Source organism: Humulus lupulus, chromosome 6, assembly GCF_963169125.1.
Source record: "Humulus lupulus chromosome 6, drHumLupu1.1, whole genome shotgun sequence".
NCBI lineage: Eukaryota > Viridiplantae > Streptophyta > Magnoliopsida > Rosales > Cannabaceae > Humulus > Humulus lupulus.
Genome location: NC_084798.1, coordinates 194395315 through 194467403, shown reverse-complemented (window position 1 = coordinate 194467403; position 72089 = coordinate 194395315). Strand labels below are relative to the sequence as shown.

Genomic DNA, 72089 nt, shown 5'->3' with positions numbered 1-72089 from the left:
GCATACTTGACATTCCATTTTCCTGCGGGTAAACACCCGATCAAATCAATCCCCCATACTACGAATGGCCACGGGCTTTGCATTTGTTTGAGCCCATTTGGGGCTGCTCGTGGTATCTTGGAGAATCTTTGGCACTTGTCACATTTTCGAACGTAATCCATAGAGTCCTCATTCATGATAGGCCAAAAATACCCTTGCCTTAAAGATCTTTTTCGACAAACTCTGCCCCCCAGCGTGATCTCCACAAAAGCCTTCATGGACCTCTTGCATCAATTCCTTGGCTTTCTCCTTAGAAACACACCGCAACAAAGGCATCAAGTATCCTCTTCTATACAAAATTTCATAGACCTGAATAAATTAGGCCGATTGTCTCTGAAGTGTCCTCGCCTTGTTTCTTTTCATTGGTAGCAATCCCTGTTCGAGATATTCAACGACGGGCGTCATCCGTGTGTCTGTCGCTTGAATCACTAATGAAGACTCTTCTATTTGAATGCTCGGTATTGAAAAATGTTCAATTGGTACTATGTTCAAGGAGTCAACATCTTTTGCACTTGCTAACTTGGCCAAGGCATCAACATTTGAATTCTGATAGCGAGGCACTTGTTGGAGAGTATACTTTTCAAATTGTGCCAATAAGTCTTTTGCTTTGTTCAAATAAGCAACCACCCTAAGACCCCTGTCCTGATACTCTCCCATAATTTGATTAACCACTAGCTGGGAATCGCTATAAATTTCTAGTGACTTTATATCCATGTATTTAGCTACTCTTAACCCTGCGAGCAAAGCTTCATACTCGGCTTCATTGTTGGACGTTGTAAAGTTGAATCTGATTGCACAATGAAACTGATGTACTTCGGGTGTGATTAAGATCAAACCTGCTCCTGCATTGTGCTCGTTGGAAGAGCCATCTACGAACAAATTCCAGGAAGGAGTTTGATTTTGGCTTTTAGTTTCTTTCATCGGTTCGCTGATTGGGATTTCGATGAATTCTTCGACAATATCTGCAAGAGCTTGTCCTTTCACAGCTGCTCATGGAGAATAAGATATGTTGAATTGCCCTAGTTTGACTACACATTTTAATAACCGACCAGCAGCTTCTGGTTTCTGCAAGACTTGCCGTAATGGCTGGTCAGTGAGTACCATGATGGGGTGAGCTTGAAAGTAGGATCGCAGCTTTCTAGAGGCCAGAATCAAGAAATAGGCTAACTTTTCAATGGGTGGATACCGCAATTCTTCTCCCACTAACCTTTTGCTTACATATTACACTACTTTCTGAATGTTGTCTTCTTCTCTGACTAAAACAACACTAGCAGCATACTCTGTGACTGTCAAGTGGATGAATAAAGTTTCTTTTTCAATTGGTTTGGACAAGATTGGTGGTTGTGACATGTGGGACTTTAGCGCCTGAAAATCCTGCTCGCACTCTTCGGTCCATTCAGACTTCTTGTTGCCCCTGGGTAGATTAAAAAATGGAACACACTTGTCCATTGACTTGGATATGAATCTACTCAGGGTGGCAATCCTTCCAGTTAGGCTTTAAACATCTTTAATCTTGGCAGGAGACTACATCTCGATCAGTGCCTGAATCTTTTCAGGATTAGCCTCCATTCCTCGTGAGTTTACTATGAATCCCAAAAAATTTCCTGATCCAACACTAAATGAACACTTGAGAGGGTTCAACTTCATCTAATATTTTTTCAAGATGTTGAAGCACTCTCGCAGGTCCTCAATGTATTCTTCAGCTTTCTTTGACTTAACCAATATGTCATCAACATATACTTCCATGCTAACGCCAATCAGCTCTTTGAACATATGGTTGACCAGTCGCTAGTAAGTCACACCAGCGTTTCTCAAACCGAAGGGCATTACTTTGTAACAGTAAAGTATGGTATCTGTTCAAAAGCTGGTGTGATCCTCATTAGTTGGATGCATACTAATTTGATTATACCCAGAGTATGCATCCATGAATGATAAAATTTCATGTCTTGATGTAGCATCGACCAGCTGGTCGATCCTTGGAAGTGGAATACAATCCTTTGGGCATGGTTTATTAAGGTCCGTGAAATCCACGCACGTCCTCCACTTGCCATTCAGATTGGGAACTAGTACAGGATTGGAGACCTAAGATGGATAAAACACTACCCTGATGAATCCATTTTCCTTTAGCTTCTCGACTTCATCATTTAGGGCCCTCGATCTGCCTTTGTCAAGCAGCCTTCTTTTCTGTTGTACAGATGGAAAGTTTTTGTCTATATTCAAGACATGGTTGATCATTGTTGGGTCTATTCCAACCATATATTTATGCCACCAGGAAAACACCTCCTGGTTCTCCTTCAAAAAATTCCATCAGTTTTTTTGTTGTTGTTGTCTCTAAGTTTTTACCGACTTTCACAACTCTGGTTGGATCAACTTCTTCTAATTGGACCTCCTCAAGGTCCTCCATGGGTCCAACATTTTCTTAAAAATCCCCAAAGCGAGGATCTAAGTCTCTATCCTTACTTTGGGCAACACCCTATTTGGTGACCTATTCACCTGATTGGGCTTGTATTTCATTTGCCACCTGCAACCTTTTCTCGGCTTTTTCTCCTAATTCGCCTCTTTTTGCTTTGGTGATTGGGGAATTATAACAATCCCTAGCTTCTCGCTAGTTTCCCAACACGCATCCCACTTATGCGTTGGTTGGAAAATTCATGGCCAAATGCCAAACCGAGGTCACTGCTCGTAGATCGACTAGAATAGGCCTTCCAATCACAACATTATATGCATAAGGACAATCAACTACTATGAAAGTAACTAGTAATGTCCTATTCTCAGGCGCAGCTCCTGCTGTGACTGGAAGCCTGATCGACCCAGTTGGTGCGAGCCCTTTGTCGGAAAAACAATAAATGATTTGGTTGCATGGTTCCAAATCTTGCACTGACAATTTTATTCTCTCTAGTGAAGATTTATACAGAATGTTGACTGATCTTCCTGTGTCCACCAACACTCACTTAACCATCATGTTGGTGATTTGGACATCCACAACGAAAGGATTTGAATGAAGGAATCGAACATGCTGAGTGTCTAGCTCGGAGAAAGTTATCAATTCTTCTTCTTGTATAACACGGACATCTCCAACCTTAAGTGGTGTCTCCCTTTCCACATTCGTGATGCTGGCTAAGAACGCTTGACATCCCTTTTTCATCATTCTTTGAGCTTTGAGACATGATACCAATAGGGTGCGTAATCCTGAAGCTTGTCCCATGAAGCATAGTTTCTAGCCGTCAGGAGCCTCGAACATCACCTTCTTGCGTTTATAGTCGATGGTTGCGCCATGCCGTGCTAGCCAGTCCATGCCTAGTATTACGTCAAAGTCCTTGATCACTAGTTCTATCAGGTCTCCTTCTAGTTCTATGTCCTCAATCTTGATCAGTATGCCTCGTACTATCCATGATGATAGAACTACTTTGCCCGAAGTCAACTCGGTTACAAACCTAGCTCTAAATCTTTTACAAGGTTTGTCTAGTTTTTCTATCATTCCTAACGAGATAAACAAATGAGTGGCTCCCGAATCAAATAATACAAAACATAAGTTATTGAGGATAGAAACCTGACCTGTGACCACTTTATTGCTAGCATCAGCCTCTCCTTGGGTTAAGGCAAAAACCCTAGTAGGAACCATCTTGTCATCCTTCTTCCCTTCTGGCTTATGCTAAGGACAATCTCTTTTACGATGCCCTTCCTGACCACAGTTAAAGCATTCCTTGGTGCTTGCGCGACATTCTCCAGGATGCTTCTTTTGACACTTAGCAAATGGCGGGTATTCCACGTAACCCGGCCTATTTCCCCCATTATTCGTACGTGCCCTCTTATCGCTGTCGAATTGCTTGTTATCCGTATGTCATCTTTTCTGGCTATTACCGTTGTTGTCGGACTGATTGTTTCCATTATGGTTGTTGTTCCGACTGGTCTGAGGTTGATTCTGCTGTCTAGGTTCAGGCTTACTGGCTTCCTCTTTACTTACATTAGCCTGCAACCTCTCTAATTCTATTGCCGTCTCAAGAACATCGGCATATGTAGAGTTCCCCGGGTTTTCTAACTTAACCCCCATCTCGATCTTTGGTCGAAGTCCTCTAACAAATTTGTTCACCCTCAGAAAATCAGTTGGAACAATCTCAGATGCGAATTTAGCTAAGCGGTCGAACTAACGAGCATACTCTGCCACCGATAAAGTACCCTGCTTCAAGTTGGCGAACTCCTCAACTCTCGTAGTGAGTACAGCCGAATTATAGTACTTTTTGTGGAAGAGCTCCACAAATCGAGTCCATGTCATGGTGGCAACATCATGCGATTGCTGGACCAAGTCCCACCATATCCTGGCATCCTTCTTAAGCAAAGACGAGACGTAGGATATGCGGTCCGCATTACTGAGATTAATGTGCGTCAGAATCGGCTCCACATTCCTTAGTCATTCTTCTGCCTCAAAGGGGTTTGTAGCCCCTTCGAAGTTTGGAGCGTGCTGCTTGCGGGACCTCTCATACACTGGCTCCATGTTCGGTACTGGATATAGCGCGTAGTTCATCACTGACCATCCCCCATATGGACCAACTTGTTGGGGTGCTGGGGCCATTTGTTGTGGCTGCGGCTGTGGCTGAGGCTGAGTTTGAGCCTGTTGGCGTTGTTGCTGCAAAAGTTCCTCGACTTGTTGTCGCAGTCTGGCGATCTCCATAGTGTTGTTAGCTGGCGGTGCTGGTGCGTTGCGGCGAGCAGTAGCACGCATTCCCCTTCTGTGAACTGGAGGGGCTTCATTGGTCGCTGGAACAACGTTGGAGGCGTTTCCGTTGGTGCGTGCAGATCTTCAGAGCGACATCGTAGCAGAGTTCTAACAGTTGTAAGAAACATGTTAGAACTTTACCTAATAGGCTCTAAGGAAAAAACTTATTCTAAAACAAACATATCTCGGACCTATTTATTATGACTTCTTATGAAAAATTATATAGGTCTTCATTTATTATTTAGAGTGGGTTTCTATACTTAGAAAAACAAGCCATCTTTATTTTCTAAGTCTGTTTATAATTATCCTATATGACTTAATTCTCAGGCTCGAAACTTATCTTTGTCCCAAAGTTAACCATATTGAGGGAGGGCTGGGATCAGTAAAATCGTTCCCACTACTAAGGCCCCTTAACTCTCAATAAGGAAACTTGGTTCATTGATTTGTATCCACCCTCACCGAACTTAGTCATTATTCATTTTATTTATTATTTATTATGATTGTGAAAATAAAATCAAACTCATACATGATAAAATAACATGTTATTCATTTGGAAAAATAGTTTTCACTTATTACAACCATAAAATAAAGAAATAAATAAAACAAACAATGAAAACTACTATTCTAAAAATCAGGGTCTTCTACATCCGATCCTTCATCTAGCATGTCATCATCTAGTTTCTCATAATCATCATTGTCATGTGCATCAAAATGTCCTCTAGGAAGGTTTGTAAAAATCCTATGTTTTTGCTCCCTTGTAAATTGAAATTCGGATTTTGCAGTGAACCTAACTAAGAGGAAGTAATATCGCATTGCTACTGGCAGTTCGTCTTCATCATCCATTGTTTCCCATATTTCCTCTAAGGCTACTATTACAGGATGAAGATCTTTAAATAGTCTAATTATTAATACATATTGTTCCGTTGCTCTCATCATTATTTGCTTAGATTCTTGAAGGTGACCTATTTCTTTGTGGAACAAAAGCAATCTTCGAGTGATTCTTTCTAGTGCTCCTACAGTGTTTTTTGGCTCCCCTATTCTTTTTAAAGCCTTAATGGCTCGAATATCCTGATAGGTTAAAGCTCCGTTCATACTTAACTGAAAACATAAACACTAAAGTTGCTAGCTATACACATAAGCAAAATAACTTATAACTTAAATACTTACTTGGCGGTCAGATTCGAAGCTTTTGAGTGTGTGTATCGAGGAGAACTTCATGCGAAGGAACCATTTTGCTCTGATACCAACTGTAATGACCCAACTACTCTAGACTTTTGGACCATTAACGAAAACTATACATAAACACTAATCCTTAATAAAACTTACAAGTGAAAAGACCATAACTTTATTAAGAAACTTGTAAAAATAAAAGTTAAACTTACATAAAATATCAAGTAGGATATGGGATCCCATTGTTTTAAAATCAAAACATGACATAATTAAAAAGAGATTTTCATAATAAAATGCGAAAAAATACCTGTAAAAAACCATAAGAAACAAACTACATCCTCGAATCGAAACGCTCGGCTCTTGAATCCATTCTGCCTCAATACACATTCTCCAAGTTTCCAAGAACCTTTCCCGCCACTAAGACTACTTTCCTGCACATATAAACAAAAAGGAGTGAGCTTAATGCCCAGCAAGGAAAATCTAACACATAGTCCATATACATAAATTTCATAAAAACATAAAAACATAACATAACACTTGGGTCATTATATCACATACATACTATAATGGGCATTATTACTTGGGGTCCCATAGACTAAACAAGTCATATGCCCATTAGATTAGTGGGGTCTTGCTAGCTAAGCAAGTCATATGCCCATAATCTATTTGGAGCTTGTTAGTCATATAGGTCATATGCCCAAGCCTACAAACATACTTAACATAACATATTTCATAACATAAAAATCATAAGATAACATATAAAAACATATAACATATAAATTCTATCCTATTTTCCTTACCAAGATACCGGGATATGAGGACAGAGTTGGGACTTTGGAACACTCCTAAAAACCATTTATAACAGGGTGAGTCTATTGAAGAAAGAGAGATGAAAGAGATGAAGGGACTATACTATTGAGAATATACTTACCAAAAACTTATGTGCAAGTTCTTAGATTTCCTAACCAAAATAAAGAATAAGGTTACAAGGTTGAGTAGAAGACTATGAGAACTTAAATAAAATAATACCAATGAACTAGAGTGTGGAAATACCTCGAAGACTTGTAAGACCAATCTAAACCTTGAACCGAAACACTATAAAACCTTACTTCCCAAGTGTTTGATAAGCTTATGATGATCAAGCTTATGATTCCCAACCCAAGTGTTTACACTCTCACACTCACCTAGCAACTTGCAGCCTCTGAACTTAGAGTAATAGATGAATAAATGGCTGGGTACTAGGTCCTATTTATAGAGTTTAGGAATGAAAATATCTCATTTAACTTGAATAAAAATAATGGCTTTTTAAGTGAAAATAATTTGAATTATCGTTCAGCAGAGGCTGAAGACTCATTCAGAAAGGTGTTGGACTTATCAAGAGGTTGAAGGTTTGAATGGGAAACGATTTTGAAAACTTTCAAAATGTGCTGAGAGGGGCGATATATTGCCCCATGTAGGCGATATATCACTTGGGCCAGTATGCCCGAGGCAATCGTGCATCGTTTCGGGTTTTTCGTACCTTCGTACTGCGATATATCGCCCCCTATAGCTGCGATATATCAGCCTACGCTGATTATTTAAACACGAAATTACACATTTCTAGCTTAATTTGAATTGAATATGCAGCCTTGAATAAGCCCTTTAACGTTTTCAAAGTTGCTGACTGACCTTAGAGTATTCAAATTTCACCCTTAATAAATTTAATCCTCAAAATACTTAATCATTAATAACCCATACATAACATGTGCTATTATCTAATTGGTTCTTATCTAAACCTTATAATATAATAAATATTACCCTCAATATCCGTCATATTAATCAAACCTTAGGTTAAAATTAATATTCCTAAACTATAGGTTAAACTTAGAAAATCTACAAGTACTACTACGAGTGTCCAAATAAATCCCGGTTTGAACCAAAAATCCACAGTCATAAAAATAATACTATTATTACTATAATACTACTATCTAACTAGCTAAGTAAAGTTCTTGGACTCTACATGCACCGAGCATCGTCTGACACCTTTTGGATGTCCATCTGTATCTCAAATTTGTTAACGTGAGATACAGGATCTTCTAATCCAGTGAAGTTGGGCAACACCGGCATTTTAAATTTGCTTGGAGTCTCTGCCACTGTGATTCTTTGTACAAACAGAGTGCCCCTTCTCCGATCAAATTCTATATGGGACGTCCGGTTCCCAACTAGTTGTTGGACGACCTGATTTAAAGCATCAAGCTGGACCTATACAACATCTGGTACTATTGGAGCGGCCGGTGCTGGGGGAAGTACCCGTTTTGTCTTTCCCCTCGATCATTGAGAACATCCGTCAGATCTTCCTTCCTACATCATTGCTCACTCACGCCTAGTTGGTCCAAGACATTGGGTTGTTTAGGTTGGCCCCCAGCATTCTAGCTTATTGGTCGGTTCTCCATTGGTGGAGGGTTCTGTCCTTCACCCCTCTCTTCCTCCCGGCGGCTAGCATTCCTCCTGTCAGAATCCGCCTCATTATAATCATATCCATCCCTAAATCGTGACCTGTGACGATGTGACCTGTTGTTCACACTATTTCCCTCTCTCCTTGCTGGAATGTCTCAATTGATAGGTGGAGGTCCTACATTGGTCGGTAGGTCCCCTAGCATTACTATGTCGTGGGGGACCCCTGACCACAGAGCCTGACTCCACCTGTATTCTGCTTGCAGAATGACGTTATCCTTTGTTCGGAGGGTTTTGTTCCTCATCCGTCTGGCGTCTAAGGCTTCTAGGATGCTGTCCGGCCCTATTCTGCCTTTGCTGCTAGGGGTTATCTTGACCAGCATGAGAGGGTGGTTGCTGCTCAGAATCCTGGAATGGGATCTCCCATTGAGCAGCATGGGGTTGCTCTGGCCTCTGAGGGTTCACTGGTTGTGGTGGATTGTGGTAATGTTGGGGATGCTCTGATTGTGGACTTTTTTGTGAGTGAGTAGTAGGTGGCTGATCCGGCTGGGTGGCAGGTGCAGGTTGTCCTCGTGCCAAATGAACGACTGCCTCCAGGTCGAAAGTGGAATCCCTCTGTCGTTGGTCCATGTCAGCATACCGCTCGTTCAGCTCTTGGTGCTGCCTATCAATCTCCCTTTGTTGTAACACCATTGTTTCAGCCACATTCTCTTGATTAGCTCTCAAATTGGCTAATTCTTCTTGCAACACAACCAGAGTCATTCTCAAAGTTTCAGAATCCATCTCTTCCTTTTCCAATTCCACTTGTGGCTCATCCTCAGCCACAACTTGTGGAGGAGGCTGGGTTGGAGCATTACTAGAGGCTTGCCCAGTTTTCCTAGTTGTTTTCACCATTTAATCTTCTTAGAGGTCTTGAGTTCAACTCTCAATGAAAGCACAAAAATGTTGACCCATGATTTGGTCAACGACACAGAGTCAAATAAAACGACAGAAATAAGATAAATTTAAGCCAAAAAGACCAATGACACAAAGATTTAGAGTGGCTCAGCCCCAAGTAATGGTAATGACCTACGTCCACTTAGTGTTCTTATAAATATAATGAAAACCTGCGATCAGTAAACAAGGGTTTACCGAGTTTCACAAGCTCAACAAAAGATACAAATATTATGTAAAAACAATAATTCTATCTCTCCCCTCTTTCATGACCCCTTTGAGTCTTATTTATAGGCTCAAGGATCTCCTCCTGGGCTGATGGGCCTTGATTACATTTAATACAACCGTATCTGAATCATAATGGAAATTACAATTATTATATAAATACAAGATTACATGTCTTTAGAAAATATCTGATATACTGCAATCAGCCCTGGTCGCCTATGAAATATGCCTTCTGTTGTACAAATTCTCCTCTGGTCGATGGTCGATCAGAGCGTAACCATCTAAACAGTCACGTGCATCCTATGTGCGTACTAATCTTTCCACGTCATTAAGTAAATGTTTTTTGGGTAAACATATGTCTAGAAACTTTCCTTAGGGGGATTGAAGGAAAGCCGCCTCGAGGCCCTATTCATATTTCACGATGTTGTATTAATAATGGACATCATAGGTCACATTCACATGTTCACCTTCTCCCACTTACTATTTTTGAATAAATGTGTTTATTAAAACTAATCAATTAATTCTAAATTAATTACTAGTTTAGTAATAACCATATTAATGTAATTAATTACAAAATACATTTAATTATTAAAGAGCATATTTTTACAATTAATGTTATCTAGATAATTACCCATTACACTCATCTCACTTTACTAAAACACTTTTTAAATAAAGTTGCTTATCTTAAAGTCCTATAAAAACTATTGTCTTTATTATGGTGTGATTTACCAAGTTTTTACTAATTTAAGACTTAATCGTTTACATGCAATTAATTTCTCCAAAATAATTCATATAAACACTTAGGACAATCCTAGATAATAAAGTTTTTTAAAAAAATGCATGATTAATCAAAATTGTGTGGAATTTCATGAATGACATGTAATTGACTAATGCATGATCATGTTATCAATCAAACATTAATGATCATTTATTTAAATAAATAAGAAAATAAAACAATAAATGATGAACATAGTACTATTGGGTATTTCTAAATTTACAACCCTTTGAAAAAATATATAAATAAAATTATAAAATGGCCTATAGTTGTTTGCAAGACTCCAAGATTGTTATCATTCTCTTAAGGGCCTATCTTTATAATTTTTAGGAATTTATTAGGCCCAACTAACTATTAATTAAATAACCATTTTTTCATCTTTTTAATTTAGTTGAATTTAAATAATTAAATAATCAAATTCAAATAATTATTTAAACTTAAGATAAGATCTTAACCAACTAAAAAGATATTTTATTTTTTAAATAAAAATAAAATAAGATAATTATCTTTTCAAATTCAAACAATTTAAAATTATTTAAATAAAAGATATTTTTAGCACAAAATTAGGGATTTGTTAGGCACTAAAAATGGTGCCCTAATGCTAAGGCTGACGGCAAGGGCTCAAGCCCTAAGGGGCTCGGGCATGATGGCTCAGCTAGGGGCGCATGGGACAAAGTCTTGGAGCCGTAGGGGCGCGCACGTAGGCAGGTGCACACTGGCAGGCAAAAGGCGCAATGGTGTATGGGCATAGTGGCGCCTAGCGTGCGCAAGCTGGGGCTTGGGCCACTGGCTTGTGGCTGGTGGCTTGGGTCCCTTTCTCCTTTTTCTACTCTTGTGTGATCAGAATTTTTACAATACCATTTCAAAAATAAATTTACAAAAATTCCTATGCCCGATATGGCTTACACAAGATCTAAGAAAAAATTAAAAAATCAAATTCCTAACCCAATAGTACCATATAATTAACGATCCATCAGTCAACCATTCATTCAAAAAACATATCCATCCATTCAATATACATATCAACATACATATAAAAATTCAAGAAACCTACACAACATTTAATATATATATAGATATATATGTAGACTGCTCTAGTACCAATTGTTGGTATTAAATGAGAAAAATAAGAATATGCGGCGGAATATATCTTTAAAAAACTATTAATACTAGTCGAGATCATACATATATAGATATATTAAATGATACATAAATAGATAAGAGATTACCTCTAGTAGTTTTACACCCAGATTTCGAGATAAGAAGTTATGACCCTGAAAATTGGGCTCGTCTGGTGTGAGCTCGAAATATATGCGGTCATCATATGATTGCACCATCATACCTCTTTGAAGTAAGAAATGACCTCGAGGATGTGTAGCCTCAAATATGCTCTCAGCTCGCAATGGCCATGGTATGACACTTGTATATATTTTTTCCTGATTGCCTTCAGGTGTGATGGATTGAGCTTGGGAAGTGCAAGCTCGGATGTGACGACATCGTCTACATCTACTTGTTCCGAGCATAAGCGATGCTGGGCGCGAGCTCATAAATGACTCATGGTCTCGGGAAGCTCAATGCCAATTGTTGATCTCGAAGATTTGATGAATCATTTGGGATAATCAATTACGTGTGAACATGTTTATTATTGTACAATCCCAATATTTAAGGGATATCATTTAATCTGTTAACCAATCCTAATCTTCATGGGACGTTTCCGTGTATAAAGGAAATAATGCATTAAATAGTATTATTTTAATTGATTTATAGAATATCTTCCTGAAATATGAGGGAATGAATACTGCAACCTTCCCTATAAATAGAGAAGGAAACACCATTTGTAAGGGACCGATTACTAATTTCTTGAGAGAAAACTCTGGGCAACTCTTCTCTGAAAAGTTTCCAGAAAACTCTCAAGTCTTAATAACACAGACTCGTGGACTAGGCAGAGTTAACTGCTGAACCACGTAAAAATCCTCTTGTTTTCCTTGTGGTTCATTTGCACCAATATTAATTGTTTAATTGCTCTACTATCTAAGTTGACGAAAAATGCCGTCAATAGTTTGGTGCTTTCATTGAGAGCCATTAAACAGTGCGCGCGTGAGTCTGTTCAGTCAGAGAACCTCCCGAATCAACAATGGTAGCAAATGATCCCAATGTTCCTGAGGAAGAGTACCCGCGGTGCCCTGGGAAGCAGCCTATGGTAAATTCTGACACCGACGACAGGGGTGGTTCGACCGACTCTCGGGGACCACCTGCCCCCAGGGACGATGAGAACCTGTACTACAATCATGAACGATATGTTCCAATAGTGGAACTCAAAAATCATCAACTGAAAAAGCAGTTGGCAGAAGCTAAGAAACGCAATGAAGAGCTAGCCCGGATAGCTGTTGAGGCGCAGGCAGCTCAGGCCCCACCTCCGCATGATGCCCAGGCTCCGCCTCCGTGGGACGTTCACATTCCGACGCGTAGACCTCGGGGAAGGCCATGCAAAAACACAGCTTCCCAAAGAGCGGAGCAACCCCCGCCACCGGTGGAACAGCTTTCTCCGCCGAGACCCCAGAGAAGTAGCCGGACTAAGGGTCTTGCCAACCCAACTGCGGAGGCACCGGCCAGAGTAGGGAATAACCGAGCCCCCACGGAGGTTCGGACCCAAAATCCTGGTGCCACGCAGAATGTGCTAGAGCCTGATCGAGCAAACTTAGGGCCTTCTAGACCTCGTAATGGATATCAGCCTCCATCACCAATAAGGCACCCGTCGCCAATTCGAAGGAATGGACAACCGACCAATGGTGATAAGGAAAGGCGAGCTGGGCATGGGCGTAGAAACGAGGAGACTGCTAAGGAGCATAAGGGTCTGATTCTCGCGAAAATCCAAATGTCTCTATCCCAAACTGTGGAGACAAGCCGACCCGCAAGAAACTCGTCTCAAAAGAACTATGCAACGAGCCATGTCAGTGAAGGCTTGGATAACACCAGGTCTGAAAGCTTATACGACCAGGAATGTAGAAACACCAAAAAGTGAGGCAATCACCCATATTTATGGGAACATCTGAACCATAATCGGGAGCGGAGTAAACCGTCGAACCCAGATTTGAGAGATCATCTCAATGGGCGTAAACAACCTGCGCTGAGTCGCAAAACTGGAGTTATGATCAATGATAACCAGTTCCCGCAGGTTCAAGTCAGACCCCCTGTAGACCCAGTCCAAGAAAGGATTGAACACCTGGAAAGAGCATTCAAACTCTTACAAAATGAATGAGGTCGGGAACGAGACGAAGATTTCGATGAAGAACTCGAGCCCTTTGCCCCACATATTTCCAGCACCCCGTTTCTTCAGGGGTTCAGAATTCCTCATGTCCCACCATTTGATGGGAACTCGGACCCGTACAGTCATTTAAGTACATTTAATACAATCATGCGAGCTAGTAATGTGGGCTATGAGCTCAGATGCATGTTGTTCCCAGCCTCACTCACAGGACCAACAAAGAACTGGTTTGAAAAGTATAAGAGATTTGATAGCTTCTTGGGATCAATTATCAAGAGATTTAAAGAAGCAATTCAAGGCCATGGTCAACATTAGGCCCGAGGCATCTGCCTTGACCAATGTCCGACAGCAACCGAATGAAACACTGAAAAGTTACCTCACGAGGTTTAATTTGGAAGTCGCCCAAGCTCGTGACGTCGATGACAGTGGCCATTTAATGGCTGTCCAAGCCGGAGTAATGCCTGGAAGTCCTCTCTAGGAGGATATGCAGAGGAAGCCCGTAAGGTCCTTAACCAAGTTCAATCTGCGAGCTCATAGATTTGTTAATGTAGAGGAGGCGAGGTCAGCACTGAATATGACCTCTCAGCCCATAACTACAACAACAAACATAAACTCTACTTTGACCTCGGCGAATCCTTCGACCTCAAAGCCCCCCGACGACAACCCTTCTAAAAGAAAGAAGAATGAAGGGAATAATCCTGAGGCGGAAGAGGTAAAGAAGGAGAAAGGGGAAAGGTATTTCTCCGTATACAAGGTGTATACCGAGCTCAATGAGTCTCGGGAGAATATCTACCTGGAAAATGAAAACCAAGTCCTTTTCAGACGATGTAACCCCATGAGGAACAAAAAGGCCAAAAGAGACTCCAAAAAGTACTACAGATTACATAGAGATATCGGACATACAACCGATGAATTCAGGCAGTTAAAAGATGAGATCAAAGGTCTGATCTCGAGAGGATACTTCAGACAATATGTTAGAAATCAAAACCTGAATCAGGCATCTACTAGCCAGAAGGCAGCACCACCATCTTCCCAGAACAACAACTCCTGAGCAAGGGAGGACGAACGACCCCCTCCGATTGATGGAGAAGATGTCATAACCATCTCAGGGGGACCACATATTGCAGGATCGGGCCTAGAAACGAAATGTGAATGAGCTGAAAACTGGTGACGGATCTCCTTACGAAACCAAGCCCAGAGCTCCAAACCAACAAAGGGTTGGATCTCAACCCATAACTTTTACTGAGGATGATGCGTCTCATATAAAATTCCCTCACAATGACCCACTTTTGATCACCCTTCAGCTCGCGAACAAAAGGGTACACTGAGTCCTGATTGATAACGGGAGCTCAGTAAATATCCTTTACAAGGCCACCTTGGAAAAGATGGGACTCGCTCTTCGTGACCTAAAGGCCTGTGCAACGACGTTGTATGAATTTTCACACGACGCGATTTCCTGTATGGGATCCATCAAACTCCCCATAACCTTGGGAGACTTCCTAGTGTCGGCAACTAAGATGATGAAGATTGTAGTAGTGGATCTTCCATTGGCCTACAATGTACTGCTCGAGAAACCCACCCTAGTAGGGCTGGAGGCAGTTTCGTCCGTTAGGCACCTTGCCATCAAGTTACCTACTTCTAGTGGCATTGAGACGCTGAAAGGAGACCAGCTCGCGGGCAGGGAATATTACAGAATTTTCGTGAGAGGGAGTAAGCAGACAAGCGCATAAACGCTTGTAGTAATTTAGAGTAAGGATGGGATAGTCTTCAAGATAGACGAAGAGATCGATCCAAGAATATAAGAAAGGGCTGACCTCGAGCCCCTAGAAGAGCTCGAAGAGGTCAAGCTCAACGAGGTTGATCCCCTAGAAACTGTTAAGGTAGGGAAAAACCTGTCAGAAGAAACAAAGTAGCAATTAATCTGCTTCTTGAGGAAGAACCAGGATGTCTTCTCATGGTCACATTCGGATATGGTAGGGATAAGTCCGAATGTGATAAGCCATATCCTTAACATTGACAAGAGCTTCCCCCCGAAGCAGCAAAAATGAAGACTCCTGGATGATGACAGGAAGAAAGCCTTGAAGGAAGACATCGACAGGTTGAAGGCGAATCAATTCATACGAGATGCCTTCTACCCTGATTGGGTCGCTAACCTAGTGCTAGTTCCAAAACCTAATGGAACATTGTGGACTTGTATCGATTACTCTGACCTTAATAAAGCAATCCTGCTTTCCCCTACGTCGAATCGACCAGCTTGTACATGCCACAGCTGGGCACGGACTTATGTCGTTTATGGACGCTTATTCTGGATATAACCAGATTGTCATGCATCCCCCGGATCAAGAACATACGAGTTTTGTGACAGATAAAGGACTGTACTGCTACAATATCATGTCGTTCGGGCTCAAAAATGCTGGAGCTACATACCAACGGCTCGTAAACATGATTTTCTCCGAATAGATAGGAAATAACATGGAAGTGTATATTGATGATATGTTGGTCAAATCTAAACATAACAATAACCATGTGGATGACCTCGAAGAATGCTTCGTCGTGCTAAGAAAGTACAACATGTAGCTCAACCCCCAGAAATGCTCTTTTGGAGTATCGCCGGGGAAGTTCCTTGGTTTCATTGTGAACGCACAGGGAATAGAGGTTAATTCTGACAAGATCCAGGCGTTGATTGACATGCCCTCACCTCAAAAGCATAAAGATGTCCAGAGTTTGACTGGACGGATGGCAGCATTAAGTTGGTTTATCTCAAAATCTGCAGATCGTTATCTTCCATTTTTTAACCTTTTGAGAGGGGGCAAAAAAGTTCGAGTGGACAGAGGAATGCGAGCTAGCATTTCAAGAGCTCAAGAAGCACCTCGCGAAGCCTCCTATCTTGTCGAAACCTATCACAGGAGAAATTTTGTACCTATATCTCGCTATAACCGAGCATGCCATCAGCGACGTGCTCGTCCGAGAAGACCAGAAGGTACAAAAGCCAATATACTATGTCAGCAAAAGGTTACTGGGGGCAGAATCGAGATACCCCTTAATGGAGAAATTGGCTCTCAGCCTAATTCACTCATCTCGAAAGCTCTGACCTTACTTTCAAGCACACCCCATCCATGTTCTGACTGACCAACCACTACGACAAGTCTTATCAAAGCCAGAAGCCTCGGGCCGATTATTAAAATGGGTTGTTGAGCTCGGACAATTCGAGATCACTTATCCTCTTAGGCCCTACCATAAGAGGATAGGACCTTGAGGACAATCATACTAGAATGTACTGGAATGACTGACGACGAACTTATAACCCCAGCCCGCGAGCTGTGGAAACTTTATGTTGATGGGTCTTCCAACAAAAATGGATCAGGGGCAGGAATCATATTGATCACTCCAACTGGAAGCCGATTTCACTCCGCCTTGAGATTTGACTTCGAATCATCTAACAACGACGCTGAATACGAAGCTCTACTTGCAGGACTTCGAATAGCCAAGGAACTCATGGCTAAGGCGATACATTGCTACAATGACTCACAGTTGGTGGTCAACCAAATTTTAGGGGAAGACCAGGCTCGCGGAACAAGAATGGATGCATATTTGGAAAAAGCAAAAACAACACTTGAACATTTCGAGTTCTACACAATAGAGCAGGTTCCTCGAGAACAAAATTCGAATGCAGATGCCCTATCCAGGCTCACCACATCCATCGAGGTCGACAAATTGAATGTTGTGCCGATCGAGCATCTGTCGACATCCAGTATAAGTGAACCTGAACAGGAAGATGTCTGCATGATTAACTCCGAGCCAACCTGGATGACCCCAATAGTTGAGTACCTTGAAACCGGCATTCTCCCAGCAGAATGGAACAAGGCTCGAAAACTAATGTATCAAATTCGCAGATACACTATTGTGGAAGGAAGGCTATATCGGAGAGGATACTCTATGCCATTACTCCAATGTGTGACTCCACCCGAGGCCAAGAAGATCCTGGAAGAGATACATGAAGGATTATGTGGGGACCACACTGGGGGGCATAACATATCAATGAAAATTATACGCCAAGGATACTTCGGGCCCACTATCAAAGCAGACTCATTTGATTACGTTAAGAGATGCGATAAGTGTCAACGATTCACTACAATCCCACGAGCTCCACCTTCCAAGCTAACTATGATGACCTCCCCATGGCCATTTGCAGTCTGGGGAATTAACCTCATAGGCTCATTGCCAACTGGCAAAGGTGGAGTTAAGTACACAGTAGTTGCGGTAGATTATTTTACAAAGTGGACCGAGGTTGAACCTTTGGCAACAATTACCTCAAAGAAATTCTTGGACTTTGTGGTAAAAAATATAATCTACTGATATGGAATGCCAAGGAAGATAGTATCTGATAATGGTACTCAGTTCGATAGTGAACTGTTCACCAATTTTTGTGAGAAAAAGGGGATAATATGGAGCTTCTCTTCTGTGGCTCATCCCCAAGAAAATGGCCAAGTCGAAGCTGTGAATAAAACCCTGAAGAGTTCTATGAAGAAGAAATTGGAAGAAGCTAAAGGAAAATGGCCCGAGGAGTTGCCCCAAGACTTGTGGGCATATCGGACAACAGCTCACACTTCAACAGGACATACCCCTTTTTCTCTGGCATATAGATGTGAGGCTATGCTACCAATCGAGGTCAAAATACCCACTATTCACAACCATGCTTATGATCAAGCCTCAAACCAATCCTAGCTCGAAGTAAATCTGGACCTGATTGAAGAAAGACGGGACGAGGCTAAACTGAGAAATACAGCATACCAACAGCGAGCTACCCGATATTTCAATAAAAAGGTTGTGGACAGGAAGTTTGGATTGGGAGACTTGGTACTAAGGGACCCAGTCGCTGGTGTGCTCGGACCCAATTGGGAAGGACCTTATCAAATCGAATCAGTTACCCGACCTGGCGTCTACAAATTGGCAAGATTAAACTGGGGATTGGTACCACGAGCATGGAATGGCGAACATCTACGACCTTACTATCAATAGTGTAGGAATGATGTCTCATGTAACCATGCTTCTTTATCTTTATGAAATTTCTGTTAATACATCGATCAATTCTGAATAAAGTTCATTTTCGTTTCAATATGCTGTATTTTTCGTAAACTCTCTTAACTTAACAACCTATGGTCACACTCATAGGATATTAAGGGGGCATTAGTGGTATATATACCGTAAGCTTGAAAAAATAAATAGCATACACGAAAATAAGTAAATGTCTGGATCATTAACCAAATTATTAAAGAATAAAGTGTTTGGATATTACCAAATACGCGAGCTAAGATAGTTTGGACATAACCAAATTATTAAAGAATGGAAGTATTTGGATATAACCAAATACGCGAGCTGAATAAAAGTGTTTGGATATAACCAAATACGCGAGCTAAGATAGTTTGGACATAACCAAATTATTAAAGAATAGAAGTATTTGGATATAACCAAATACGCGAGCTAAGATAATTTGGATATAACCAAATGCGCGATCTAGATATAACTAGATCGAAAACATATAAGTGTATGGATTGCAAACCAAACACGACCTAAATACGTTTGGAACAAACTAGCTAAAACTAGTCGACCAAAAGATGGGATATAGATAAACCCACCTCGAATTAAGTCAAGATCGAGGCTGGAATTTCTTGCAAAAAGATAGTTTCGACCTCATAACCTTGGGGAGCTACCTGAGGATGAGGAAAAGTAACTAGAAAAGCAGGATATAACTAAATTACCCACCTTACACGCCATACAGGTACTTTTGAGTGCATGGTAAAAGTAAGTTCTAACCTTGACAAATAACAAGATCGGACGTGGATACATCGAGTAAACTGTGCATTAATGCATTGAAACTCGAGCTTAAATCCATCATGTGTATGTATGAATAAACATACAAGATGGCAGACTTTCAATAAAAATTGATTGAAATATTTTTATCCAAGAGATGTAAAGTAAATAGCTCTTCTTCGAGCTGTAAAGTGTCTTTGCCCCAAGGGCATGGAAGTTAAAAAGATATAAACTATTAAAAAAGTCTCAAAGGGACACAGCCCAGATCGAGATTTAGGAGGAAGGAGCGCCCTCCTTAGCCTTCTCAGCATCCTCCTTAGCCTTCTCAGCATCCTCCCGAGCAGCCTTCTCCGCATCAAGCCGAGCTTGCCATTTGTCCATAAGCTCTTCCTCAAAAGAACCTAGGAAGCTGGTGTCGAGATCGGTGTTGCTAGCCCAGATCCTGTACATGGCCAGGTCAACCGCCCGATCCTTCCTCTCCTTGAACTCTTCGAGAAGACGAGCCTTTTCGCCCTCCATTATCTCGAAGGTGCCCTTTTTCTCCTCCTCAAGCTTGGCATTGATCTTCTCAAGCTCCTTCAGCTTGGCATTAAGATTCTCAAGCTCTGCTATTCTGGCCTTCATCTGCTCGGTCTCAGCCTCCAGCTTTGATTTTGTAGCCTTCAACTCGTCAGCAAGCTTGAGTTGAAGATTCTTCGACTCCGGAGCATAGGACATGCTCGAGTGGACCTCATTGTTCAGCTTGTAATTTAGCTGAGCAAATGCAGTAAGGGACTAACACACAAACAAATCCAGTTAGAACATACACGAAGCGCAATTATAGAAAATAATAAGGTGAGAAAGATTACCACAGCGACGAGCTTGACACTCTTGTCATAAAGGGTGTTGCAGTCCCGAGCATTAACCAAAAACTACCATTGGTGAGCCTCGAAGCTACTGATGCTCTGCCCTACTCGAGACAGGACGTCCGAGCAAAATGTGGCTCCATGAGTCCCGACAGTGTTATCGACGACATACTCATCAACATGAGTAGAAGTCAACAATAGGTGCCCTTTGGAGGTTGCTGGTTTCTTTGGAGGTGGGCCGAGCATTGGTAGGACCTTGGTGGAAGGAGGCAAAGGAGGAACATCTGTGGTGGAAGTGTCGACCTAGGAAGTAGGATCCGTGACCGGGTTCGTAACTATGGGAGCTGGGGGAGGAGGAGTCTCGGTCCTCTTAGGGACCTTGGCAGGTCGATTGGACTTTTTCATGGCCCTCGGGCGCTTACTCTTCTTGGCCCCCTCACCCTTGGCGAGCATGGTCTCGAGATCGGAGTCCATAGTACCTGCACAATCACCACATTATAAAAAATTTCAAGATGCAAAAAGTTAGCATAAAGCAGACAGCCAAGGAATAAAGGACAAGTGACGAGGAACCTAACTGGAACTCTCCCCCGAGCTCGTGTTCGGCGACCACGTAATTCCCCCTTCTTCGGAAGAGGTAGGGGGAGTCCCTTCTCTATATGTGGAAGTCAACCTCAAGAGGTCCCTATAGTCATTCGTCTCGTATTGGACAGCTATTCCATCCCAAACTTCATTCAGACTATACATTGTGTCGTATTTCCCTAGCCAACTATCAAACTTATGGACCCTATCGTCTACCCAAGACCATACATAAAAATTGTCCCTATCATCTGGGCACCAGATTAGGGTGTCAGGCTTATGCTTAAGTAGGGAAGGAGACCATAAGGCCGAGCTGAGAATGACTTTACCTTAGTCGCTCGAGCTCGATGCCTCGTCATTAGCATCGTTCCCCGAGCCAGAACTCCTTCGAAGGCGAACTGGGGATCGTGCCTTTGAATTTCGTCGTGGGGGAAGGCTGCCAGTTGGAAGAGGCAAAAACTCCCACTTGGTGTACTTCTTGTAGGACCTATCATCTGTGGATTGATCCTTCTCCAGGAGACCACAGGCTCGAAGATTATCTTCATGAAGAAGATAAGAAAGGGAGCGCCTACCATAAGGGAGTTGAATCAAAGTCTCCTTATACTCCTTCATCTCATCCGCAGGAGTAGGGCGATGATAGTTGGCTGAAGAAGTGAATATATTATGAGTGGTTCGAGCTTAATCAAAAATTCAAGCATAAAAAGAAAAAAGATCGTATACTTACGGATTCGTCTGAACGAATAGTATCTGGAGGGAGCTAGGTCGTTTGTCCAAAAGAAAGCCAGCTTGAAGTTGGGAGGATGGTTGGACATATCCTCGAAGATTTTCCTCTCCCTAGGATAGCTTAAGAGGGAGTAGAAACCATCTCCTCCCCGAGCTCGGGAGAGGTTGATTTTCAAGCAAAAGAGATACAAAATCTATTTTGGTGAAGGTCCTTCCCACTTTAGCTCGTGGTAAAGTGACCTCAGGGCTGACAAGACCCTATATGAATTGGTCTGGAGTTGGAAGGGCACGAGCCCAAAAAAATCCAAAAAGTCCTTAAAAAAAGACTTCAAGGGCAATAAGGCCCCTGCTATCATGTGCTCGTGGCTCCAAGCCCCGAACTTTAGCTTACTGTCGAGATTACAATCTCACGGGGCACGGCAGATGCGTTCGATGGAGGTCGGAGCTCGACACCTTAATGAGCCTGATAATCCTAGGCCATGGCGTGCTAGGATGTTAGTTATCTTCCCCAATGAAGATACCGAGCTCCAATAATGCTCGACCTCAAAAAATTCTCCCCTCGAGGTGGGAATAGCGGTTGGCTGCGAGGTAGATGGGGGATTTGATGGTTCTTCCATCAATGAAAATTTGAGTTCGCCCGGTTTAAATGTGATTGTCACTTTGAGAGTAGGATCGAGGTGGATTGGTCTGGGCTCAGGGTCCGGGTCTGGATAGATTGCGACCCTAAGTTTTTTCCTCTTTCTTTCTTCAACCTCGTCAATCTGGCGCCGAAAGTGAGCTCAGTTTTTCTCTTGCTCACACCTTAATTCGTGCTCACGAATTAGCTGTTGGTTCCGAGTAAAGGGTGACTCCAGGCTCGGAGTTTTCGGTGAATAAGGAATCGCAAGTCTTGACCCCCACTGCTTTTCCAAATTCTGCGACATCTAGCAAGAAAGAAAAAGGGTGAGGGCCAGACGAACAAGAGATTAAGAATAAAAATCAAGATAGTCTGAGCTCGAATGCTCAAGACTATGGAAAGAGTTCAGTCAAAAGAACGAGATCAAGCTCGGAGCGTGTATTCCACATAAAGGGGAAAAGTGGATCTATTTTTTAGAATCCCGGATTTTCAGGGAAAAAGTTGGCGGTTACTCGAAAAGTGATATTTTTGGGAAACGTGCAATTTGAAAACCCTAATCCTATACCCAGTTTCTTGGTCTACACGATATGATAGTCGAAATCAAGATAACCCAGTAAAAGCCATATTTGCATCATTTATGCAAAATCTGGGTTTGGAAAATCGTAACATCAAAAGAGCCTAAAAACTACTGGACATTGACTAAAGCATTCTTATACTAAAAACCGGTGTCCAAAGTGCTACTACAACATAAACATGCATGGAAAAACAGAATGTGCATGAACATAGAACAAATACTTACACAGTGTGGCTGGTGGGTACAAATAGATCGATGACCGAAGGAGAGGTTGCAAAAACGATGTCACAGAGTCGAACAGGCCAACAGTGATTTGTTTCCTCAGCTTGGAGAACATACAAAAGCAGAACGAGTTCTAAGTTATGGTTTTTTGTTCTTCCCTTTTCTTTGAAAACTTGAAAGTGTAAAATTGAAATAATGAAGACGATGGGCATATTTATAGGCCACAACAGAATGTCAAACGACAAATTAAATCTGGACCGTTGGACGAGATTGGTATCTGATCAAATTAACGGGTACAAGCGCGGCAATGGCGGCAAAAAGGTTGCAGGTGAGAAGACGTGGGGATGGTGCAAACATACTCAAGTACTTTGATCATCCTATACATGCATGATGTGTGTCCACACTCGAGTACAATTTATGGTACAGTTTCCAAGAAGGGCAGTTCAAAAGTTTCCTTCTCACGGGATTCGAACTGATACTTTTGAGGGGGAAAAATGTTACACCCAGATTTCGAGATAGGAAGTTATGACCCCGAAAACTGGGCTCGTCTGGTGTGAGCTCGAAATATATGCTGTCATCATATGATTGCACCATCGAAACTCTTTGAAGTAAGCAGCGACCTCAAGGATGTGTAGCCTCGAATATGATCTGAGCTCGCAATGGCCATGGTATGACACTTGTATATATTTTTCCCTGATTGCCTTCAAGTGAGATGGATCGAGCTTGGGAAGTGCAAGCTCGGATGTGACGACATCGTCTACATCTACTTGTTCCGAGCATAAGCGATGCTGGGCGCGAGCTCGTAAATGACTCATGGTCTCGGGAAGCTCAATGCCAATTGTTGATCTCGAAGATTTGATGAATCATTTGGGATAATCAGTTACGTGTGAACATATTTATTATAGTACAATCCCAATATTTAAGGGATATCATTTAATCTGTTAACCGATCCCAATCTTCATGGGACGTTTCCGTGTATAAAGGAAATAATGCATTAAATAGTATTATTTTAATTGATTTATAGAATATCTTCCTGAAATATGAGGGAATGAATTCTGCAACCTTCCCTATAAATAGAGAAGGAAACACCATTTGTAAGGGACCGATTACTAATTTCTTGAGAGAAAACTCAGGGCAACTCTTCTCTGAAAAGTTTCCAGAAAACTCTCAAGTCTTAATAACACAGACTCGTGGACTAGGCAGAGTTAACTGCTGAACCACGTAAAAATCCTCTTGTTTTCCTTGTGGTTCATTTGCACCAATATTTATTGTTTAATTGCTCTACTATCTAAGTTGACGAAAAATGACGTCAACAAGTAGCCTATCAAGTGTCCTTGAATCTTTTCGTATAAATCAACAATCTTCCTATCCTTTCTAAAAGCACACACCTTAGCCTTCCAAGTCAATCCTCTAACACACCAGGACGTGTGTGGGCACGTAGGATTCAAATCTTGATTTAGAACTCTCTAGATGTACTCAACACATGAGATCTAGAGAGGTTTGAGAAGAGAGAGACTATTTCGTTTATTTTCTTAAAGAAAGTCTGACTGTAAAAATTAACAACTTCCTTTAAAAAAAAAAGAATCGCTTATTTTTAGGTTTATAAAAATAATTAACTATTTTAATTAATCTTTATTTTATTTAAAATAAAGCTTACCAGTTACATCTGACTTAATTATTTAATTTAAATCATATTTAAAAAACAATTAAATATAATTAAATAAACAAATTAATTTGAAATTCAAAAATCAAATCTCAAGGATAGAAATATCCCTGAGTTAGGTGCCACTCACTGTGCAGTACAGTGAGTGGAGTGAGCCACTTAGTGACTCTCCGTGATTTTCTCATTTGTTTGTTTAATTAATATTTAAGATAATATATTTATCTGAAAATAAATATCAGTTAATTCAATATTAACTTTATCTTAAAATATCAATTTTAAATAAATAAATATCTTATAATAACATAATAATTAAACTCTCTCTATATTAATCCAAACATGATTAATATTTATTTTAATATAATTTTTTTCAAAATAAAAACTATATAGTTAAATAATTAATCAATTGCCTATAATTATCACATTATTATTTTATTTCCCCAAAAAATTAATTCATTTGTAATTTAGTCATTCTCTTTACAAATCTTCCTTCTGAAATCCTTACCCTTGACATGTAGGATAGGGGTGACTTGGGACCATGGACCTATAATACGAAGCTCCAATAAATCAGATTATTAATTAAAAAATTTAATCTAATAACCGTATTTATTAATTCCATGATTAGTCCACTATAAATATGGAATTACACTCCAAGTATTTATAGAATTATATTTACATATTTTTATCTTGTAGTCCATTAATATAATCAATAAATGTAGTTTTGTCCTCCATTTATTGGTTCATTAATTAGAGCTGGTCAAAAGTATTGTTTTACCCTTTTAACTACATCTTGATCCTTAAGTATCATTAATTCACTAGCGAATAATTAATCTATAATCAAATTATAGATTTGAGCTCAATAACTATTTAGTGCTACAATTAACCCTTAAGGGAACCAATATTCGAACTGTTAGGAAAGTATGGATTCCATTACGGCAAATCATGTTCCCAGCCATTCATGATATTGAATCTCCAAAACAAAAGTCGCTAGCCTCGTTATATTAAGAGACCATAACGAGTGAATCAAAAGATCCAATAAGCACAAATAAGAGTTCATGACTACTCAGGATTTAGACTGATCTACAAATGATCGTCTATTATGATAAGAATTAAATCTTTATGGAAAATTGTAAGTTTATATACAGTTTTTCTACCAAAATGTTTATCAACATCAGTAATCTAAATATAGATTACTGGCATGTCGTATGCTTAGTAAACTATACTAGTAACCATTCATTAAAGATTCCTTATTTTAATATGTTACTGACTATTTTATTCAATGTATATGATCTTAATTCTCTCGTGTTAATACAAAAATATATCCTCATAAATGAAGGAGTTTTCTTGATATTCATATAAATTATTCAAACAATGATTATAACACTCAAATATAATAAAATTGTACTTTTATTTAGATCAATAAATATGCTTTTAGGGCATAAATTCAAACAGATCTACCACATGGATCAAAGCCAATAAGTTTCAAGTGGGTATTTTGAAGAAAATACAACACTAATGGGACCATTCGAGTCTATAGGGCAAGGTTGGTGGCCAAAGGGTTTATACAAAAGGAAGGAATAGATTATTTTGATACCTATGCACCGGTAGCAAGGACAACATCTATAAGATTGTTGTTTTCTTTATCATCAATACACAGCCTATATGTTCATCAAATGGGTGTCAAAATGACATTCCTAAATGGTAACCTAGATGAGGAGGTGTATATGGAACAACCAAAAGGGTTTGTTCTATGGGGAAATGAACATAAGGTGTGTAAGCTTCTTAAAACATTATATGGTTTAAAACAAGCACCATCACAATGGCATGAAAAGTTTGATAAAGCCATTATTTCGGATGGGTTTAGACACAATAGTGCAGACAAGTGCTTATAATCTAAGACTTGTGATGACTATGTCATCTTAGTGTGTCTTTATGTTGATGATATGTCGATACGTGAATGGCATAATAAAAATGAAGAGGTTTATATCTTCTAACTTCAAGATGAAGGACCTTGGAGAGGTTGATACCATACTAGGTATCAATATTAGAATAAATGTGGATGGGTATGCCTTAGGTCAAGCTTATTATGTTGAGAAAATTCTTGACAAGTTCGGTCATCTTAATATCGAAGAGGAAAATGCACCCTTCGATTCAAGTCTAAAGCTTGAAAAGAATGAAGGGAGAGCGGTGGCTCAACTAGAGTATGAAAGTGTGATTGGGAGTTTGATGTATGCCTCTCATTGTACTAAAGTGGATATTGCATTTGTGATTAGTAAACTATGTAGGTTTACTAGAAATCCAAGTATCATACTTTCAAAGGTCGTGGAAAAATTATTTGGATACCTCAAAACGATCAAAGAGTTATGCCTCCAATATTCTAAGTTTCCTAAGAAACTTGAGGGATAATTTGATGCAAGTTGGATATTTGGTGCAGGAGATAATCTCTCCACAACCGATTAGGTGTTGACACTTGGTGGGGGTGATGTTTCTTTGGGATCTAAGAAATAAACATGTATATGTCAGTCAACCATGGAGCCCGAGTTTGTAGCTCTAGCAGTAATCGACAAAGAGACCGAGTGGCTAAGAGATCTCATGTTGGAGAAATTGTAAACCGCGGTTGATGTATCGATGATTTAGATACATTGTGATAATCAAGTGACTTTGATTAGAGCCTAAAACAAAATATATATTATGGGAAGTCTAGACATATAAGTCTAAGACATGACTATGTAAGGTAATTGATTGATAAGAGTGTCATATCAATTTCATATGTGAAATCTTGTGAGAACTTAGCGGATCCGTTTACCAAACCTCTTGGGAGAGATTTAATGAGTTCTACAAATAGAGGGATGAGACTAAAACTTATTGACTGATAGATTCCCCAATGATGGCAGCCCAACCCAAAACTTGTATACATCAAGTGTAGAGTTTAATGGGTAAGACCATGCCATTGATAAGGGAATAATTTCAACATTAACGACTTAAAAGTCCCATCTACCGGACATGAGGGTTAATTCGTAGGCTTTTAATGAAATTAAGTTGATAAACAACAAGTATCTCTAAATGTAGGAAAGATGTTGTAAGAATTTCACCTATGTGAACCTAGAGGTGGTGCTGCCTCTCAAGAGAGTAGGAGTTTTCTCTCCTGATGGTTCATGAATGGATCAAACAAAAGGCCTAAAAGTTCTCTGCACGAAAATTGGAAAATAAATGAGTAATCAGATAGTGATGTGTGAGATATTACCAGTTTTTATCACTAGGAACGTTTGGTTCAATCTCTTAAGAATACCTTAGCATTTCGGTGAAAGCTTTGTAGTATTTTCACTAAGATAAAGTTCAAACCCAAAAGGTACATTATTTTGTGCATAGATATCATTTGGCTAGAGGATTGAGGATGTATTTAACCAAGTAGGGAACTGTTATGATTGGTTAAACACATGGTGAAATTGGCTAGGCACGAAAAGGTGCAAAAACCATAATGATTTCATTAAATTCAACATGTGAGAGTTTACTTTCGGTATAGGCATTTATAAATCATCTTTTTTGGCCAAAGTGTTTCTTTTGAGTAAATAAGATTACCCAAAAAAATTGGGAGCATTTGGAGATGTTTTGAGGGAAGTTTTGGAGCGCCAAGTCAAAAGGATCAATGTTGCACTGCCTCTAGGTGGTGACGCGTCACTCGTCTATGAAGAGACTACCCAGGCAACGCATCGCCTGCAACTAGGAAATGTATCGCCCGACAGGAAATGCATCGTCTGGTACTAAGCGATATGTCCCGTGGGTCATCCATATGGATCCGTACAGTGACGTGTTGGCTCCAAAATTCAAATGAAAATCTAATCACATTGGTTGTGTCTAATGAGGGTTCCTATACTATTTGAAGGATTATTTTGAGTTAATTGGTGACTTGATCACTCACCTCTCTCTCTCTTTCTTTCAAGATTAATAATTTTCTCCATTATCTTCATCACAAAAGCTTGACTTGCATGAAGATCTAAGGCTTGTGAATCCTAATCTCATTCGATTATTGTAGCTTCAAGCAATCTCAAGGAGGCTAGGAATAGAGATATTGGACAACAAATCTTCATTTGTGTCATGCCTTGTTACATATTGTGGTTCACATAAAATAATAGACGTGTGATTATGTGTCAAGATTCTTCACCAACAAATGTCATTGTAACTCCTTGGATAACCAAGACCATTACACTGTGTATTTGAAATAGTGCAAGACATGCTAATCAAATCATTTGAACAAAAACGTGTTCCTAAAGTCAACTATCAGGTTAGGGTTAAAAGATTTTGGTCGTAAACGGTTCATTTTCATTAAAATAGATATTCCTAAAGCTTCAGCTCACTTCCAACACTTGAGTATATCTCTTAACCTCTAAAAATACCTTTTTTCCATTCTAAGCTTGTTCATCCTCTAATTGTCTCTAGGGGTAATATTGTCATTTCGCTCCCGGTTCCTACTAATTCCTCAAGTGTTCCTACTATTTAAAAATTAACCTCGTCATGTCCAATCAATTACCAAATACTTATTCAATATCTATAAATCCCCAAAATATCCTCTAACTTCCAAAAAATACCCCTAGGCTCCCCGAGCAGGGTATTAAACCCCATTGTGACTATTTTGCTAATTGGTTGTAAAAATCTGTGTGAACGCTCAATATTCCCCGCCCTTAAAAGACTCAACATGTACGCTTAGGCCCCATAAACGCCCCAAAAATATGGCTGGGTCGGAATGACCTCGAGCCACGGTAGCCACTCGCACGGCAGCCCAGATGGCCTCGCACGCGCCAGCCCCAGGCGAGGCCCCTCGTCGCGCGCGCCCAGCATCAGCGAGGCCCCCTCATCACGCGCACGCCCAGCATGAGTGAGGCCCCTCGTCTCGTGCACACCAGCACCAGGCGAGGCCCCTCGTCGCGCGCGCCCAACATCAGCTAGGCCCCTCCATCTCGAGCACGCCCAGCACCAGCGAGGCCCCTCGTCTCGTGCGCGCCCAGCACCAGGCGAGGCCCCTAGTCTAGCGCGCGCAGCCACAACCTCGCGTGGCCTCGCATCCGAAGCAGGCACGGCCCCACGTGGCCTCGCGTCCGAAGCAGGCACGGCCTCGCATGGCCTCGCGTCAGGGCATGCATTCGGCCTCGTGCCCCTAGCGCTCCATGCTGTGCGCAGGGTGTACCCTTGGGGGCCACACCATTAGGTGCCCATGCGAGGGAGGCCTCGCGAAGGGGGCTCGCGAGCCGCATAGGAGCCACACCACCAGATGGACCCCAACGCTTAGGGGCCCGAGTATGAGTTGAATGGAACGTACTTGTACGTTCCCATGCTGGGTACGGCCCTCAAGACCTTGTACGTCCAAATACGGACACTCTTACCAATGGAGGAGTGGGAATGCAGGGACATGAGTAATGGCCCGTACGTCTACGGCCAAGGGTCAGAGTCGACACCACTACGCCTGCCACCACTCTTCTGACATGAGTACGGACGAGTAGTGGAGACACCTTCCTGACGCCTACCCCTGTACTAGATGCACGACCACCACCTCTGGAACTACTCTCCTTACAGAGTACTTATGTACCACTTGGTCTCCTGGACCACCATGTACCCAGGGCCATTAGAGCCTACTATAAAATGAACTCTAACCCCACCTGAAGGGGGGTTGGAAGATTTACTGCAGCAAAGGCTTGAGAGAGAATGAAAGATTGATTTCTCCATTGTTATTCTGTCATTGTTCTTGAGCTATTACTTAGATTTCTACAGCTTTTCTATTGACGATCCTTACTTGATAATTTTTTCCAACTCAACTTAGTTGACGAGTTCTCACCGTCAACAATCTGCACGCAGGTATATGTGGTCGAATTAAGTAATATATGATAAGTAGAGTGTCGATCCCACAAAGACTATTTTCCAAATAGCACTAATTGTTCTTTAACTTTCTATTTAGTGAATAAAAATTATGATGAAAAGAATAAAATTAAAGTGAATACTCTAACTTATGAACAAAATTTAAATAACTGGAAACAAAACAATGAATCAATTAATCAAAAATCAATAATAAAAAGGCTAGGAATTAATTTCATCAACTTTTCATTCTATTAATTTTAATAATCAATTCTAAATCTCTTATTTCTATTCTAATAGCAAGTTAATATAATCGATTCCTATTCTTTTTCAAGACATAAGATCTCAATCTAAATGCAGGTTTTCTACATTTCTTTGATAAACTTGAACATATAGAAGGCATTAAACATGGAAACCTAATTACTACATAAGTCATACAGGTACTTTCGTTCAATATGCAACCTATGTCTATACAATGATAGCATATTCAAATCCCATCTTTCGAATTTTGAATCAAAATCATTAAATCAAGTAAATAGTGATCAAGTATTTACTAGCATTAAAAAAACATCATATAGATTAGTTTAGAGAAGAAGTATCAATAGAATATCATAATAAAATTAAATAGAAATCTCAGTGACTACATTAATCCCTAGATAAAAGAAATTAGTTCATAGATGAGATGATGAAAATAAACTTCAAATAATTGTTCATAAAAATCAACCTAAAGAATTCAGATGAAAAATAAAACTAGTTATAGCAGCCTTTTCTAAATCTAGGGTTTATAAAACTAAAATTGCTTATCAAATTCGCAGAATAATGTTCCTTAAATATTCTTCCCAAATTCCCAAGTGAAAATATTTTTTTTCCCTTCAAAAAGTGGTTTACAATCTGAAAAACGCGTTGATAGCGTTGTAGCACTATGTCTTGGGTTCTGTAGCACTATAGTCAGAATCAAATTTCCTCAAGAATTAGTGCACTAGCGCTGTAGCGCCCTTTTGGCAGTGCTGGGGCTCTTATGCTTTGGTCTTGATAGCGCTCTAGCGCTGGCTTTGTAGCGCTGGGGTGCTACTTACACATTCAACAGGCTCCTTCATATCCTTCCTAGCGCTATGGCGCTCCTTTGATAGCGTTGTAGCGCTATTGACAGCATCAAAACTCGTACATATCAACCCCGAAAAACACGATTTTCTCCAAATTAACTATATTTTCTCCCACTTTCACACCATTTCACTCTTTTCCCCAATTAGCATGGAAAACCTGAAACATGAACAAACAAGCATAATTCTGCAATAAAATAATCCTAAACTAACGAAAACCAACCTAAAAACTAGACCATAAACGAGCCTAAAACTCGTTTATCAAACTCCCCCAAGCTAAACCTTTACTCGCCCTCAAGTAAAGAATCTAACTAGACTCAAACCTAAACAAACCAAGTTGACATAACTAACCAATTCAAACACTGAAGACTGCTATGCATGTATAATTCTCAGGAAAAACAATCATTTTATTTAGAACATTAATCTAGATTTTCAGTCTCAATTACTTCACCCCTTCACTGCAATTTATCCACACCAAAGCGCATTTACTCATTACTCGCAAATAAAATAATTGAACCACTTTATGCACATCAAATTCTCACCAACTAACCACATAACCAAATATTTCCATATGCCTACATTACTTACTATTCTCCATTAATATAAACAAATGCACAAACAAGAATCAATAGGACTTTATAAGGGTTGTAATAGAAGGCTTAGGTATAGGTAGATAAAGAGACCTTTTAGGCTTAATCAAACCACAAGCATTCCACTAAACAAACTTTCCCAGAAATTTCACACCACTTATCCCTTGTTACCCTTTTTTTGTGGAATGATTGAGAATATATTTTTTTATATATTTTTTTTCAATACACTTCCCCAAACTTTGATTTTTCAATAGATAATTGTTTGGGAACATAATCATTTTTCACTTTCTTTTCCTTTTCTTTCTTTACTTTTTTTTTTCTCAATCACAAGTAATTTTCTGAATAACACACATAATACTAACATCCCATTACACATTCACTCTCCTCATATAATAATTTTCATGCTCATGGTATGAGTGAAAAGAAATAAATGGTAATCAAATTCACCGGTAGGCTCAAAAGAATGTGTTAACAAGAAATCAGTTGTAAGGCTCAAAAGGGTTAACTAAGGATACAATTTAATAAGGTTAGCTTGAAAGGCACAACCAGTCCAAAAAATTGCCTATATCATTTTCCTAAATGTGCATTGTTTCAAATTTCATCTCAAATAGTAGGCAAGCAGGTTCTAGAATTTATTTCAAACTTTTCAATCCATAATCCAAATTTCACATTCATAAAATAATTTAATTAAAACATTTACAATTTCTGAGAAAGAGATCTCTAATGTCAACAAATCACAGTGAAAAACAAAGTAATCTAACCAAGCACACAATTGTGTTTTTAGAAGCATATCAATTTTTCCTTTGGATTATACTACAAAACAGTCAATCATATTCAAAGGGCAATAATTATCAACTTAATTTACACTCTAATACATGACTCAAAACAAACAAGTAACGAAAATTAAAAACAAACAAACCGTAAAACGCAAACGCAACAAAAAAAATACCATAAATAAATCTCTCCCCCAAACATAAAACTGAACATTGTCCCCAATGTTAAGTACATAAAGAATGAGAACATAGACTTACCTGACCAGCCACTTCAGGATGGCAGTTGTGGCGGCTGAGACGAAGGTCCCTCGAAAGGTTGAGACTGCGAAGGCTGTGGTTCTGGAAATCCTGCAAATGACTGAGGTGGAGGCAGAGAGTAGAATGGAGAATACGGTGGATACGGTGGTGGTGGAGCAAACTAAGTTTGATCCGATTCATTTAAAGACCACCAACTCACCAGGTTGTTTAAGCGAGCCACATGGTTCACCTCATATTTGTATCGTTGGCCCATGTATTGATTCAACATGTGTTGCTGCTGAACCATATACTGATTTTGGTTGATAAGATAATCCAACTTATCACTAACGTTCTTCATGCTATGGTCACTACTACCTCCCAGCATCACCGGATCAGCCTCTTCTTCCACCTCCATTTCGACACGACGTTTACCCTTTTTTCTAGTCTGTGGCACATGTAGAGCAGGCTCAGGATAGTCCTTCATCAAAGTAATCGACAAAGGTTGCTGCAACGACTAATAAATATCAGTAACAAAGTCCGGAACACCAGCCTTATAGCACAACATTGTGATGACAGAACCATGGCCTAAACCTCCAGTGGTATGGCCCTTTTTCAATGAACTCAATGTTTTCCTTAATCCATGAACCCACATTAATTGTCATCCTGTCATGAGATTATACATCAGTAGTACTCGATTTTTAGTCATGTCAGATACATGACTTACTGCCATAAACCGAGCACAAACAAAAAAAGCCCAAAATCTAGCCTCAATATTAAGTTGACAAGACACTATACTTTTAGGTAAAGTGCCAGATAAGTTCCAAGGAGCACCTTCAAAGCATAACTTTTCAGCCACAACTTTATAATCAATATATCCCTTTAAAAATCATGTATATTATTCTTCTTGCTCTTTGATGTGCGGGACATTGAAAACCTTATTAATAGACTTCAGAGTGAAAGAGACTCGCTTCCCTCTAAAATAAACTTTATTATTGTGTTTATCTCTTAAATTGGCATAAAACTCATACATCAATGATACGTTTTCCTGTGCCAATTTTGTCACAAAATTGTCCCACTTTCGAACTGCAAGATTTGCTCTAACCAATTCAAAAATCTGATGATCAAAAGGATCAGATTGATATTCTACTTCTCTCTCCGGAATCAAAGTTTTTCGCACAAACTTTTCATACTGCTCTTGAGCTTTAAAATTTATAAACCTAGTTTCATCATACTCGGGCTCCGAACTATCATCCCTTGGTTGGGAAGCAAAAGCTTGGCCTTTCCCTTTATCCTTATTCCTTCTCGCTCTACTTTTAGGAACCATTGTCTACACTCTCAATCACACTTAAACCCAGAAAAATTTTGACAACACCGCCCCTTAAATTAAACAATTTCCCTCTTCACAACCACCCTATAAATTCAAGTTCACAAAACACAATACCCAAATTCTCAAAAGCACAGCAACAAATATTAATATCAACCAAAGACAAGCAACAATGGAACCCAATCCCAAACGCAGCAAAAAAAAAATCTTAGAATAAAAGGGATTGAAAACACTTACTAACCCTTGAAATGGCTCCCTTGTGCTTGATTGAGTAAAGCCCCTTGGAAATTTAAATCTTCTCCAAGATATTAAAACTTTGAATATTTAGGGCTCAAAATGGAATTTGGAAAGTGAAATTGATTTTAGAGGTATAAATTTCAACAATGGAGAAAATGGATGAGAGAGAAAAGAAAATGAAGAAGATAAGTGAAAGATATGGGAAAATTTTCTGGAAAGAGGCTGTAATGGAGGATCTATGGAGTCTTTGTGGTGTTGGGATAGAGAGAACACAAAAGGGAGATGGAAAATGAGGGTTTGGGGAAAGGGAATTCGAAACCCTTTATTTTTAAAAATACTTTTTGTAATAGAGTGTTGTAGCGCTACACATGTAGCGTTGTAGCGCTACTACGGAGATTTTTGGCTATTTGGTTTCTGAGAATAGCGCTATAGCACTCCTATATCAGTGTTGTAGCGCTGCTTTCCGTGCAAAAAAATCCTGAGGCTCTGAGATAAGCGCCATAGCGCCCTATTCATAGCGTTGTAGCACTGGTGCTCTAATAAAATCCTCCAATCTTTTCTGTAACCAGTGCCTCCTTCCAAGCGTTGTAGCTACTTCCTGACAAATTAACATATTCTAGCCTTTTTCTTGCAAGCTCTTGCGTTTTTTTTTCACGTTTCTCACGGTTCATTCAATACATCAAATATTTTCTAATTAAAACTATAAATAATCACTAAAAAAAATCCCTAAACATTGTTCCAAACCAAATAAAAATCATAAATTTAAAATACAAAAGAAATAAAAATAAACTTAGGAATGCCTCCTAAGAGCGTTGTCTTTAACGTCTTTTAGTTGGGCGCTTCTTTTCTTTTAAACTCAACTCGAATCAAGTCCTCCCCTCACATCCTTTAGAGCCACAATAGCGTGAGTTGGCCCTTGCTTCTTGTGATTAGAGATTATCGAAGCTTTTCCTCGCTCATATAACATTTGAATTCTTTCACTAAAGTCCTTTTTTAATCGATTTCGCCCATTTCTCATTCCAGTTTTCACTATGGATCTTTTCTTAGAAGCCTCCAACTTATTACCTTCTTGGTTTACCACTTCAACTCGACAACAAGTTGGAATTTCTATAACTGCAAAAATTTCAAATATTACTTCCTCTTTTTGCACTCGCAACTTTAACTCACCCTTTTGTACATCAATTAAAGCCCTACCAGTAGGCAAGAATGGTCTCCCAAGTATTATTGGAATATTTTCATCTTCCTCCTTATCTAGAATAATAAAGTCCGTAAGATATGAATTTACCCACTTTTACCAATACATCCTCAATCACTCCAAGAGGATGATTAACTGACCTATCTGCCCCTCCCAAATTCAGCTTCTGAAAGATTGATAGAGGCATTAAATTCACACTAGCCCCTAAACCACATAAAGCCTTTATTCCTACTAAACCCCCTATAGAACATGGGATATTGAAACTACCAGGATCTTTAAGCTTTGGAGGTAGTTTCTTCTGAAGTATTGCGCTGCACTCTTCAGTTAGTGCAACCGTCTCATAATCCTTTAATTTCCTCTTTCTTGACAAAATTTCTTTCATAAACTTCACATAACTTGGCATCTGTTCTAATGCTTCTGTGAATGGTATATTAATATGTAGCTTCTTGAACACCTCTAAAAACTTTGCAAACTGCTTATCCAGAGTATGCTTGCGAAGCCTTTGTGGATATGGAATTCTAACATGATGGTCAATGCTCACTAGTGGTACCACTTCTTTCTTGTTAAGGTCTTTTGTAACCTTTTCTTCATTAGACTTCTCTTTCATTGGAAGGTCTTCAGTAACCTCCTCTTGTGCTAGACTAGTGACATGTTGATCCTCTATCTTCTTGCCCTTGTTTTCTACTGTAGGCCCCTCATACTTAGTCCCACTCCTCGAGGATATTGCATTACACTGCTCTTTAGGATTAACTTTTGTAGTGCTAGGAAAATTTCCTTGAGCTCTATTAGATATTAAAGTAGCCAACTGCCCTATTTGAGTCTCCAGACTCCTTATGGACGCCCTGGTTTCAGTCATAAATTGGTTAAGTACATCGGGATGGGGTTCAGCTGGTTTCATTGGCATTGGGTGAGGTGGTCTATTTGGTGGTTGATAATATCCAGGTGGAGGGTAAAGTTGTGCATGTTGTTGTTGATATGGTGGTCTATTTTGTGCAGGCGGATATTGTTGCTGAGGTGGAGGGCAAGGTTGTAGAGTGTTTTGATTATTGGACCAGTAAAAATTAAAATGGTTCTTCCAACCTGGGTTGTAGGACATGGAATTGGGATTATTGGGTTGTCTTTGGTAATTCCCTATAGCATGTACTTCTTCCATGGGAATGTTATTCATATCTAGAGCAGGGCATTGGTTAGGTGGATGGGTTGTACCACACAATTCACATAGGTTTTGAACTTTCATAGCTTGAGATAGGAGTGTAGTGTTTTGTAGTTGCTTTGTCAAGGCTGCTACTTGACCTGTAAGCATGGATATAGCGTCTAATTCCATCATTCCAGCAACCTTCTTTGGTTGTCCCCTTTCAGTTGGCCACTGATAATTATTCATCACTATCTCCTCTAATAGCTCATACGCCTCATTAGCACTCTTACTCATAAAAGCACCTCCCGCCACAACATCTATAATTGTTCTAGTTGTTCCATTCAACCCATTGTAAAAATTATGCACCAACATCCACTTTTCTATACCATGATGTGGACATTTCCTTAACAACTCCTTAAATCGCTCCCAAGAATCATACAATGACTCCCCTTCCAACTGATAAAAATTATTGATCTCTCCCCTTAGTTTTGCAGCCTTTGCTAGAGGAAATAACTTGGCAAGGAACTTCTAAGCTAACTCCTCCCATGTAGTGATAGAATTCACCTGTAAGGATATCAGCCAACTCTTCGCCTTATCCCTTAGTGAAAATGGGAATAGCCTCAATCTTATAGCATCATCACTCACCCCATTCATCTTGAACGTAGCACATAACTCCTGAATATTAGCTATGTGTAAATTAGGGTCCTCCATTGGCATACCTCCAAACTTGATTGGACCATTTGAAAGATTGCTGGCTTAATGTCAAAATTGTTTGCAGCAATGGTTGGAGGTCTAATGCATGAATGCACTCCTATAATAGTAGGAAGTACATAATCTCTCAATGTTCTTGGTCCTTGTTCCCTTGGAACCTCTGCAGCCCCTTGGCCATTATTAGCATTGTTTCCCAAATTGTCAACCATGGTAAACTCCAATTTCCTCTTTGTTTTCTGGTTCTGTCTACATGTTCGTTCAATTTCCAAATCGATTGGTATAATCTCCTTTTGTCTATTGCTTCGCATATACCAACAATTCCTAAAACACAATAGAACCTTGATCCAAATAAATGTTAAACATAAATTAAATAAAATAAAATAACCAAATTAGAACAAATAAAAATTAACTGTGATATTGGAATTTAAGTCCCCGGCAACAGCGCCAAAAACTTGGTCGTAAAAATTTGCACGCAAGTATATGTGCTCAAATCAAGTAATATATGATAAGTAGAGTGTCGATCCCATGAAGACTGTTTTCCAAATACCACTAATTGTTCTTTAACTTTCTGTTTGGTGAATTAAAATTATGATGAAAAGAATAAAACTAAAGTGAATACTCTAACTTATTAACAGAATTTAAATAACTGGAAACAAAACAATGAATCAACTAATCAAAAATCAATAATAAAAGCCTAGGAATTAATTTCATCAACTTTTCATTCTATTAATTTTAATAATCAATTCTAAATCTCTTATTTCTATTCTAATAGCAGGTTAATATAATCAATTCATATTCTTTTTCAAGATATAAAATCTCAATCTAAATGCAGGTTTTCTACATTTATGTGATAAACTTGAACATATAGAAGGCATTAAACACGAAAACCTAATTACTACACAAGTCATACAGGTACTTTCGTCCAATATGCAACCTATGTCTATACAATGATAGTATATTCAATTCTCATCTTTCAAATTTTGAATCAAAATCATTAAATCAAGTAAATAGTGATCAAGTATTTACTAGCACTAAACAAACATCATATAGATTAGTTTAGAGAAGAAGTATCAATATAATATCGTAATAAAATTAAATAGAAATCCCAGTGACTACATTAATCCCTAGATAAAAGAAATTAGTTCATAGACAACATGATGAAAATAAACTTCAAATAATTGTTCATAAAAATCAACCTAAATAATTCAGATGAAAAAGAAAACTAATTACAGCAGCCTTTTCTAAATCTAGGGTTTATAAAAATAAAACTGCTTATCAAATTCGCAAAATAATGTTCCTTAAATAGTCTTCCAAGATTCCCAAGTGAAAATACCATTTTGCCCTTCAAAAAGTGGTTTACAATCTGAAAAACGCATTGATAGCGCTATGTCTTGGGCGCTGTAGCACTATAGTCAGAATCAAATTTCCTCAAGAATGAGTGCACTAGTGTTGTAGCGCCCTTTTTGCAGCGCTGGGGCACTTATTCTTTCGTCTTGATAGCGTTGTAGCGCTGGCTTTGTAGCGCTGGGGCGCTACTTACAGATTCAGCAGGCTCCTTCATATCCTTCCTAGCGCTATGGCGCTCCTTTGATAGCGTTGTAGCACTATTGACAACATCAAAACTCGTACATATCGACCCCGAAAAACATGATTTTCTCCAAATTAACTATATTTTCTCCCACTTTCACTCCATTTCACTCTTTTCCCCAACTTAGCATAGAAAACCTGAAACATGAACAAATAAGCATAATTCTATAATAAAATCATCCTAAACTAACGAAAACCAACCTAAAAACTAAACCATAAACGAGCCTAAAACTCGTTTATCACTAATCTGCTCACTAGGACCGTCTCGAGCCATATATTGCAAATATATCCACATAATAATGTGGTCTCAACCATTTATCATATATAATCACATTTATGCCCTCAACGGGCTAAAATTACAAATATGCCCTTATAAGCTATAAAGGGCCTACATGCATATCTAATACTCATAAACATGCATATAATATATCCATATATTCATATTATTCATGCATGGCACATAGTCACACATTTAACCAATTAAACATACATATAAACCAATTATGCCCTCTCGGCACGCTAATCAAGGCCCTAAGCCCTATTAGCAAATTTTGGGTCGTTACAATTATCCCATCCTACTGAGAATTTCGTCCTCGAAATTCACCTGAATAACTTGGGATACTAATCCTGCATCGATGACTCAAGCTCCCAAGTCGCTTCCTCGACCCTGTTGTTTCTTCATAACACTTTAACTAGCGGAATCGTCTTGTTCCGTAGAACCTTATAGTCCATGTCTAGGACCTAAACCGGTCGATCCTCATATGAAAAATTTGTCTGCAACTCCAAGTCCTCATACTTAAACACACGAGTCATATCTGAGACGTATTTCTGAAGCATAGAAATGTGGAATACGTCGTGAACCCTGATAATGATGGTGGTAGTGCAAATCTTTAGGCCACCTGCCCGATCCTCTCTAGGATCTCAAATGGTCCTATGAATCTAGGGCTCAACTTTCCCTTTTTCCCAAACATTCTCACCCCTCATAGTGGTGAGACTCGCAGAAACAAGTGGTCCCCTACCTGGAACTCCACGTCCCTACGCTTAGGATCAACGTAGCTTTTCTGTCTGCTCTATGAAGTGAGCATTCAAGCTTGAATCTTCTCAATAGCCTCATTAGTCTTTTGAACCATCTCCGGTCCCAAATACTTCCTTTCACCCATCTCATCCCAATGAATGGGCGATTTACACCTCCTTCCATATAACATCTTGTATGGAGTTACTCCAATCATTGATTGATAACTGTTGTGTTAGGAAAATATGTATTGCCTCAATGGAAATAGGTAAGAATATTACAACTCTATGCAAAATATTACAAATAAATAATGATTGATTGAATAAATTTACATCTCTATAACTGAAAATACAAATAAACAAAGAGGAAGAATAAGACAATAGTAAAGGTACAACTCTATGCAAAAGATTACAAGTATAGTAAAGGTGTTTGAAACAAAAGAAAAGAAGATTACAACTCTAAACAAAAGTTTCAAGTAAATAGAATAAGAAAATTAGAAGAAAAGAAATAGAGAAAATAATAAGAACAAAACAAAAGGAAACTCTCACTTACACAACCTAAGTGAAGAGTGTTGGGGATCACCAACTTGAACAAGGTTTAAAACATTTGTCCAAAAGCTTATTTCCCCCTAACTCAAGCACTAAGGGATCTCTCACAGATTATAGGAAATGCTTTCTCTAATTATCAAGCCTCAAGGTGTTTCAAGCCATGTGCTCTAAGGGATAGAAATATTGTATCTTTCAAGTGAGCTATAGGCTCCTATTTAAAGAGTTTAGAGACACCCTTTGAATTTCAAATTCCACCAACCCCCATGGCTGTTACCAATGATTAATTGGATTATTATGGAATTAAAAATGAGATTTAGGAGTTATTTGGGTTTTTGGAACCGTTCAACACATTTGGAAAAAACTGAAAAATTGGCCTGAAATGCACCAGTGGCCGCAGCCACTGCTCTTTGTCCCCTAGGCTGTGGCCACCATCATTCATTGGCCGCGGCCACAGCCCAGTTTCAGCACTTGAAAATGTGTTGTTTTTCCAAACGGTTCCAAGCCCTCCCAAATGATTTTGCAACCCCCAAAACACATTATTGGGGTTAAAATCATATCTCTAACAGCCATTTCACATATGGCTTTTATGAAATTCATCTCAATATTGTGTAACACCAAATTTACACAATAAAGGGTAATATTTTGAAGTTACATATTTTGATATATCTCATATATCTAAATATTGTAACTCTCTATTATATGTTACAATATGTGACACTCTTTGTCACATTTATTTAATCTAAAACATTATATTATAATATAATATAATATTACATTATATTATAAAATAATATAACATTCCCCCACTAGATTAAATAGTTATCTTATTGTAATACTTATTTAATCAATCATTATATTTAAAAATATAACAATACCCCCCACTTGATTATATAAGAACTCTCTCTTATAGTCGTCATTGCATTAGTGCGTAAAGTAAAGTGTTTTTCAACTTGAACTTTACTATAGTGTAATTATCACAAAATTTGTCGAAAATTTGGTTGCACTAGGCATTGAACCATATTTTCATGATAACAAATCGGTGATAACACACACACCTTTGCGATGTTCACTTGAGACCTCTATGTCTCGCTTTGCACCGTTAATGGCCATGTGCACTTTCCATTCATGGACGTTCTTGAGAATACTCCCAATTCTCATGAGAGGCGGCACCACCCCTATGTCCATATAGGTAGAATTCTTACAATATTTTGTTACCAAAAATACTTGTCTTCGCAAGACTAAATTCTATTAAAAAAAACCTTTCGGCTTTAACCCTCAACTTGGTAACTCACAAGTACTCAATATCTCAGATAAGACTTGTTTTGAGTACAACTAATATTCACTTGATTGACTTGTTGTTACCTATTGAACCTAATAGTAGCTAAATAACTAGTGTTAAGATAGGTTACAATCAATCATGAATCTCTATAGGGAGTTTAAGTCCCTTCCCTCGAGATGATGCAGCCACTAAGTCTCTTGTTAGTGGCTTAGTGAAAGGATCCGCCAGATTTTCACTTGTTCACACATAGGATATTGAGATGATTCCTCTTTGAATCAATTCTCTTACATATCCATGTATTAGAATAATATGTCTAGACTTCCCATTATACACTTCGTTGTATGCTCTAGCCACTGTCGCTTGGCTATCACAATGTATCGATAGAGTAGATACATTCTCTTTGATTAGGGGAATCTCCATCAACAGATCCCTTAACCATTCGACCTCTTTGCCGGTAGCAGCTAGAGCTATAAACTCTGCTTCCATAGTGGAATGAGATATATAGGTTTGTTTCTTGGAACCCTGAGAAATTGCACCTCCATCAAGTGTAAATACCAAACTAGTTGTTGAAAAATTGTCCCCAAGATTGGATATCCAGCTTGCATCTGTATATCCTTCTAAGATTGAAGGAAATTTGGAGTAATGAAGGCTTAGTCCTTTGGTTTTCTTGAGATAACCCAGGACTCTTCCAATCGCCTTCCAGTGATCCACACTTGGACTACTTGTAAACCTACTAAGTTTACTCACCGCAAATGCTATATCAGGTCTAGTACATTAGGTAGCGTACATTAGACTCCCTATAGCACTAGCGTAGTCCAATTGAGCCACCGCTTTTCCTTCATTCTTCTCTAGTTTTACACTATGATTGAATGGAGTATTAGCATCTTTAACCTTGAGATGGTTAAATTTGTTCAATACTTTCTCAACATAGTGGACTTGCCCTAACGCAAAACCCCCACTATGTTTCTTTACTTTGATACCAAGTATGGTGTCAACTTCTCCAAGATCTTTCATCTTGAAGGTTGATGATATAAACCACTTCGTTTCTTCTATCCTTTTCATGCTATCACTTAGAATAAGCATTTCATCCACATATAAGCAAACAATGATCACATATCCCTTACAAGTTTTGGAATACAAACACTTGTCTCCATTGTTATGTCTAAACCCATTAGACATGATGACTTGATCAAATTTCTCATGACATTGCTTATGAACTTGTTTCAATCCATATAAGGATTTTACAAGTCTACATACTTTATGTTCATATTTTGGTAGGACAAACCCTTTGGGTTGTTCCATATAGACCTCCTCATTGAGGTCACCATTAAGGAATGTCGTTTTGACATCCATTTGATGAACATACAAGCTGTGTATAGAAGCTAAAGCAAACAAAATTCTTATAGAAGTTGTTCTTGCAACAGGCGCATAGGTATCAAAATAATCGATACCCTCTTTTTGCCTAAACCCTTTAGCTACTAATCTAGCTTTAGAGGTTTGGATAGTGCCATTAGTGTGGTATTTTCTCATAAATACCCACTTACACCCAATTAGCTTAGACCCCAGTGGGAGGTCTACCAATTCCCAAGTGTTGTTGGAAAGAATGGAATCCATCTCATCATTGATGGCTTCTTTCCAAAATGCACTATTTCTTGATTGCATAACTTTTCTATAAGTCTTAGGGTCATCCACAATAAGAAGTACAATAGGAATTTTCCTAATTACTTCCTCTCTATTTCCTTCTACCATGTAGAATGAAATTCGTTGAGAATCTATCTCATCCACTACTAGACTTTTCTCATTATTTTTTAGCCTTTGACTTCTTCTAAGTTCAAAGTGTTGCTTTACATTCTTTTGAGAATTCTCCTCTGGAGAATCAATTTTGGATGTAGAAGCTTGAGAATTGTTCTCATATAACAAATTCTCCTTTAGAGATGTTGAAGCTTGAGAATTGTTGTCACATAACATGTTCTCAAAGAATTCAACTTCTCTAGATTCAATCACAATATCAGACTCTAAGTCTATTAGCCTATAAGCTTTACTATTGTTGGCATAACCAACAAAAGCACACTGTATGGCTCTTGAACCTAACTTTGTTCTATTAGGTTCATTTTTCTTGCAATATGCAAGACACCCCCACACTTTGAAGTACCCTATGTTGGGTTTTCTTCCTTTCCATAACTCATATGGAGATATAAATACCATGTGAAAATTTCTCGAGCAAATAATCACTAATTTCACTTTTACTTGTCTAAATAATCTCAAAATCACTTAAAAAACTTTTGTGCATTTTTAAGAGTCTCTTTGAGATTCTTTTGAAAACATCACTTTGACATCCATTGATTTTCTCATCAAAATCAGTTTGAGGATGTCAATTTTAAACACTTAAATCAAAGAAAATAAACCCTCAATGATTTATATAAACACTTTGATTTATAATGCTTTGGTTTAACATTATCTCCACATTGAGATTAATTTAAAACATATCACCATCTCTAATAAGAATGAATAAAATTATCTTCAACCTTATTCACTATTGGTATAAAGATTCAAAATTGCTTCTCAAATTCTGTAAGGTCACCTCAATGAGACATTGAATATTTGAGAATTGTTGTCACTAAATAATTCTCAAATGTTTTCTCTTTTGACCACACTTTTAGACTCCAAGCCTATAGGTCAATATGTCACCCATAATTTTGGATCCCCTTAATCCATTTTCTTGCAATAACAAGACACATATCAAAAGATGTGATCCTTGTTGACGCCACTTTTTGTCAACTTAAATAGTAGAGCAATTAAACAAATGAAAACCGGAGCAAATGAATTTAAAGAGGAAGACAAGAAGATTTTTACGTGGTTCAGCAGTTAATTCTGCCTAGTCCACTAGTCTATGTTATTAAGACTTGGTGTTTTCTGGAAATTCTTCAGAGATGAATTACCTACAGCTTTCTCTCACGAAAATTAGAAATCGGTCCTTTACAAGTGGTGATTCCTTCTCAATTTATAGAGAAGGTTGTAGAATTCATTCCCACATATTTTGGGAAGATATTCTGTATATCAATTGAAATAATGATATTAAATGCATTATCTCCTATATACACAAAAACGTCCCATGAAGATCTGGAATGGATAACCGATTAAATGACATCCCTTAAATATTGGGATTGAACAACAATAAATATGTTCACACGTAATGGGCTATCCCAGGTGATTCATCAGGTCTGCGAGATCAGCAATCGGCATTGATTCTGTCAGGACATATGGGTCAATCATGAACTTGTCACCCAACTTCACGCTGCACTCGGGATAGGTAAGCATTGTCGAGGCTATCATCCCCGAGCTTGCACTTCCCGAGCTAGAACTACCTCGCCTAAGGACATCGGTAAAAGATATATTCAAGTGCGTGCCATTGCCCGTCGCAAGGTCAGAGAATATTCGAGGTCACACATCCTCAGGGCTGTCATTTTACTTCAGAGGTTTTACGGCTGGACCATATGATGTTTTCATATATTTCGAGCTCACACCTGACGAGCCCAGTTTTCGGGGTCATAACCTCTTATCTCAAAATCTGGGTGTAACATTTTGCCCCCTCAAAAGTATCAGCTTCAATCCTATGAGAAGGAAACTTTTGAACTGCCCTTCTTGGAAACTGTACCGTCAATTGCACTCAAGTGTTGACACGCGTCAGCCACGGGTTGCTCAATCGAAGTACTTGAGTACTTTTTCAACACACCATGTCCTTTCATGTTTCAGCTTTTTGCCTTCATTGCTACATTCGCACCTGACCATTTGATCAACTACCAAATCCAGCCAAAGGCCTAGATTAGCTCGACCCTTGTCCTCCCCTTGGGACACATATATATATGACTGCGTCATCCCCTTCCTCTTCATTTTTACGTTTTAAGTTTCAGAGAGAGAGAAAATCAGAGCCAAAAAAAATCTTTTCGTCTTTGCATGTTCTCTAAACCAAGAAGAAAAAACAACCTTGGCCTTTTCGATTCTGTGAGATCATTCTTGCAACCGCTCCTCCAGTCGTCGCTTTCATTGTATCCGCAAGCCTCTGTGTGTAAGTCTCTGTTCCTGACCCTCGTACTTATCTTTCTTCATGCATTTTTATGTTTCTTTTACATAGTAAGCATATTTACTAGTTTCTAACTAGGATACTTTAGCCAATATCGTGTAGTTTTTAGGCTTATTAGACGTTATGGATTTTTAAACCCAGATTTTGCATAAAAGATGCAAATTTGGCTCTTGTACTATTTTTTTTTTTAATTTCGGATGACATATCGTACCAAGAAACTGGGTATAAGATTAGGGTTTTCAAATTTCACGTTTCCCAAAAATATCACTTTTTGAGTAACCGCCAACTTTTCTCCCTGAAAATCTGGGATCTTCGAAAATAAATCCACCTTCCCCCCTTTCCGTGGAATACACGTCTGAGCCTGACCTCGTTCTTTGGATCGAGCTTGCTCCATAGTCTCGATCATTCAAGCTTGGGCCGTCTTGATTTTTATTCCTAATTTCTTGTTCGTCTGGCCCTCACCTTTTTTGTTCTCTTGCTAGATGCCGTAGAACTCGGAAAAGCGGTGGGGATCAAAATTTTCGATTCCTTACTCACCAGCAACTCTGAGCCCGGAGTCACCTTTTACTCAAAACTAGCATTTGATACGGGAGAACGAACTTAGGTACGAACAAGAAGACACCCGAGCTCATTTCCGACGTCAAATCGACGAGGTTGATCAGAGGAAAAGGAAGAGACTTAGGGTCGCCAACTACCCAGATCCAGACCCTGAGCCTAGACCAATCCCCATCGATACCACTCTTAAAGTGATAATTGCCTTCAAGCCAGGCGATCTCCAATTTTCACTAATGGGAGAACCATCAAATCCCTCTTCTAACTCACAGCCAACCTCCATTCCCACCTCGAAGGGAGAATTTTTTGAGGCCGAGCACTACTTGAGCTCAATTTCTTCACTGGGGCAGATCTCTGACATCTTGGCCCTCCACGAAATTGGACTATCAGGCTCGCTGAAGTGTCAAGCTCCAACCTCCCACGAGTGAAGCTGTCACGCCCGGGGAGATGGTAATCCCGACAATAAGCTAAAATATGCGGCTTGGAGCCAGGAGCACATAAAGGCAGGACCTTATTGCCCTTAAAGTCCTTTTTCAAGGACTTCTTGGATTTTTTCAGGCTCGCTCCTTTCTAGCTCAACACCAACTCATACAGGGTTTTGTCAGCCTTGAGGTCGATTTACCATGAGCTAAAGTTGGAAGGACCTTAACTAAAGGAGATTTTGTATCTCTTTTGCTTGAAAAGCAATCCTTCCTGAGCTCGGGGAAGGGATGGCTTCTACTACCTTTCAAGCTATCCCAAGGAGAAGAAAATCTTTGAGGATTTACCCAACCATCCCCCAATTTCAAGATGGCTTTCTTTTGGACGGATGGCCTGGCTCCTTCCAGATACTATTCCTTCAGACGAATCCGTAAGTATAAAAAATTTCTTCTTTTTGTGCTCAAATTTTTTGCTTAGGCTCGAACCACTTAGGATATGTTTATTTCTCCAGCCAATTATCATCGACCTACTCCCATCGATAAGATGAAGAAGCACAAGGAAGCCTTGCTCCAACTCCCTTACGGTAGGCGTTCCCTTTCCTATCTTCTTCATGAAGATAGGCTTTGAGCTTGTGGTCTCCTGGAAAAGGATCATCCACAAATGACTGGTCCAAGAAGAAATATGCCAAGTGGGAGTTTGTGCCTCTCCCAACTGGCAGCCTTCCTCCGAGGCGCAGTTATAAGCCACAATCCCCAGCTCGACATCGTAGGAGTCCGCAATCAGGGAACGAGGCCAATGACAAGGCCTCAAGCTCGAGCGATAGAGGTACGGTCATCCTTAACTCAGACTTATGGTCTCCCTCGCTACTTAAGCATAAGCCTGACAGATTATTCTTGTGTGAAGATGATAGGGACTACTTTTATGTATGGTCCTGGGTAGATGAGAGGGTTCATAGGTTTGATAGTTGGCTAGGGAAATACGATACTATGTATAGTCTGAACGAAGTATGGGACGGAATATTCGTTCAATACGGGACAAATGATTATAGGGACCTTTCGAGGTTGGCTTCCACATATAGGGAAGGGACTCCCCCTGCCTCTTCTGAAGATGGGGGAATTACGTGGTCACCGAGCACAAGCTCAGGGGAGAGTTCCAGTTAGGTTCCTCCTTACTTCTCCTTTATTCATTTCATGTATGCATTGTGCTAAATTTTTGTGTCTTGGAATTTCTTATAATGTGGTGCAATTGTGCAGGTGCTATGGACTCTGATCCCGACACCATGCTCGCCAGTGGCGAGGGGGCTCAGAGGAGTAAGCGCCCGAGAGGCTCACGAAAGTCAGATCGACCCACCAAGGTCCTTAAGAGGACTGAGAAGACTCCTCCTCCTTCTCCAGCTCCCACTATTACGAGCCCAACCGTGGATCTGACTTCCCAGGTCAAAGTGTCCACCACAGTTGTTCCTCCTTTGCCTCCTTCGATCATGGTTCGCTCAACGCTCGGCCCACCTCCAAAAAATCCCTCGACCTCCAAAACATGCCTGTTGTCGATTTCTACTCATGTTGATGAGTATATAGTCGACAATGATGCCGAGCCTCATGGGGCTACACATGGCTCGGACATTTTGTCTCGGGTGGACCAGAGCATTAGCGACTTTGATGCTCCTCAGTGGAAATTTTTGAACAATGCTCGGGACTGCAACACTTTTTACGGCAAGAGTTTTGAGCTCGCTCCTACGGTAACCTCTCTCACATTATTATTAGTTGTACTTGTGCTTAGTGTATGTTCTAACTTAATTTGTTTGTGTGTCAGTCTCTTACTACCTTTGCTAAGCTTAATTATAAGTTGAACAACGAGGTCCATTCGAGCATGTTCGATGCCCAAGAGTCGAAGGATCTTCAAATCAAGCTTTCGACGAGTTCAAGGCCATGAAAGAAAAGATGGAGGTTGAAGTCGCACAGATGAAGGCCACGATATCCGAACTCGAGAAGCTGAATGTCAGGCTCGAGGAGCTTGAGAAGATCAATGCCAAGCTTGAGGAGGAGAAAAAATCCACCTTCGAGACAATGGAGGGCGAAAAGGCTCGTCTTCTCGTAGAGTTCAAGGAGAAGAAGGATCGGGCGGTTGACCTGGCCATGTACAAGATCTGGGCCAGCAATGCCGATCTTGATATCAGCTTCCTAGGCTCTCTTGAGGAAGAGCTCGTGGCCAAATGGCAGGCTCGGCTCGATGCGGAGGAGGCTGCTCGGGAGGAGGCAGAGAGGGCCAAGGAGGATGCTGAGAAGGCTAATGAGGATGCCCCTTCCTCCTAAATCTCGATCGAGGGCTGCGTCCCTTTGAACCTCTTGTAATAGTTTTTTATCTTCTATTTTTTATGCCCCTAGGGCCAAGACAATTTATAGCTCGTGAAAGAGTTATTTTCTTATGATATCTATAATACCGTGTTGAATTTACTTTAATATTTTTGCTTTACATTTCTCAAGTCGAAATATATCAAGCAATCTATATTAAAGTGTCCTTATGTTTGTTTATTCATACAAACACGTGGTGGATTTTAAGCTCGAGCTTCAATGCATTCATGAACAGTTTACTTGATGTATCCGTGTCCGACCTCGTTATTTTTCAAGGTCGAATTTACTTTTACCATGCACTCGTAAGTACTTATATGGCGTGTAAGGAAGGTAGTTTAGTTATATCCTGCTTTTCTAGTTACTTTTCCTCGTCTTCGGGTAGTTCCCCAAAGTTATAAGGTCGAAACTATCTTTTTGCAAAATATTCCAGCTTCGACCTCGACTTAGCTTGAAGTGGGTTTATTTATATTCCAACTTTCTGTCGATTAGATGTAGCTTGTTTGTTCCAAACTTATTTAGGTCATGTTTTTGGTTCGTAATCCATACACATATTTTTTGTTCTAGAGATATCTAGATTGCGCATTTGGTTATATCCAAATTACCTTAGCTCGCGTATTTGGTTATATCCAAACACTTTTATTCTTTAATAATTTGGTTATGTCCAAACTATCTTAGCTTGCGTATTTGGTTATATCCAAACTTTTATTCTTTAATAATTTGGTTATGTCCAAACTATCTTAGCCTGCGTATTTGGTTATATCCAAACACTTTTATTCTTTAATAATTTGGTTATGTCCAAACTATCTTAGCTCGCGTATTTGGTTATAACCAAACACTTTTATTCTTTTCGTGTATGCTATTTTTATTTTTTCAAGCTTACGGTATATATACCACTGATGCCCCCCTAATATCCTATGAGTGTGACCATAGGTTATTAAATTAAGAGAGTTTGCAAAAAATACAGCATATTGAAGCGAAAATGAACTTTATTCAGGATCTGAAAAATTTATTAACAAAAGCATAGTAAAGATAAATAAGCATGGTTACAGGTGACATCATTCCTACACTATTGATAGTAAGGTCCTAGATGTTCGCCATTCCATGCTCATGGTACCAATTCCCCGTTTAATCTTGCCAATTTGTAGATGCCAGGTCAGATAACTGATTCGATTTGATAAGGTCCTTCCCAATTAGGCCCGAGCACGCCAGCGGCTGGGTCCTGCGTAGCTAGAAACACACACCTTAGCACCAAGTCTCCCAATCCGAATTTCCTATCCCGAACCCTTTTATTAAAATATCAGGTGGCTCGCTGCTGATAAGCTACATTTTTTAGTTGAGCATCATCCCGTCTTTCTTCGATTAGGTCCAAACTTACTTTGAGCTGGGATTGGTTCGAGGCTTGGTCATAAGCGTGGCTACGAATGGTGGGTATTTTTACCTCGATTGGTAACATAGCCTCGCATCCATATGCCAGATAAAAAGGAGTATGACGTGTTGAAGTGCGTGCTGTGGTCCTATATGCCCACAAGACTTGGGGCAACTCCTCAGGCTACTTTTCTTTAGCTTCTACCAATTTCTTCTTCATAGAACTTTTCAAGGTTTTATTCACAGCTTCAACTTGGCCATTTTCTTAGGGATGGGCCACAGAGGATAAGCTCTTTATTATCCCATTTTTCTCACAAAAATTAGTAAACAGTTCATTATCGAACTAGGTACCGTTATCCGATACTATCTTCCTTGGTATTCCATATCGGCAGATTATATTTTTTACCACAAAGTCCAAGACTTTTTTTGAGGTAATTGTTGCCAGGGGTTCAGCCTCGGTCCACTTTGTAAAGTAATCTACCTCGACTACGACGTATTTAACTCCGCTCTTTCTTGTTGGCCATGAGCCTATGAGGTCAATTCCCCTGACCGCAAAGGGCCATGGGGAGGTCATCATAGTTAGCTCGGAAGGTGGAGCTCGTGGGATTTTCGTGAATCATTGACACTTATTGCATCTCTTGACGTAATCAAATGAGTCTGCTTTAATAGTGGGCCAGAAGTATCCCTGGCATATAATTTTCTTTGATAAGCTATGCCCCCCAGTGTGGTCCCCATAGAATCCTTCATGTATCTCTTCTAGGATCTTCTTGGGCTTGGGTGGAGTCACACATCGGAGCAGTGGCATAGAGTACCCTCTCCGATATAGCCTTCCTTCCACAATAATGTATCTGGGGATCTGATACATTAGTTTTCGAGCCTAGTTCCATTTTGCTGGGAGAATGTCGGTTTCAAGGTACTCAACTATTGGGGTCATCCAGGTTGGCTCGGATTCAATCATCAAAATGTCTCCCTATTCAGGTTCACTTATACTGGGCCCTGACAGACGCTCAATTGGTACAACATTTAGCTCGTCGACCTCGGTGGATGTGGCGAGCCTGGCTAGGGCGTCTGCATTTGAGTTTTGCTCTCGGGGAACCTGCTCTATTGTGTAGAACTCGAAGTGTTCGAGAGCTGCTTTTGCTTTTTCCAAATATGCAGCCATTTTTGTCCCACAAGCCTGGTATTCCCCTAAAATTTTATTGACCACCAACTGTGCGTCACTGTAGCAATGTATAGCCTTAGCCTTGAGTTCCTTGGCTATTCGAAGTCCTGCCAGCTGAGCTTTGTATTCAGCCTCGTAATTGGATGCTTCGAAGTCGAATCTCAAGGCGGAGTGAAATCGGCTTCCAGATGGAGTGATCAATATGATTCCTGCCCCCGATCCATTTTCATTGGAAGACCCACTGACATAAAGTTTCCACAGCTCGCGGGTTGGGGTTATAATTTCGCCGTTAGTCATTCCAGTGCATTCCACTATGAAGTCTTCCAGGGCCTGTCCTCTGATGGTTGTCCTCGGATGATAAGTAACCTCAAATTGCCCAAGCTCAACAACCCATTTTAATAATTGGCCCGAGGGTTCTGGCTTTGATAAGACTTGTCGTAGTGGTTGCCCAAGCACACATTGATGGGGTGTGCTTGAAAGTAAGGTCGAAGCTTTTGAGACTAGTGAATTAGGCTGAGAGCCAACTTCTCCATTAAGGGGTATCTCGATTCTACCCCTAGTAACTTTTTGCTAACATAGTATACTGGCTTTTGCACCTTTTGTTCTTCTCAGATGAGCATGGCGCTAATGGTGTGCTCAGTTGTAGCGAGATATAGGTAAAAAAATTCTCCTGTGATAGGTTTCGACAAGATTTGAGGCTCCGCAAGGTGCTTCTTGAGCTCCTAAAATGCTAGCTCGCATTCCTTTGTCCACTCGAATTTTTCCCCCTCTCAAAAGGTTGAAAAATGGAAGACAGCTGTCTGTAAATTTCGAGATAAACCTACTTAATGTCGTCATCCGTCTAGTCAAACTCTAGACATCCTTATGCTTTCGAGGTGAGGGCATGTTAATTAACGCTTGGATCTTGTCATGATTGGCCTCTATTCCCCGAGCATTCACAATGAAACCTAGGAACTTCCCCGACGATACTCCAAAAGAGCATTTATGGGGGTTGAGCTTCATTGTAACGTCCTGGATAGCCAAGACCACTACACTGTGTACTTGTAAAGTGCAAGACTTGCTAATCAAGTCATTAATTTGAAAACGTGCCATTATTTTAAGTGTTCTAGGGTTAAAAGACATTTTGGTCTCAAAAGATACATTTCATAAATTAATAAACAGTTTAAAGAAAGGATACCCAAAAGATCAGTGTTTAAAAGCTGATTTACAAAACTCAATAGTTAAAAGTAAACATTAGCCATACTAAGGCAAAATAAAAGGATGTGGTCCTCTTGCTCTGTAACCTCCTCAACCGTGGCGGCTAAGCGGCCTGCCATTTACATTCACCCTGCAGAGCTCTCCAATCAAGGTTGTTCATTCCTTCCTTTGCCTTTACCTGCACCACGCAACACCCATGAGCCGAAGCCCAGCAAAAAAACAACATACACAACATATACATCAATTCTCAAACATGTATTCTAGTAAGCATGTTCAATTATCCAATCCATAACATATAAGTACACTCCAAGGTACAAATAGTCTCATCCACACCTAGATTATTCAACAAACTCATCTATAGCCAAATGCAACATTCAATTTACACAAATAGACACCTTAGGTCGCACCCTCTGTTTAACCCACTGACTCCGGCCCGCTTAAACCGAGCTCAGTGCATAATAAGCTGTCCTCGGATACCAGTTTCCGAGCCGTGCCAATTGCACAAGTTAACCGTGGCACACTTAGGCTGTTGGTTTACAGTTTACATGGCATAGTACCATTCTTTCAATCATGTATATCAGGGAGTCGTTAGTCCCGTTCAAATATTCAACCAGGTGCAGTTTTCTTACCTTTAATCTTCACGGTTTTGGATTACGAGCAACACTCCTCAAGCACGATCCGTTCCTGAGCCTAAGCTTTTATCACCTAGTCACAACCAAAGCATAGGGTCTCATTAAAACTCAAGTTAGGGTTTTCGGTCACAAAACTAACTTCTGGGAAAACAAATCCCACAAGCACGGTGGTGGAATGGTTCCCGAGCTTCCTATGCTCGATCTAAGTCCTTAAAAACCTCAAAAGACCAAGTGAGCAACCAAGGGCTGCGGCCCTTGAAGCTTAGCTGCGGCCCTAGCCTCAAAACAGAACCAAGGTCACCCAAGCAAAGACACGCGCCATGGCCCTTGCATGGGCACCGCGGCGCTCACCCCTGGCCGAGCCTCCTTGGCTCATTTTCAACCTAAGGCCACAGCGCTCTAGAACAGAGTCGCGGCCCGTCCTTTCGAACCCAGATAACCCACCATTTTAAAGCTCAAAACCTCAGCCAAAACCATACTTAAGCTCCCTAATTCAACACCCAACATTACCACAACTTATTACACAACTTATGCTACATCATTCAACATAAATTCAGCTCAATAACCCATAGAAACCTCACTATCAATCCTTGAAACTCTAAGAACATAAACACCCAATTTAACCAGTCAAAAACTCAAACCCAAATCATTAATTCATGGAGTAAAGCTTACCTTATTATCAGAACCTTTCCTCTATCCAAAACCCAGCTAATTCCCAAGTTTTCCCAGCTCAATTCCACCAGAACCATCAATTGAATAATAACCTCAATAATCCAGCTGATGCTTAAGTTTAAATTTCATAAAAACACATGGATTAAACCCTTACCTTAGCCTTGATTTAGTTCTTGAATAATTCTTGAGCTAAGCCTCCAAAATCCAGCTTAATCTCCCAATAACTTCCCCAGATTTTCTCTGTTTTCCATTGAATTTTACTCAGCTTCCTTTCCTTTGTTTTTTTTTTTTTTTCCTTTAAGCAAGAGAGAGTAAAAGGGCAGCTAAGAGGAAATAAGGTTGGTTCATTTTCCTTCTACAGGTTTCCTTAAGTTTGTCCTATTCGTTAAGTTAATCCCAAGGCTCGGGGTGCCGGAACCATCCCCGAGGCCAAAACGGTAAAATCCCCCAATATTCCCGCCTAGACATCCTAACCTCAAATATATTCCCATATATTTATTTTCATGACCCGATAGTCTAAATCACCACCCTATTCTTAAAATAGCCCTGACTTGTCCAAAGTCAATTATTAAATTCCGTTGTGACTTTTCCCGCTATCTGACCCTAGGATCGTCTCTAGTTGCGCTTTATGAACCTACCCACATAATAATGTGGTTCTCACATATATCACATAAATATTTCATATTAACACATAATATCATTAATTATCATATAATCATCATTAATCACATATTCACACATTTAAGTCAATAATATTCACTCTAATCCCATTTATGCCCTCCTGGCACACTAATCAAGGCCCTTAAGCCTTATTAGCGAATTTGGGTCGTTACAACTATCCCCTCCTAATGAGAATTCCGTCCTCAAAATTTACCTGAATAGCTCGGGATACTGATCCCGCATCGCCATCTCTAACTCCCAGGTCGCTTCCTCGACCTTGCTATTCCTCCATAATACTTTCACTAACGAAATCATCTTATTCTGTAAGACTTTGTCCTTCTGATCCAAAATCTGAACTGGTTGCTCGTCATAGGACAAATATGTCTGCAATTCTAAGTCCTCGTACTTAAGCACATGCATCACATCAGAAACATACTTCCACAACATAGAGACATGGAACACATTATGAACTCTTGATAGCGATGGTGGCAAGGCCAGCCTATAAGCCACCTGCCCAATTCTCTCTAGAACCTCAAAAGGTCCAACAAACCGAGGGCTCAACTTGCCCTTCACTCCAAACCTCCTCACACCCCTCAACGGTGAAACCCGCAGAAACACGTGGTCCCTAACCTGGAACTCAACGTTCCTACGCTTAGGATCAGCATAGCTTTTCTGTCTACTCTGCGAAGCAAGCATTCTCGCTCGAATCTTTTAAATAGCCTCATTAGTCTTTTGAACCATATTTGGCCCCAAATATCTTCTCTCACCCATCTCATCCCAATGAATGGGCGATCTGTACTTCCTTCCATATAACATCTCATAAGGAGCCACCCCAATCGTGGACTGATAACTATTGTTATATGAAAACTCGATCAATGGGAGATACTTACTCCACGAACCCTCAAAGTCAATCACACATGCTCAGCCTGTCCATCAGTCTGAGGATGAAAAGTTGTGCTAAACTTCAGCTGAGTCCCCATAGCTCTCTGCAAAGCTCCCCAGAACTTGGAAGTAAAGATAGGGTCTCGATCAGACACAATAGACTTTGGAACCCCATGGAGACGAACTATCCCCCTCACATACAGCTCCGCATACTATTCCACTGTATAAGTCGACCTCACTGGTAGAAAATGAGCTGACTTGGTGTATCTGTCCACTATCACCCACACCAAGTCATGAAGTCCAACCGTCCTGGGTAATCCTCCCACGAAATCCATCGTAATATCCTCCCATTTCCACTCTGGGATACCCATAGGCTGAAGCAATCCTGCTGGCTGCTGATGCTCAGCCTTAACCTGCTGACACGTCAGACATCTAGACACATACTCAACTACATCTTTCTTCATATCGGGCCACCAATATAATGTCCGTAGATCCTGATACATCTTCGTGGTGCCCGGATGAAGTGAGTATGGCGTAGTGTGAGACTCATCCAATATCTCTCGTCTAATCCCCTCATCTGCCGGAACACATATCCGTCCTTGATACCGAAGCAAACCTGTCTCAGAAATAGAATAATCCTTCGTTGTCCCCGCTAAGACATGCTGCCTAACTTCCTGCAACTGTACATCCACTAACTGACCCTCCTTGATCCACTCTAACAGGGTCGACTGCAAAGTGATAATGGCTAACTAGCCTACCACCAGTTCTATCCTTGCCCTGACCATCTCAGCAGCTAATTCCCTCGAGATCTGGGTGGAGCTATACAACTGTCCTGGGCCCCTCCGGCTCAACGCATCTGCTACCACATTGGCTTTCCCAGGGTGGTAAAGGATATCACAGTCATAATCCTTAACCAACTCCAACCAACGTCTCTGCCTCATATTCAGATCCTTCTGGATAAAGAAATACTTCAGACTCTTATGATCAGTGTATATCTTGCACTTCTCTCCATACAGATAATGATGCCACACCTTTAGTGCGAATACCACTGCTGCTAACTCCAAGTCGTGAGTCGGATATCGCTGCTCATACTCCTTTAGCTGTCGAGATGCATAGGCTATAAATTTCTCATTCTGCATCAGCACGCAGCCTAAACCCATCCTCGACGCATCACAGTAGACCACAAACTTCCCTTCCTCCGAAGGAAGACTCAACACGGGTGCAGAAATAAGTCGTCACTTCAACTCTTGAAAATTGTTCTCACACTTCTCTGACCAGACGAACTTCTAATTCTTCCTTGTCAACTCTGCCATCGGTGAAGAAATATTTGAGAACCCCTCTATAAACCTCCTGTAGTAACCAGCCAACCCAAGGAAACTCCGCACCTCCGAGGCATTCCTCGGCCTCGGCCAATCCCTAACTGCTTCTACCTTGGACGGATCCACCTTAATCCCTTCTGCCCTAACTATATGTCCAAGAAAGGTCACCTCTAGTAGCCAGAACTGACACTTCTTAAACTTGGCGTATAACTAATGCTCCCTCAACCTCTGCAAAACCTATCGGAGGTGTTGCTCATGCTCTGCCTCTGAACTGGAGTATACCAAAATGTCGTTGATGAAGACAATGATGAACTGATCCAAGAAGTCCTTATACACCTTGTTCATTAAGTCCATGAAAGCTACTGGGGCGTTGGTCAGACCAAAAGACATGACCAAGAACTCATAATGCCCATATCATGCCGGAAGGCCGTCTTTGGTATATCCTCATCCTTGATCCTCAGCTGGTGATAACCAGATCGAAGATCAATCTTTAAGAACACCGTCTTACCCTGCAGCTGATCGAACAAGTCATCAATCCTTGGTAGTGGGTACTTATTCTTGATAGTCAACTTGTTCAATTCTCTGTAATCTGTGCACATCCTCAAAGTCCCATCTTTCTTCTTAACAAAAAACACTGGAGCGCCCCATGGAGAGTAACTAGGCCTGATAAACCCCAAATCTAGAAGTTCCTGCAACTGTATCTTTAACTCTTCCAGTTCTGTAGGTGCCATCCTGTACAGTGTCCTTGATAATGGTTCTGTCCCCGGTGCCAACTCAATCTCAAACTGAATCTCCCTGTGCGGCGGCAACCCTGGAAGATCCCAAGGAAATACATCCAAAAACTCACACACCAATCTGGTCTCTCTCGGCCCTGCTGGCATAACTCTAGCGGTATCCACCACACTGGCCAGAAAACCTATGCATCCCCCCTGCAACAAGTCCCTAGCTCTCAGTGCTGAAATCATGGGTACGTGGGATCCAGACACCGCACCCACAAAGACAAAAGGGTCCTCGTCCTCAGGCTCAAAAGTAACCATCTTCTTCCTGCAATCAATTGTAGCCCCATATCTAGCCAACTAGTCCATCCCCAGAATCATATCGAAATCCTCCAAATCTAACTTAATCAGATCCACCGAGAGTTCCCTACTATCAACCATCACTGGCAGTGCCCTAACCCATCTCCTAGAGACTACCATTTCCCCTGTAGGCAATAAAGTCCCAAACCCTGCAGTCTCATACTCACTAGGTCTACACAGTCTATCAATCACTCTACTAGAAACAAAAGAATGTGTAGCACCAGAATCAATCAACACTAAAAAAGGAAAGCCAGCGCTAGAAAGCTGACCTGTCACTACCGAAGGACTAGCCTCGGCCTCTACCTGAGTCAAGGTGAATACTCATGCTGGAGTCAAGCTATCCACCTTTCCCGCTTCACCTTTCTTCACCATTGGGCAGTCCTTCCTGAGATGCCCTATTGTCCCGCACACAAAGCAAGCCTTGGCCCGACACTCGCCCAGATGGTGTCTTCTACACCTCGGGCACTCTGGATAGGTCTGCCATGCCTCGCTGCCACCCTGACGGCCACCCTGACCACCCCGACCCCTCCTATCAGGACCAGTAGCGGTCGAAGTGTCAGGGGTCTTCCTCTTGAAGTCATTGGGGCCTCCGCCCCTACCTGTCCCTGAATAAGGAGGCACCGCCCTGCGGCCTTCACGCCTCACTGCGCTCTCCCTCCATATCTTGTCTCTGCTTCCTCAGCGGTAAGAGCCTTCTCAATGGCCTGGGCATAAGTTGTTCCTCCAGGTATCGTTGTGATCCTGACATCCCAGGCTATCATAGCATTAAGTCCCCTGATAAAACAATCTTGCCTAGCAGCATCAGTAGGCACAAGATCTGGTGCAAACTTTGCAAGCCTATCAAATTTAAGGGCATACTCAGTAACAGTCATATTGCCCTGCACCAAACTCACAAACTCATTGACCTTTGCTGCTCTGATAGCAACATTGTAGTACTTCTGACTAAACAAATCTTTGAAACCTTCCCAACTCAGAGTGGTAAAATCCCTGGACTACAACGCCACTTCCCACCAAATGCGGGCATCCTCTCTCAACATATAAGTGGCGCAGGCCACTCTATCATGCCCCTCAATCCTCATAAAAACCAAAATTGTAGTGATCATGGTTAGCCACTGCTCGGCTTTTAACGGATCCAGTCCACCCTCAAAGATTAGGGGTTGTTGCTTCTTGAACTGCTCATATAACGGTTCCCACCTATTAACAACCTCCCTAGTCTGCACAACTGGTACCACTGCAGGTGGTGCAATAGGGGCAGCACTCCCTGATGGAGCCTGTTGTCGCAGAATACGGATCTGCTCGTCCTGACTCTGTAGTCGAGCCTGCATATCAGCCATTAACTACTGCCAGTTCTCAGGGATTGGTGGAGGGTTCTAGCCCTGGTCATCATTTCCGGCCCCAGACCTAGTGCCGACTAGTCGTGTAGACTTTCTTGGACGCATAGCTATCCAAGTCAATCTACAAATAACGACTCGGCAGTCAGACCATGATGACAGGGTAAAAGCTTTTCCAAGATCAACCAATGGAACATAACCAATCTCAAACATTCAACATATAAGCATCCATTCTCATGCACTGATGGTTGTCCTCGGATGATAAGTAACCTCGAATTGCCCAAGCTCAACAACCCATTTTAATAATTGGCCCGAGGCTTCTAGCTTTGATAAGACTTGTCGTAGTGGTTGCCCAAGCACACATGGATGGGGTGTGCTTGAAAGTAAGGTCGGAGCTTTCGAGATGAGTGAATTAGGCTGAGAGCCAACTTCTCCATTAAGGGGTATCTCGATTCTTCCCCTAGTAACTTTTTGCTAACATAGTATACTGGCTTTTGCACCTTCTGTTCTTCTCAGACGAGCATGGCGCTAATGGTGTGCTCAGTTTTAGCGAGATATAGGTAAAAAAATTCTCCTGTGATACGTTTCGACAAGATTTGAGGCTCCGCAAGGTGCTTCTTGAGCTCCTAAAATGCTAGCTCGCATTCCTTTGTCCACTCGAATTTTTTCCCCCTCTCAAAAGGTTGAAAAATGGAAGAAAGCTGTCTGTAAATTTCAAGATAAACCTACTTAATGTCGCCATCCGTCTAGTCAAACTCTAGACATCCTTATGCTTTCGAGGTGAGGGCATGTTAATTAACGCTTGGATCTTGTCATGATTGGCCTCTATTCCCCGAGCATTCACAATGAAACCTAGGAACTTCCCCGACGATACTCCAAAAGAGCATTTATGGGGGTTGAGCTTCATTGTAACGCCCTGGATAGCCAAGACCACTACACTGTGTACTTGTAAAGTGCAAGACTTGCTAATCAAGTCATTAATTTGAAAATGTGCCATTAGTTTAAGTGTTCTAGGGTTAAAAGACATTTTGGTCTCAAAAGATACATTTCATAAATTAATAAACAGTTTAAAGAAGGGATACCCAAAAGATCAGTGTTTAAAAGCTGATTTACAAAACTCAATAGTTAAAAGTAAACATTAGCCATACTAAGGCAAAATAAAAGGTTGTGGTCCTCTTGCTCTGTAACCTCCTCAACCGTGGCGGCTAAGCGGCCTGCCATGTACATTCACCCTGCAGAGCTCTCCAATCAGGGTTGTTCGCTCCTTCCTTTGCCTTTACCTGCACCACGCAACACCCATGAGCCGAAGCCCAGCAAGAAAACAACATACACAACATATACATCAATTCTCAAACAGGTATTCTAGTAAGCATGTTCAATTATCCAATCCATAACATATAAGGACACTCCAAGGTACAAACAGTCTCATCCACACCTAGATTATTCAACAAACTCATCTATAGCCAAATACAACATTCAATTTACACAGATACTAGGGCCGACACCTTAGGCCATACCCTCTGTTTAATCCACTGACTACAGCCCGCTTAAATCGAGCTCAATGCATAATAAGCTGTCCTTTGATACCGGTGTCTGAGCCGTGCTAATTGCACAAGTTAACCATGTCATGCTTAGGTCGTTTGTTTACAGTTTAGATGGCATAATACCATTCTTTCAATCATGTATATCAGGGAGCCCTTAGTCCCGTTCAAATATTCAACCAAGTGCAGTTTTCTTACCTTTAATCTTCACGGTTTTGGATTACGAGCAACACTCCTCAAGCACGATCTGTTCCTGAACCTAAGATTTTATCACCTAGTCACAACCAACGGATAGGGTCTCATTAAAACACAAGTTAGGGTTTCTGGTCACAAAACTAACTTCCGGGAAAACAAATCCCACCAAGCACGGTGGTGGATGGTTCCCGAGCTTCCTATGCTCGATCTAAGTCCTGAAAAACCTCAAAATACCAAGTGGGCAACCAAGGGCTGCGGCCCTTGAAGCTTAGCTGCGGCCCTAGCCTCAAAACAGAACCAAGGTCACCCAAGCAAAGACACGTGCCATGGCCCTTGCATGGGCACCGCGTCGCTCACCCTTGGCCGAGCCTCCTTGGCTCATTTTCAACCTATGGCCAGCGCTCTAGAACAGAGCCGCGGCCCGTCCTTTCGAACCCAGATAACCCACCATTTTAAAGCTCAAAACCTCAGCCAAAACCATACTTAAGCTCCCTAATTCAACACCCAACATTACCATAACTTATTACACAACTTATGCTACATCATTCAACATAAATTCAGCTCAATAACCCATAGAAACCTCACTATCAATCCTTGAAACTCTAAGAACATAAACACCCAATTTAACCAGTCAAAAACTCAAACCCAAATCATTAATTCATGGAGTAAAGCTTACCTTATTATCAGAACCTTTCCTCTATCCAAAACCCAGCTGATTCCCAAGTTTTCCCAGCTCAATTCCACCCTAACCATCAATTGAATAATATTCTCAATAATCCAGTTGAAGCATAAGGTTAAATTTCAATAAAACACATGGATTAAACCCTTACCTTAGCATTGATTTAGTTCTTGAATAAGTCCTGAGCTAAGCCTCCAAAATCCAGCTTAATCTCCCAATAACTTCCCCAGATTTTCTCTGTTTTCCTTTGAATTTTACTCAGCTTCCTTTCCTTTGTTTTTTATTTCCTTTAAGCAAGAGAGAGTAAAAGGGCAGCTAAGAGGAAATAAGGTCGGTTCATTTTCCTTCTACAGGTTTCCTTAAGTTTGTCCTATTCGTTAAGTTAATCCCAAGGCTCGGGGTGCCAAAACCGTCCCCGAGGCCAAAATGGTAAAATCCCCCAATATTCCCGCCTAGACATCCTAACCTCAAATATATCCCCATATATTTATTTTCATGACCCGATAGTCTAAATCACCACCCTATGCTTAAAATACCCCTGACTTGTCCAAAGTCAATTATTAAATCTCGTTGCGACTTTTACCGCTATCTGACCCTAGGATCGTCTCGAGTTGCACTTTATAAACCTACCCACATAATAATGTGGTTCTCACATATATCACATGAATATTTCATATTAACACATAATATCATTAATTATCATATAATCATCATTAATCACATATTCACACATTTAAATAAATAATATTCACTCTAATCCCATTTATGCCCTCCCGGCACACTAATCAAGGCCCTTAAGCCTTATTAGCGAATTTATGTCGTTACATTCATGTTTTACTTATTTAACACGGCAAAGCATTCTTCGAGGTTGTCCACATGGTTGTTGTTATGTTTAGATTTGACCAACATATCATCAACATAAACTTCCATGTTATTACCTATCTGCTCAGAGAACATCATATTTACGATTCATTGGTATGTGGCTCCAGCATTCTTGAGCCCGAACAGCATGACATTGTAGCAATACAGTCCTTGGTCTGGGGCATGCATGGAAATCTGGCTATATCAAGAATAGGCATCCATGAATGACATAAGTCCATGCCCGGCCGTGGCATCTATGAGCTTGTCAATCCGAGGTAGGGAAAACAGTCCTTTGGACATGCTTTATTGAGGTTAGAGTAATCGATACAAGTTCGCCATGTTCCATTAGGTTTCAGAATTAGCACCGGTTTAGCAACCCAATCCGGGTAGAAGGCATCTCGTATGAATCAATTTGCCTTTAACCTGTCGACCTCTTCCTTCAAGGCTCTCTTCCTGACATCATCCAGGAGTCTTCATTTTTGCTGCTTCGGGGGGAAGCTTTTGTCAATATTAAGAGCATGGCTTATCACATTCGGGCTTATCCCTACTGTTATACCCAAAAAATAGGAGAACCCAAGGACGAAGTCCGAGGAGAACTCAAGAAAGTGGTCTTAAGGGGACCCTAACAAGAAAGTGGTCTTAAGGGGACCCCAAGGAGAAAGTGGTCCTAGGAGACCCCAAGGAGGATGTGGTCCTAGGAGACCCCAAGGGTGTGTTTGAGGTAAGCCTCCCAAGGTTTCCTAAGTGTTGGCTTGAACGTGTCCAAGGTAAGTAGCTAAGGAGGAGGAGTCCCATGCAAGTCAAGAATGGAGACTTATATTTTGACAAGGAGAGCCTACACATGTCTGATCGGACATGGTTGGAGGAGCCTAGGAAGTGCCTCGGACTTGTCCGAGGAGAGATGCCAATAAAGATGGCTTGGACCACCTTGGTCTGAGGAGAAGGCAAGAAGAGGATGCCTCGGACTACCTTGGTCTGAGGAGAAGGCCACAAGGTCCGATCGGACCTTGGTTGGAGGAGGTAGGCTCGGACCTTCCCGAGGTGAAAGGCCAAGGGAGTAGGCATGCACCACCTTTGTCCGAGGAGAGCCAAGCATACATCATTTTGGGCCAAGGAAAGCTTGAAGGAGTAATCAACCTGCATGTGAGACTACGTCAAAATCCCTGGAATGACTCTAGCAAGAATTGGTCTAGGCACCCGGGAATCTCTCATTTCTCACTCAAATTGAGGAATCAGTTGTATTTTAAACATTTATTGTAATATAAATATAAGATGAATAATAAAATATCCCTATCGTAAGGGGATATCAGTTGAGGATCCCAGGCCTATAAATAGAGAGCTTATGGGATGAGAGAGGGGTTCTTCTGCTTCTTCTTTCTAGAGAGAGAAAATTGGGTCTGTGTATTCTAGAGAGAGAAAGTGCTGATATTTGAGAGAACTCTTGTATTTTCACAATCTGTACTGAAGAAACTCAGTTGGCTCAGTCCATCTGATCTTGAGTATAGGTCTATAAATCACAACTCTAAGAGGATTAGGTTATTACCAACAATCGGGGCTGAACCACTATATAAATCTCCTGTGTTATTTACTTTTCCTGTTAAAACCGTCTGTGTCGTTTTTATTTCTCTTGAAGGCTTGTCGTATTTGATGTTCTCACGTCGTTGGCTAAAAATGCAGTCAACATTTTGGTGCTTTCATTAAGAGCCTGAAGAGAAGAACAGACGGTCCCTGAAGCAAGATGGCGCCTAAGAACACCACTGCTGCTTCCAAGAGGACAAACTCCTCTAAAGAGCCTGCTAGATCAGAAGGTCCTTGCCCACAATATCATGAGAATGAGCCTAGAGTCATGCTTGAGGACGTGACTCCAGGAGTTGAAGAGCTCCAAGAGACCATGGGGGCCTTCCAGGAGGAGATGGCACAACTCCACGCCAGGCAGGAGGTGTTTGCTGAAGAGATGGCCAAGCAAAGAGCTCCGTTAGAGCAGCAAAGACGCGATATGGAGGCTAGAAGCGAGGAGCTCAGACAACAACAGGAGGAGGTCGACCGGAGACATCGTGAAGCAGCACTTGCTTTAGAGGCAGCGACCCAGTTGGCCCAAGCCAATTCCCAAGCTGCAGCACGAGGAGGACTCCCTCCTGGAGCAAGGACCACAGAAGCTGGTGGTAAGAACAATGATAGACCAAGGAGGGGTGGTAACAACCCACCTGGTCGTGAGGAAGATGGAGTCCGATCGCACACTACCTCAACCCAAGGGGAGCACTCTAGAACCCCCTCCAGAAGTCACTGATCGGGTAGTAAGAAGACTCCACCTGGGCAGGAGCAAAATAAAGCTCCTAGAGAGAAGAGGACCTCACAGTTCAAAGATGGGCATGGTAGGGATGAGGCTGATAGTCATCCCACCAACCAATCCAAGGAAAATGAGGGGCACAACCCACAAGGAGGAGAAAAATGCCCAGAGCGCGCCAAAAAGCCTCCACTGCACCCAGACCAGCAGCGTAGCAGGAGAGAGGGAGTCCTACGTAGTAAGCCCTCTAGGAAATCAAAAGATCTAAGGGATGTTATCACCGACAAGAGGAGGACCGTCCTGGTCGAAGGGCAAAATCTGGACCGCCCTATCAGTCAAGTAGAAATACTTGACGGTGGCGCGCCAGATGGTAATGCCCGACCAGGCGGCCAAGACCTTGGAACCTCATCAGTTGCACCAGCCATCGAAGCCCAGCTTGACATTCTAGCAGCTGCAGTGCAAGGTTTGTCGAAACGACCTTCCGAGATAGATGCGATCGACTACCAGAGTGGTAGCCCATTTTGTGCTCGAATTAGAATAGCCCAGCCACCAGAAAAGTACAAAGCACCGGTACTGCCAATTTATACCAAAAAGGCAGACCCGATAAGACATGTTGGGAAGTTTGAGGACCAGATGGAACTGCTCAGAGTGAGTGATGACTATCGATGTAGAGTCTTCCCCACCACCTTGACAGACACTGCCCAGGAGTGGTATTGGAGGTTTAAGCCAAACTCCATTACCTCTTGGGAGGCATTCAGGAAGGAGTTTTGCAGACAATTCAGCACTGCCCGGACTCCACCAGTTTACGCCAATGACTTGGCAGATATCAAACAAGGAAAAGATGAGTCTCTAAAGAGATATATATAGAGATTCATGAGAGAAGCCAATAGAGCAACCGCTGTAGGAGACGAGGGGAAGATGGTTGCCATATCTGCTGGGATAATTTACCGGAGTCCTCTATGGGACAGCATCCATCGCCATCCAATCTCAACACTTCAACAATTTCTTGACCGGGCGGAAAAATATATGAATTTGGATGATGCGATAGAGAAAGGGGAGAATGGCATAAACAACCCAGGCAGACCAACTGACTCTCCTAGTGATTGTGGAAAGAAACGTGGAAGTAATGGGTCTGACCACCATGAGGAAAAGAAAGCAAAGTTGAGTTCAAGTGAAAAACCAACCAAATATGAGCCTCAATTCACCAACTACACTACTCTCTCAACCAGCCGAGCAGAGATATATCTTGCTATTCAAGAAGAGGTTCCTTACAAGAAACCTCCACCCATCAGGAGAGAGATGAGGAAGAGAGACATGAACAAGTATTGTCGCTTCCATGAAGACTATGGTCACGACACGAATGAATGCAACCACCTCAAGGATGAGACAGAATTTCTTCTCCGGTCGGGCAAGTTGAGGAAGTACCAAGCAGAGACACCCCAAGGAGAAGGAGGTAGAAGCAACTCCGGATTCAAGCGACAAAGATCTCCACCCTTGCAGCCTGGACCTGTGGACTTCACTTAGACACTATATGTGGAGGTCCACCCTTAGCTGAGGAGAGCAACGAAGCAAGAGGAGGAGTGCTAGGAGTAGGAATCACTGGAGTGGCGTGCACATAGAGCATCGAAGGAGATATTATTTTTAAATACCGCTTTCAGAGTGGTAGCTTGATTTCAAGTTTAAGTTTGGTGTATGAACTGGTTATTTGCTAACCAGTCATTTTATTTTGAACAATTTTGGTTGTTTAAGACTCGTTATTAGACATGTTTTGTCCATTTTAATTTACGAGTAATAAAAGAGACTACGCGCAGCGTGGTCGATTCTTGCTACAAATATGCATGTGTGTTAGTTATCCGAGCAGTGTTCAACTGATCGGTAAAATCGGACAGTGTTCAACTGGTCGATATGTTCAAGCAGTGTTCAACTGCTTGAGTATTTTCCATATATTCTATGTGTTTCACAAGTAATTAACTGCTCAAACAGATTCAGACAGGTAGCAAGTGACTAAGGATCTTTCAACCCTCAACCACCTGGGGGGCACATGGGGTATGCTGGTATATAACTTAACACAGGCAATAAGAGCACGAGTTAATATATCTGTTTTTAGGCTGACTTGTAAATTTTCGAAGTCCAAAAAGGCCATTAAGCTAACTTGCTTGGCAAAGCTTAAGTAACTTGGAATTTTTTAAAATTTCAAGTTAGGAGCGGATATTCGTGTGACCATAAACATCATGCTCATAAAATGTTAGAGCAATAAGAGTGTGAGAAAGTATACTTAGCATGGACTTATGAAATGTCTAGAATTTCTAAGTTAGAAAACTAAGTACTCATGCGAAAATATAAGGCATACACCTGAGTGACTTTACTATTCACAAAAAACTTATAACTTTTTAAGTCTAGAGGAGACTTAGAATGTTTTAAGTTAGCAAGGAGAAGTAAAGTATAAATGCCAACAACTACAAGTTTAGCTAATCAGGTGCAAAGTTTTCTTAATCAGGAGAGCATATACAACTTCCCTGGTCGGCTAAGCATGTATCATCGATCAACATTCACTGGAGTGAATCAAACAAATGCATGCAAAATAAATGCTACATGGTGAAAATTTGTCTTTGGGAGGAGAAGTCAATTTTTCACCAAGATTGATTGAGAGAAATCAATCTCTCAAAATAATTATGGGAGGTTCTAACAAGGTGCTTTGATAGTTTTTCCTAAAAGTACCTAAGAGTGCCCAAGCAAATGCATAAAAAATGTGGTGTCGATCATACACCTTGTGATGGCCGATCGGATGCATGTTGATCCGAAGAGCATCTCGCCTATGTCCAAGGATCTAGGCCCAGAAATTGTGCCTAAGGTGCCACATCCGACCAAGGGAAGCCCCATGTGGTGTGGCTCGGACCTATCCGAGGAGAGCCCCATGAAGTGTGGCTCAGACTTTGGTCCGAGGAAGAAGCCTCATGTAGTCCGCTTGAACCATGGTCCGAGGAACCCATGTATGCCAAGAGATGGGCTTAGACCTTGGCCAAGGAGAGGCCACAAAGGGTCCGATCGAACCTTAGTTGGAGGAGCCAAATGCTTGGCTCGGGCCATGTTCGAGGAGAGGCCAAGTCATTGGCTTAGACCTTGGTTCAAGGAAAGGTCATGAAAGCTCCGATCGGACTATGTCGAGGAGAGCCATGCATGTGTGCCAAGGGATTGGCTCGGACCTTAGCTTGGTGAGCTTCCAAAATGGTTGGCTCGGACCAAGTCCGAGGAGAGGGTACCATGCATACCCAAAATATGGACTTAGATTTTGGCCGAGGTCACTCAAGGTCCGATCGGACATAATTGAAGGAGCCTAGTGCTTGGCTCGGACCTATCCGAGGTGAGCTTCAAGGAGGTTGGCTCGAAGCTATCCGAGGTAAGCATCCACATTACTTGGCTCGGACCTATCCAAGGTGAGAAACCAAGAAGATTGGCTCGGATCTAGTCTGAGGAAAAGCCAAGTCATTGGCTTGGACCTTGGTCCGAGGAGAAGACCATGCATGTGTGCCAAACGTTTGGCTCGGACATGTCCGAGGTAAACTTCCTAGGTGGTTGGCTCGGAGCAAGTCCAAGGAGGAGTCTCATACAAGCCAAAAGATGGACTTAGTTTTTGGCCAAGGGTACGCAATGTTCGATCGGATATGGTTGGAGATGCCAAGAAGAGTGTTCAGGTCCGATCGGATCACATTGATAAGTGTTCAGGTAGGCCTACATGCGTCTGAGTGTTGGTGTCCAAGCAGCTAGGCTACATCCGAGTGGAGTGGGGGGCATTCGTCCGAGCGGCTGTGTCAATCCGAGGAGATGCGTCTAGTCTGAGGAACCCGTGTGCGTTCGAGCCAAGAAGTAGCAGCGTGGCCCGAGGGTTTCAAGTGGCTTTGACTTAGCCCATATCCAAGGGTCAGATCGGATGCATTTGGGATCAAGGAGCTCACCCATGGTCCAATCGGATCACATTGCTAAAAAAAAAAAAAATAGACCCTAGCACAACTAAATCGAGGATATTCAACAACCTGTCTATACGATGATAAAATAGACAAAGGGAGAATCAAAGGGAAGGTTGTGTTTTCATCAAGAAAATGGAGTTTGAAGAAATCACCAGACAAGATCTGTCGTGGAAGTTTACGTGAAAGTTATCAACCGGATAGAAGCTTGTGAGTGATCTCAAGAATATTTTGCTAGAAGAAAAGTTTATCATGCGAGAGAAATCGTATAATAAACTTGGGGGGCAAATGTTATACCCAAAATATAGGAGAACCCAAGGATGAAGTCCGAGGAGAACTCAAGAAAGTGGTCTTAAGGGGACCCCAACAAGAAAGTGGTCTTAAGGGGACCCCAAGGAGAAAGTGGTCCTAGGAGACCCCAAGGAGGATGTGGTCCTAGGAGACCCCAAGGGTGTGTTTGAGGTAAGCCTCCCAAGGTTTCCTAAGTGTTGGCTCGAACATGTCCAAGGTAAGTAGCTAAGGAGGAGGAGTCCCATGCAAGTCAAGAATGGAGACTTAGATTTTGATAAGGAGAGCCTACACATGTCCGATCGGACATGGCTGGAGGAGCCTAGGAAGTGCCTCGGACTTGTCCGAGGAGAGATGCCAATAAAGATGGCTTGGACCACCTTGGTCTGAGGAGAAGGCAAGAAGAGGATGCCTCGGACTACCTTGGTCCGAGGAGAAGGCCACAAGGTCCGATCGGACCTTGGTTGGAGGAGGTAGGCTCGGACCTTCCCGAGGTGAAAGGCCAAGGGAGTAGGCATGCACCACCTTTGTCCGAGGAGAGCCAAGCATACATCATTTTGGGCCAAGGAAAGCTTGAAGGAGTAATCAACCTGCATGTGAGACTACGTCAAAATCCCTGGAACGACTCTAGCAAGAATTGGTCTAGGCACCCGGGAATCTCTCATTTCTCACTCAAATTGAGGAATCAGTTGTATTTTAAACATTTATTGTAATATAAATATAAGATGAATAATAAAATATCCCTATCGTAAGGGGATATCAGTTGAGGATCCCAGGCCTATAAATAGAGAGCTTATGGGATGAGAGAGGGGTTCTTCTGCTTCTTCTTTCTAGAGAGAGAAAATTGGGTCTGTGTATTCTAGAGAGAGAAAGTGCTGATATTTAAGAGAACTCTTGTATTTTCATAATCTGTACTAAAGAAACTCAGTTGGCTCAGTCCATCTGATCTTGATTATAGGTCTATAAATCACAACTCTAAGTGGATTAGGCTATTACCGACAATCGGGGCAGAACCACTATAAAAATCTCCTGTGTTATTTACTTTTCCTGTTAAAACCGTCTGTGCCGTTTTTATTTCTCTTGAAGGCTTGTCGTATTTGACGTTCTCACGTCGTTGGCTAAAAACGCAGTCAACACCTACCATGTCCAAATGTGACCACGCGAAAAATCCTAGTTCTTCTTCATAAAGCAAATTAATTGCTATTTCGTTTCTTTTAGAAGGTTTTTTCCTCCCTTCACTGTTTTCAAGGAATCTACTTCTTCGAGCTTGACCTCTTCAAGCTCTTCTAACAGCTCATGATCAGCTATTTCCTCTATTCTTGGATCAATTTCTTCGTCTATCTCGAAGATTGTCCCATCCTTATTCTGAATTACGACAAGTGTTTGTGCACTTGCCTGTTTCTTTCCTCTAATGGAAATACTATAGCATTCCCTCCCTGCAAGATGGTCTCCTTTCAGTGCTCCGATGCCACTAGAAGTCGGGAACTTGATGGCCAAATGCCTTACAGACGAAACTGGCCCCAGCCCTACTAGGGCGGGTCTCCCGAGCAGTACGTTGTAGGCTGATGGTAGATCCACTACTACGAATTCCATCATCTTAGTTGTCGAGACTGGGAAGTCCCCCAAGATCACGGGGAGTTTGATGGATCCCACACAGGCAATCCCTTCTAGGGCAAGTCTCCTGAAAAATTGTACAACGTCGTTGCACAGGCCTTTAGGTCGCGAAGCGCGAGTCCCATTTTTTCTAAGGTGGCTTTATAAAGGATATTCATTGAGCTCCCATTATCAATCAAGACTCTGTGTACCCTCTTATTCGCGAGCTGAAGGGTGATGACCAGCGGGTCGTTGTGAGGGAATTGTACATGAGACGCATCGTCCTCAGTAAAAGTTATGGATTGAGATTCAACCCTTTGTTATTTTGGAGCTCTAGCCTCGGGTTTGTAAAGAGACCTGTCACATGTTTTTAGCTCATTCACATATCGTTTATGGACATTCCTGCCTAGTTCTACAATATGTGGTCCCCCCGAGATGGTTATAACATCTTCTCCATCAATCGGAGGGGGTCGTTCATCTTCCCTTTCTCAGGAGTTGTTGTTCTAGGCAGGTAGTGCTGCTGCTACCCTCTGGCTGGTAGAAGCCTGATTGGGGTTTTAATTCCTAACATATTTCCTGAAATATCCCCTCGAGATCAATCCTTCGATCTCATATTTTAATTTCTAGCATTCATCGGTTGTATGTCCGATGTCTCTATGAAATCTACAGTACTTGTTGGTATCTCTTTTCGCTTTTTGGTTCCTCATGGGGTTGGGCCGTCTAAAAGGGGCCTGGTTTTCATTAGCTAGGTAGATATTCTCTCGAGACTCATTGAGCTCGGTATACACCTTGTATACGGAGAAATACCTCTCTCCTTTCTTCTTCTTCCCATCTTC

General features: G+C 41.0%; 1 non-coding gene across 1 annotated transcript; it reads left to right on the top strand.

The window, feature by feature from the left end:
• The first annotated feature begins 37398 nt into the window (after window positions 1-37398).
• Window positions 37399-37505, top strand: LOC133787350 (small nucleolar RNA R71). Its single transcript, XR_009872377.1, has one exon. It is a non-coding gene; the product is annotated as a small nucleolar RNA R71 (small nucleolar RNA).
• Window positions 37506-72089: the final 34584 nt, after the last annotated feature.